This window comes from Hylobates moloch, unplaced genomic scaffold (assembly GCF_009828535.3).
Source record: "Hylobates moloch isolate HMO894 unplaced genomic scaffold, HMol_V3 SCAFFOLD_14, whole genome shotgun sequence".
Lineage (NCBI taxonomy): Eukaryota > Metazoa > Chordata > Mammalia > Primates > Hylobatidae > Hylobates > Hylobates moloch.
This window is the reverse complement of record NW_026652289.1, coordinates 17,302,458-17,374,546: the sequence shown is the minus strand read 5'-3', so window position 1 is coordinate 17,374,546 and position 72,089 is coordinate 17,302,458.

The following is a 72,089-nucleotide window of genomic DNA, read 5'->3' as shown; positions in this document are numbered from 1 at the left end:
AACAACTTCAAATGCTAACCTACATGCAAACTGTGTTTACCAACTGGAATTATTGTTGACCAATGGTATTTGAAAGTCACTAACAAAAATGATGTGACAACTGTCAAATGAGCAGAAAGTACAGCAACCATGAAGAAGAAGATCTGATAAAACTCTGAGAAAACTTGTGGATTTGAGTCATAGAACATTGCACTGGTCTCATTGTCTTCTTGAAGGCCAATCAGAACAGGTTTGTACAATGAAAGAGCATTTAGTAAGTTATGGATCGTGGGCCATATCCTTATAGGCCACTAATTTGTTAATTTCAAAAACAGCACAGTGTTTTGTGCAACTAAGTATACTGCCTGTCTGCACAGAGTCTAAAAAATACTGAAGTCTACTAATAGCTTTCACGGTTATCTCCAGCATTTTCTTTCTTTCTCTGCTTAGTTACTCACTTTGGAAGGGAAGGAGACTGAAGGATAACCTCTGACAGGTAGTATCTTTTTTTTGGTGGTACAAAGGCACAAAAGTTAGAGATCCATAAAGCTATTTTTTCACCATCACCCCAAGTCAAGGAAAGCATAGGAATTGTTTCTGAGCAGATGTTCTCTCCCATGGAACTTGCCAGGATGGGGTTTCTACTGTTTCAAAAAAAAATAAAACACACATTTTAATGTATTTCTCTTAACGTCTCATTTTCAGTGCTGTCCAAACAAAAACCTGGCTACAGGTTCAGACTTACTGAAACAAGTCAATGAAATCTGCTTGGAATTCATAGTTTTAGCATAAAGCGCCCAGTTTTAGAAAAGTGGTTCTGCACATTAGGTTAATACATTAAGTTAGCTGTTTTCTGCAATAGGGTTATTGTAGATACCTAAAAACAGAAGTTTGGCATTCTAGAATTCCTTACGCCAATGATACAAAATGCTGGATATAAAATCCAATTTCCATCTGCTTACTTGAATATCTATTTTGACCAGGTATGTAAAAGACATGTACTTGGTGAAAATGTTGTCTTTATGCTCACCACTCACTTCATGCTGCTTAAATATCCATCTTTAATGAACTCACCTGGAAACTAATTCACTTTGAAAGCAAATATTTACTAAAAAAATTTGAGGCCAATAGATGGGTATTATAGAAAAAATTAAATGTGTTCTCAGAGCACATTTTGAGCCTAATATATCTTTAAAATACCTCTCTTTTTCTATTAAAATATTATGACAAAATGTTCTACTGCTGGAAAATACCCAAGTCCCCTCCTCTATTTGTCTATTCTATTTTTCACTAATTTCAATGAATACAATAAGTTTTTTATTTTGAATTTGTTTTGAACAAACTAGTATATGGCACAAAATGAACAAATGAAAACTATGTGGTTAGCTGCCTGAGGTAATTGCTTGTAAATGTGATAGTGTCTAACTGCATAAAAATTTGCTATAAATAAGAAAAAAATTAATCTGACTCTAAGTAGCTTTAAAAATCCATTTGAATTCATCAAGGAGAATAGGAAATATATTTTATTTTCCAAATCCATCTCAATTGAATTAAAAACTCTTTGAGGGCAGGAAGCAGCTCAGACTGGTGGGTAGAACCTTGGAAATTTGAAATAAGACAACTCAGGATAGTAGCCCAGGTATTTAAACCACTGTGTGACCTCGGCCAGGTTTCTTATTCTCTCTAGGCCTGAATTTCCCAACTGTAAGATAAGGATAATATCTACTTCATAGGATTGTGGTGTGAATTAAAGATCTGAGCATCTGACTCATGGCATGCTCCAAGTCAGTACTAGCTGTCTGATATTTCCCAAAACACCCAGCTCAGGTATTTACATACTGGATACTCATTGACTGTTTCCTGAATGAAATAAAATTAAACGCTATTGCCACTCTATAAAATATCTGCATTTATATAAGAAATAATTACAATTAATAGGACTTTTGCCAACTTTTGATTCTTCTAAACTTGAGATTGCTTCTACTTTCTCATTTGTACATATCCTATCTTACTCCTCACCCCAAACCAAAACGTAAAATTTGTGCATGATTAGAATCTATTTAAATGTACAAAAAGTCATACTTAAAATATCGAACTGAGTTTTGTCAGGAACATAAAGTCAAAATCAACATTGTGAGAAAAATGAATTAAATATACAAATTCAGGCTACACAAATAGAGGATGCAGCAATGAAGGTTTAGAAGATGATGGCTGAGGTATCTCTTAACTGGGGGGGAAAGCCATTTATCTCTGGAAAGTTCAAGAAACTGACACAACTCAAGAAGTGGACCTTGTGGAAAATTCTAGAAACCACATCCTTTGCCACAACCCATAGAAAACACGGTCTGGGGAAGTCCAAGAAAGTACCAGAACCACTAACAGCTTGTGGAGAGGTCTGAAAACCAGCTGCACCTAACAATCAGGACAGTCCCAGGATAACAGCTTCCACTTCATTTGCACCTTCCAAATCCCACTCAAATCCCTCTTGTGGGTGAATTCTAACCCAGCACCACTCAGGAATAAGAACATAGGGAAATACAGGGCTCTTGGTGGTGGTGCCACATTGAAAACAACCAACCTAGCACAGTCCATGCAATACCCTTGTTAACTCATTGACTCAGCATCCATCCTACTACTAAAACCATCTTTAATTTCCAAATAAAGACAATGACAACATCAGGCCTCCACCTAAACTAATGCAACCTATCATTTACACAACCAAAGACATACTAATCATCTGCCTCAAAAAGGAGGCAAAGAGTCCACATGCCACTGTTAATTCTTTCTAAATACAAAGCAAGATAAGCCCGTCAACCAAAGGCAATACAGTACAAGGACTTAAGTGTCAGAAAGACCAAGGGTCAAATCTTAGCTCTTTTACTTGACCACTGTGTAACTTTGATAAATTACATAACTCTCTGATCCTTCATTTCTTTAAGAGAAAAATGAAAAACACCTACCTTCTAAGACTACTGTAAACATTTACAATAATATTTGTGACAATTCTGTTTCACAGTAAGTGCTCAACAAGTAATTAGCCTTTATCAATATCTATTTTAAGTGGCATGGATAGAGTAACATTTCTTGCTGATCATTTTTTGTCATGCAGTATATTACATTCATGTTTTCTCAACATTATATTAAACTGTTTTCATACACAACTATGTATGTTTTTCTATTGCATAAACTTCCTAAAACAAACATCAGCTGAAATTTCCTAATTTAAATGACCAATTTCTTGATCCTGCTTAGGTTAAACAGATCTGTATAAAGATACAGAAGAGTGATTAAACAGTCAAGAGTTAGCAGCAAACCCTAAGAAAAAGAAAGGTCAAAGAACTGAATTATATACAAGTTACCTGATCAGCTCCTAAATAATAGAAAATTTACTGTTTATCCAAAAGGACAGCAGTCCTATTTACCTAAATTATGCCAAGAGTGACTTCAGAGAGGAATTAGCTTTCACTTCTACAAAGATCTAACCCATGAGTTTGTAACTTTATTATTCTGACTTCATGTCAAAGGAGAAAAATCTCAACTCAATTATCCTACCAGAAAACACAAATTGGTTGACATTGGCAGGCTACAACAACACCATGAAAATTGTAACTGCAGAGAAAAGACAAAACAAAAAAACCTCTGGAAGTCAGAATACTTGAGATGCATCTCTTCATAACTTGGAAGGTTATTCTTTTGTTTGGACAAAGAATACTGGAGTTTTTTTAAATGTTTGTACTTCAACTCATCCATACTTATGATATAATCCCCAAAAAGCAGCCATCAACCCAAACCTTTAAGGCTGCCAACCAGGAAAAATAACTTAGCACAACAATGATCTTTTTTAACCATAAATAATGGTATCTTGGGCCAAGCTTCCTAGATAGACTTGGATTGAAACAGCTCTTTACCCTAGGGCTATTAACTGTATAACATGGATATTGAGAGGAAAAAGGCAAAAAGAAAAAAATGCAGAGGAATAAAATTAATTCTTAAAATATCTCAAATTTTGAATAAATGGGGACATGGACTTTTTGAATGGTAGTTCTGTGAATTAAGACAAGCCATTTCTTGCTATGTGTGCAAAAATCCTGAAAGTTGTGGGATGCTTAAAATTATGTTTATGACTCCAAAACTCAAGTGTGCATGTCAAATATAGGTTGTAGGGACAGATCTAAACTAATCTCTGTATGGTATTTGGCTCTAACACCAAAATAATAGGACCTAAAAGAAAAACAATATTAAAGGCCTACTATCCAAAACTCAAACAACTTTGTAACTAGGGTACTAATAAAAGAATAACTGGAGCCTCTAGAGTTCCAGTAGCTCAGTTTGGTCAGAGGCTACTTCAAAGGATATTAAAAATGCCTGAAACCAATAGAGTGGGAAAGTTGGCTTGAGGGCCCTTAGGAAATGCATAGAATAGAGTTCTGATTCAGTGGGGCTCCTAATGAGGTAGCAGAGGAATAAATACAACCCACTTCAAGTTAAGATGAAGCCTAGGTGCCCATTTTAAATTGCCCTAAAATAGAGCTGAAAGGTCTTCTGCCTGTGCAACTGCCATGTTGAAGACCTTTGTTCTGCCTGCAGGAGGTTGTAATCTGGTCCTGCTATTCTGACTCCTTTTGACTAAAAACAAATGACATGTAAACCAATACAGCTTCCATGTTATACTGGCATGATTTTAATCTCATATTTACTAATCTCATATGAGCTATTTGCCTAAGATTCAATTAGACTTTAAGAAATCATATTATATCGTTGACGTGTCCCAAGCTAGCTCATGACTGACAAAAACCTCTTGTCCTTTTCATGTAAATTAATGTTAAGGCACATCTTGTCTGCTGCATATTTGTGCAATTGATCTTTAGATTCATTGTAGCACTTTACGTTAATTGCTGTTACATTTCATCTTGTTAAACCTGGTCACTTATTTTACCTGTGTCTGATCGCGATTCTGCCCTCTAATATATTAGCTAAAGTTCCAAAGTCCATGTTAACTATTTGTTTCCTAAGCCCACCAACAGTGTTGAGTAGATATAATCTCAAACATTTGCTGCATGTAACCAGCTACTTCCTGACTGTCAAAAATATTGATTGCTTTTCTTAGATACAAACTATCATTCAAAACTTTACAAATTCTCCTAAATATATTATCATCCTGACATTTTTCTTTTTGTCCACAAAGATATTCTCTCTATAGCATAACATAGCAGACTAATGTATCTGTCTGATAAACTAGTTTCTGATATACGTTTTCCTAATCAATCAGCCTAGAAGCTTTATTCGATAAAGAAATTTGGAAAATTTGAAAAGCCTTGTCTTACATGATTTGATAATAACCCACTGCAAGGGCTTCAGGTTTCTCAAAGAGTTCAAAAGATACCTTTTAGTTAATCTGTTAGAGCATTTTGTTCCAAATGGACCATCAAGTTCCTCAATCTGTATCAAAATATTTTTATCAATTCAGAATTTTGATAACTATTTTAGCAGCATTTGCCCATTTCTCATTTTTCAGCACCTTTATCTTCATCCCAGGCATTTTTAAAGTGCCAAAAAAAAGTGAAGAAGCTCATTGCCACGTTTTCTGTTCAAGAGGAAAGGTAGAAACCAAAGAGAACTATTTGAGTATGAAATTCCCTTCCATATTCATGTACCCTGGAATCAACATTGCAATATAATGAAAAATTAAAATGGGTTGGACTTGAAGATTTGGGCTATATTTCTAACAAAAGAGAAATAAGTAATGAGACATCTCATGCTTAGCACAAAGGATAATATTATTTTCCACAATCCACTAACCAAGTATTTCCGTATCAGATAAGGTAAGTCCTCTCACCTAGTTATTCATCTTCAGTATTGCCTGGGCTATCTTTGGTCTCTTGCCTTTCACACAAAGTTTAGAATTATCCTAACAATATAGTTACACACACATATGTGCAAGCACATAAAAAAGTGCTAGAATTTTTATTGGGATGGCACTGAACCTAAATCAATTTGGGGAGAATTGAAATATTGAAGAGAATATAGCTTTCTATTTATTAGATCCTTTTAAATTTTTCTCAATAATGTGTTGTAGTTTTCTGTATGGAGGTTTTGCACAACTTTTAATAGACTTATTCCTGGTATTCAACATTTTATATTATTGTTCATAGTATTATTTTTAACTTTTAATCTTTCATTTGTTTTTTTCTAGAGTGTAAAATAAAACTGATCAGGCTGAAATACAATGACTTTGCTAAACTCACAAATCAATTCTCATAATTTATCATTTCATTTTTGGATTTTTCTACCTAAAATTTAATATCATCTGTGAATAATTATAATTTTGTTAATCTTTATAGCTTGTACTTCTTTTTATTGCCTTCTGGAAATGATAAAAAACTTCCACTAACATGTTGAACAGTAAATTGGGCAAGCTTTACTTGTTCCTAATCTCAAAGGCAAAGTTTTTACTATTTTACTTTTACATAAAATGTTAGCTGGAGGATTTGGGGTAACTCTTCTTTATCAGATTGTGAATTTTTTCTATATAAACTTCTATCTATGCTAAGAATTTTTAATCATAAATTTTCTCAAATTATTTTATATATTTATAATATTTTTGTCTTTTGTTTTTTAATGTGATGGACTACATTGGTTTATGATCAAGTTTTAAACTAATCTCGCATTCCTAGAACATAAAAACTTAATCGTGGTGTAATATATTGTTAGATTTGGTTAGTGATTATTTTGTTGAGGAGTTTTGGACCACTGTTAATATGTGAGATTGTCCTGTAATTTTTCTTCCTTTGTCTGGTTTTAAAATCAAGGTTTGGAGAACATCATAAAATGAGATGGCCGATTGTTCCCCTATTACTATTTTTTGGAAGAGTTTGTAAATGATTGCCATTAAGTCTTTTTTAAAAATGGGACAGAACTCAATAGTGAAGCTATGTAAGCCTGAAGTTATCTTTGAACAAAGTATTTAAATATGAACCAATTGTTTAATACTTAAAGAACCACTTATATACTCTACTTTTTTAAGGCCAGTTTGGTAAATTTTTTTCTAGAAATAGGTCCATTTCTTCTAAATTTCCAAGTTTATTGGACTTGGGTTGTTAAAAATATCTTTCTCATCTCTATCGGTTCTATGGTTATTTACTGACATTATTTGTGCCTTCTCTATTTTTTCCTCATCATTCTTCCCAGGAGCTCACCAACTTTATTAATCCTTCAAAATAACTAATTACTGGCTTTGTATTTTCTTCTATCTTTGATGTCTAATTAATTTATGGTATCTTTCTGATTTCTTAAGTTTCTACCATCTTTGTATTTCACTTTCTGTTCTTTTTCTGACTTCTTGAGATGGACACATAAATTTCTAATCGCACCTTCATCTTTTCTGAAATATTTATTTAAGGCTCTAAATGTTCCTCTAAGGACTACTTTATTTATAACTACTTTATTTATGCAATATTTCACTATAATTTTATCATATCATTAATTTTTAAATATATGGGATTTTAACAGCACTGTGATCAGAGAAACTATATTTTTCAATTTTGTGATTATGCTAATGACTAAAAGTGCTAGGTTTTGCTCTCTGTCTTAACATCAACAATGACAATAACACATACATATGTATGCAAATATATATATATATATTCTCTTTTCTTGAGGAAGCTCATCCTGAGTCTCTTCTATTTCATTTCCTGGTTCCAATGAAGTTCTTTTACTCATATCTCCCCTCCACCTTAAGAACTCCTCATTCCTCTAGCCCAGCACTGTCTGATGGAACTTTATGTGATGACAGAAATGTTCTGTATCTCCACTGTCCAATACAGTAGCCAGTAGCCACGTGTGGCTATTGAGTGCTTGAAATATGACTAGTGTAACTGAGAAACAGTTTTTATATTTTATTTATGTTTAATTAACTAAATTCACGTCTAAGTAACCAAAGTGAGTAGAAGCTACCACATTGAACAGCACAAGTGGAATCATCCCATTCTCTCTCTGTTAGTTAAGATGTAGTCAGGAAGAAGCTATGTGAACAGAGAGAAAGTACCATAAATAATTGTTAACTAAGTATACATTTTTTTAACTAGAGAAAAAGAGAGACTCTAAGGCATCACAGAAGTGGCAATTGGGGGAAGCAACTGTCATCTCTAGAGCTGAGGGAAGAAAATAAAGAATCTGAAATATTAAACTTAGAAGCTTGGGGAAGAGGCCCATGAAGCAGGAGCAGATCTCTCAAAGGGAAATGAGGCTGGGTGGGAGAGGGTCACGCTGATACATGTAAACTGTACACTACAAGCTATATTCAGCTTGTCACATCCTGAAAGAATTGCTGCTGCCAAGCTGAAGGAATGTTGCTGATGCCCCACTGATAAACTTTTGCTCTCACAGGAACCAACTGGAAGGAGGAGGTTTGTCATCTGCCTCCAGCCATGCAGCCTCCCTCTTTCCCCCTCCGCTGGCTGAGTCTAACAGGAAGCATTTCACAAAGCAAAAAGGTGGCTTTCAGAGTCCAGGTCCAGGTACCATGAAGCCAATCACAGAAGGGTATGTTCAAAGTTAAGAACCCAAAACCAACTAATATGGTTTGGCTGTGTCCCCACCCAAATCTCATCTTGAATTTTAGTTCCTATAATTCCCGTGTGTCATGGGAGGGACGCAGTGGGAGGTAATTGGATCGTGGAGATGGTTACTCCTATGCTGCTGTTCTCGTAATAGTGAGTGACTTCTCACGAGATCTGATGATTTTATAAGGTGCTTCTCCCTCTTTTTCTCAGCACTTCTCCTTCTTGCCATCATGTGAAGAAGGACGTGCTTGCTATCCTTCCACCATGACTGTAAGTTTCCTGAGGCCTCCCCAGCCTTGCAGAACTGTGAGTCAATTAAACTTCTTTCCTTTATGAATTACCCAGTCTCAGGTATGTCTTTATTAGCAGCATGAGAACAGACTGATACACCGACATACTCTCTTATCTGTTTCTCCATTCTCCCCTCCTCTTGCTTTCCCCAAGCCCAATCTTAACTGCTCCCTAAGAGAAAAAGCATACCTCTGAGAACCTTCCAGCACCTCCAGCACTGATCCACAGTTTCTTAGATCTTTGTTTCAACTTCAGTGGGAGAGAAATAATCTATCAATGGATGAGTGAAAAAATGAGAAGAGAATACACAAAGAATAATCTGATGTAAAAATATAACTCTACCGTGCTGTTTTCATATTTCGATAAAGACACTGGCATAAAGACATAATTTCCTACTAAAAGAGAAATGAGCAATTGCAATGATAAGTGTAGTGAAGTTGCAGAAACAAGTAGGGACTGTGGAGGACACATGCCTGTCTAAAGAGGGCAGCAACCATCCAGCCAGCCTGGGACTGCAGTGCGGTAATGTGAGTCCAGTGTTCCCAGATCTCCTAATTTTTTGAGAGATGCCAGAAATCTGGATTTTTATGTGAAAGCATCCAATTCCAAAATGTTGGCTTAGGAAAGTTTTAAACATTGTACCAGCCAAATGAAACACTGCGACGGGCCAAATCCAGCCTGTGGGCTATGGTTTGGGACTTCTCCAGTGCAGCACGTGGACAAAAGGGGCTCTGCGGCAATGATATATGGACCTCAACTATCCCATCACATGGCCCATCAGCAAGAACAGACTAGTTCAACATTAGGTGACAATCTTAATTTTAATGCAACGTTGGTTACTTGGGATGGGTTTCTTTTTCTTGCTGTTTCTGTTGTTTCTCTCTGTCTTTTTTGTTACTGTCATTGATGACATTAGGACAAAGTCCGTCTACCATAGCACTGTCAGCCACTACCACGATTACTCACTTCAATGTGGAGTTAATTTAAAATGAACACTTTGGAGGAAATAAACTGTATAAATGAAACATATAATCATTATTCTGAGGGTCTGGCATTTACTTCAAGAGAGCAGGCATCTCTTTAGTTTGTAAGAGCAAGAGTCCATCAGTGGGACATGTAGTTGAATATCTAAACTGAAGGCAAATTGAAATAGACTAACACCAATATATATACATATATATGCATTGTACATATAGTACACTCATATATGAAGCTTCATTGTCTTTGGCAAAAACTTTTGTACAGCTCTATTACAAAACAATAAAGTATATTGCAAAATAAAATGTGTAGACATTAAAACTGGAATTAGAAATTTTATGATATGTGTTTATATTTCTCAAATCTTTTAGTAAGTTCTTTGATTGACTATCAGAAAATATTTTTCCCATATGGAAGCTTTACACATATTCCTAAGCCACATGGAATAGACATTTTGACTTGTATGCAAAAGATTTGTGGTCTTTGCAAAGCCATTATAATTTCTCTTTTGGTGCAATTGAAACCATAAATAAATAGATGTACATGCATTGTATAAATTGTGTCATCTGTTTCTGGGTATCTTACTCGCTCTTATTCAAGAAAAATAAATCACTACATAGGCCCACACTTTGAAGGAGCAGTGGATTTTATCAAATACAATATTTCTCTTTCTTCTTTCTCTACCTTCCCCCAACTCAAATTAGCACTTTACTTACACTACCATCAACCACCTGTACTACAGTTTATTCTTATAAAATAGGGATAGTGCAGAGTATTGAAAGCATTATTTTTTCCTCCTAAAACTTTGCCTTTTAAAACATATATATATATTGTAAGCTAAAGAGAAAAGATAATCACTCTACTAGAATTCTAGCAGATTCTACCTTCAGGTCCTTCACTATGTGCACTACATTTGAAATAATTCCTGCATGCTTCAGTCTCTAATAATAATTATTTCACAGGTTGAAATGCTCAGAAAGGAAAATAAAGTAGACCTTTAGATTACAATAGCATTACTATATGATTAATAAATGCTAGTTTTTGATACTCAAGAGGGGTAGATTTTGTTGAGAAGATTACTTTGGTTTTAAAAATTAATATATAAGTTAAAAGTTTGTAAGACTAATTCATTCTTAAGCTTTTCAATTCAACATACAAATCTTACTCCATTTATAGCTCCAGTTACTTTTAAAGAGGCTTATAGGCCAGGCACAGTGGCTCACGCCTATAATCCCAACACTTTGGGAGGCCAAGGCGGGTAGATCGCTTGAGCCTAGGAGTTCAGCACCAGCTTGGGCAACATGGTGAGTCCTCATTTCTAGTAAACATAAAAAAAAAAAAAATTAGCCAGGAGTGGTGACATGCACCTATGGGTCTCAGCTACTCAGGATCTCTTGAGTCTGGGAGGTTGAGGCTGTGGTGAGACATCGTGATCTCATCACTGCACTCCAGCCTGGGTGACAGAGAGAGACCCTATTCCAAAAGTAAATACATTTTAAAAAGATTAATTTATAAACACATTTGAAAACTTATTTATATTTCTTTAAATATTTTAAGTTGCATTTATACATTTGGGTACTTCATTGTCCATTTTTTAAAAAAAATAACCTTGCCAACTGCTTATGTAATTCTTCTCTATAAAACTTACAAATCTGAGGGACATCAATTTCTCTTACATTTTCTAATATTATTGATAAACTTCTGTCTTGACCTTAAAATCACAATTCTAAATTGATTATGCATGATGCATATTTTAAATTAGAATCTATTTCTAACATTGCAAATGGTCCTCAACTTAGGATCTACATTGTTCCCTCATGTCCCTGGACTTTTGAGTTTGTTCCCATTTGTCTCAGCTTTGAAAGGAAGCAGATTGGAAGTTACATTTCTTCTTACTCTGTCTTCCATTTATCTTTTTTTCAGTATTTAGGAAAATGTGTGACTTTGGTGAGAAATTTACAGAATTTACTTTCTCATTTAATTATTAGATTCCCATTGCAGTATACATTTAAGATTGTTTAAAGTAGTTGTCTGTTCAATTTTTACTGTACACCTGATACTAGAAAAGGAGTTTAGGTTGCTAATACGTGACTTTGGAGAATCCAACTTGCAAACAAGAAAAAATACACTTCTGGCGATGTGGTCTTCTTCAATTTGGCAGATAAATAGACTTAGGCACTTTTAGAATATAAAACTAGTTTCACACCATGTTGAAGAGAGACATGAATGATTAGATGATTAGATCTACTACTGGAAACATTAAGAATCTGTCCTCCACTTAATCATTAGTAACAGAGGAGGGCAGGTTTTCCTATAGATTTGTAATATATTTGCCTAGATTGGAGCAAAAGGTAGAAGGGTAATAAATAGCTTAGCAGCTTTTTCAGAATTAGATATCTCTTGATATATATAAATCCTGTTTAACCACTCATCTAACCATAATGTGTTCTGAAGAGAGACTAGAAAATATAGTCGTTAGTTCTTATCTGGTCACTTGGACTTACTATGCAAAAGACAGAGAAATTCATTTCAGAGATTTCTATATTATGGGAATAAACAGAAAAAAACTAGTTGTTATGCAATAATCTGAAAGTATTTTTTCTTCAAAGAACAGAAGTCATGAGGTATGGAGCCCAGGACAACAGAATTTGGAATCATAAAACCATGGCTCAAATGTTGGCTCTATCACCTAGCTATGCAACTTTGTAAAGACCTAATCATCTTGTTCATAAAGGAATATAATTATTTTCCTGTAGACTTGTTATTAGAAATAAAGATAATACATATAAAATGCCTCAGAGTAGGTCCTGATGAAATATATGCTCTTATTTTACAAAATTTTTAAATTGCTATTTCTCCCTGTGTGAGCTGTATCTCATTGCCATGAACTCATGGAATATATAAACATGTGTTGTTTTGACAGATTTGTATTCTAATGATGTGCTTTGCTAAAAAATATATAATCCACCATCAGGTTTCTGGGTTAAAGTGAAATGAGAAGCCATAATTTGTGTTTCTTTGATGAAAGAACTAGAATACGGAAAAAAAAGTATTCTAAACCAAAACTATGAGAATAGGGGGAAAGAGAGAATAAAGAAGCAAATATTGCAGCAGATTGTCATTCACTCTCAAGAATGTGTCGAATACACATTTTGTTTCTGAAATCTGGAATCTTTCTGTTCTAGGTGGAAATCAGACTGCTTTTCTAGGAGTATTTATGTTGTTTCATGATATGATTATTTCACTTTGCATGCCTCTATCAAAACATCTCATGTAACTCATAAAATATACACCTACTATGCACCTACAAAAGTTAAAAATAAAAAGTTACAAAAGTAAAAAAGGGTGAAATTCATTTAAAAACACTATTCTAGAGGCAACAACAGAGGGGTCAAGGAAACAAGTTCTGAAATCCATCTTCCCATTGGTATGGCCTCCTAGCTGTGGGATCTGAGTTACGAATGTGTGATCCTTTGTGATTTTTCAAGTAAGGTTAATAATAATCACTACCTCATAGAGTTGTTGGGAGTATTAAATGAATTAATACATGGAAAGTGTTCAGGATGGCACCTGGCATATACTAATATTTATTAAGTATTCATTGTTATTACTGCTAATCAACCGAACAGCAAACAAGAAAAAAACTCGTACTCTGTCTGGGAAACACAGAAGTCCTTTGGGGGAAAATTTAGAATCAAGAACAATCCTGAGAGTGTTCTAGGTCCTGGTCAATCTCGTTATAAGCCAATTTTCCCCTTCTTTTCAGCATTTTCAAGCAGGTTAAGTCAAATTAGAACAAACACTAAAGATAACCTCAAATAAGGCACTAAAGGCATCTTGAAATCTAAGAGAAATGTGGAAAAAGGAATTTAGAGTACCATATTTTATCGCAGTTTTGCTGTGTTGTTATTGGATGTGTTTTTCAGCTTTTGCTGCAATAATGCTGTATAAGAAGCAACACCAAAATCTCATTGACTTATAACAAATGAAATTTGTTTGTCACACGTGATCTGTGAGGTAGCCATGGTGACTATGCTCCAGGCTATATATCTGGTTCCTGTTCCTCAGTCTAAGACTTATAACATCGCTCACAGGCTGATGCAGCTGTAGCCACCTAAAGAAGTTTTTATCATGGCAGAGGGAAGGAACTTAAGAGAAAAAAACCAATGACATAAACAAATTGAAAACCTTATTTGAACAGGAAGTAGGTCACTTCTGCTCACATTTCATTGACCAAAATAAATCACATGACCAGGTCCAATAGCTATGTAACAAGGAAGTACATGCCTCCTTTGCTATACACGGGCAGTATTTGCTGAACAATAATACAATCGATCACACTTGCCAAACTACCAGGGTTCCATCAAATTCAAGACATATACTGACCACTTCAATTAACCTTATATTAGTGATCTCAAATGTTGAAGAGCATCAAAATCACCTGGGGAAATTGTTAAAAATATAAATGACCTGGCCTTCCCACAGTGATTCTAATGTAATGCATTTAAGGATGGGACCTAGGATCTGTATTGTTACCAATCTCATCAGTAATCCCATCATACACCAAAGTTTGAGAATCACTGGTTTGCAGAAAGCTATGCCTAGAGATTAGGACAAGTCAGTATTCAGAGCAGGTGCCTACTTTTTGACTTGCTGTCCCAGGGAAGAAGGGAAGATGACACAACAACATTCCCACTTGTAGAAAGAAGAGAATAAACTGGGCTGGGTGCAGGGGCTCATGCCTGTAATCCAGCACTTTGGGAGGCCAAGGTCGGCCAATCACTTGAGGTGAGGAGTTCGAGACCATCCTGGTCAACATGGTGAAACCCTGTCTTTACCAAAAATACAAAAATTAGCCAGATATGGTGGTACACACATGTAATCCCAGCAACTCGGGATCTGAAGCAGGAGAATCTCTTGAACCCAAGAGGCGGGGGCTGCAGTGAGCCGAGATCACACCACTGCACTCCAGCCTGGGTGACAGAGTGAGATGCAAAAAAAGAAGAGAATAAACTGAAGTTTCTGATGGATTGGATGTTGGCTCCCAATTATTTCCCCTCTGTGTTTTCATACCTTTGCCATTTGACTTTGTAGTTCCTCCCACTGTTTCCCTACCTTGTGGTTAGACTTAGCCATGTGACTCACTTGGCCAATGAGATGTGGGTGAAGTAACAGAGTGCCAGTTCCAAGCTTAAACCATGTTCCTGCTCACCCTCTTGATCTGTACCTTGAGAATAGCTTTTCCTGCTAGCTGCTGCCAGTCCAGACAGGACCCCAGAGTTACACATTGACCAGCCTAAGCCCAAGCAAGAAGCCAAGCCCAGCTGGACCCAACTTGAATCAGAGCTGCTTAGCCAAGAGCAGTTAGATCAATCCATCTCCATATGAAATCCATACACATGAAAGAAAAACTGATTGGAATTTTGAGTCAATGGATTTTGGGGTGACTTGTCACTCAGCAAAAGCTAACTCATACCTTCTCCCCAGTTTTAGCATTATTTGGGTAGCAGGAGTGGGAACTCATGCTCCCTACATTGAAAAGAGGCTCAGACTTTAAGCAAAATAATTTTCCTAATTTTATGAAACATTAAGGATATATACTACTAGGAAGTATTCTCATCTGAATTCATAGTGTGTCATTTATCTGAATATACCTGAAGAACGAAGCATATGAATGTGGAAGAGTGAAATAAGAGAAAATAGGAATATTTAGGTCATATAACAGCATCATTTTTTTTTTCAAAATAGAAACAGATTGTTGTACAGAATCCAGCAATCCTGGTGGAAATACTCTGCAATGGAAGCATGTTTTCTATTAACTTAAATACTGTGTTAACCTCAATCAAAAATACACTTTCTTAAACTGAATACAGAATTTATAGTTTTGAGAAACAGAGCCTACAGTCTAAATGGGCAAAGGAACTGATGCAAATGACTCTGTCCCACATGATTAAAAATATTCTTAGTTTTATTTTGTAAAAATGAAATTAAAACCTAAAATAGAATTTATTCTGTCACTCAACCAAACTTTTAGCCATGTGTGATATCTTTTACATCTCCGGAGTCCATTTTCTTTTCTCATTGCTGTGTACTGTCTTGAGGCCATAAGGACACGGTTTCTCTCTATTCAATAAAACTACTCAAGAAAAACTTCTCACACACAGACAGCCTCTATCATCTCAAGACTCTTGGAGGCTGACATTGCGAGGCAGATCTTTCTACTAAGCTAGTGAATCTGAGAAGTATTGTCAGAGCTCTGTCCTGTTAGAAAGTGTATTAGTCCGTTTTCACACTGCTACAAAGAACTTCCCTGAGACTGGGTAATTTACAAAGCAAAGAGGTTTTAATCAACTCACAGTTCCACATGGCCGGGGAGGCCTCAGGAAACTTACAGTTGTGGCAGAAGGCTAAGGAGGCACGTCTTACATGGCGGTAAGCAAGAGAGAGCATGTGAAAAATGAACTGTCGAATGCTTATAAAACTGTCAGATCTCGGTGTGAACTCCCTCACTATCACAAGATAGCATGGGAAAAACCACCCTCATGATCCAATCACCTCACACCAAGTCCTTCCTTCGACACATGGGGATTATGGGAATTACAATTTGAGATGAGATTTGGTTGGGGATACAGAGCCAAACCACATCAAAGAAAGTGATTCAACAGGTAATATATTGTATATCTGAGTTGCACTCTGGGGTTTTGGGCTTAGTGGGAGTGTCTTGCTATGAAGAAGAAAGATGTATGGAACAAGGAGGGGCAAGAGCCTTCATGGAAGGGCTCAGGCCTCAGAGACTGCAGCCAGCTTTGGATATTGCCTGTGATCCATATATTTCTTCTGTACTTCACCTTTGCCTTTTGAGGGACCAAACAGATGTGGAAACTGTTAATCACATCTTCGGAAGAAAGTGAGAACAGGCAGTGGCGGGAGAGAAGCGGTGCACTGGAGGAAGAAAGAGTAAAGGTCCAAATAAATCCTGTCTGAAAACCCAAGGTAATAAAGTGGGCCCTAATCATGAGAGGAAGATTTCAGGTTAACGCTACCATGCATCCTCCCTTTGCAGGCAACCTCTTCCTCTGGCTGCTAGAAACGGAAGAATCCTCTTCATATATCCAGCCTTAGAGGTGAGCAAAGACCAACTCTGTATTCATTCGACATGAAACCAAACATTTCTGGGACTAGAAGAAGTGATTTCCCAGCCCAGAAGACTATGATGATAAATACAACCTGGATTACTGCAGTGTGGTAGGAGTGGGGTGGGCAAATAACCTGGTGTTTATAATGTGTTTAGAAGACTCAAGAGTGCTTGATGCTATTTCCCAAAAGGCTGAGTTTAGTACAGCAATGCCAGGGATATCATCATTCCATAAATCTCGTTTACACCCTTAGTCACTAGGAAGCTTGGCTTTTTTATTACATCTGACGGTTGCCTCCACAATCTTAAACATGATCCTCTGAATCATTTCCACTATTTGAAAATGTTAGTTTTAATGTCACATGTAAATTCTGCCATAGCACTAATATTCACAATTTAATTTGCAAAACCTTTAAGCCAATATATGGTCTCCCCTATCATTTCACTGGCAAACAGAAAATTGCGAAATTCTGTGACTTATTCATTCTACAGTGGAGCAGAACAACTCAAGAACCATCAATCACATGACCAGTCATAGTCATTTTTAAAGTATACATTGTTTTTCAATCACGAGAGCACATTAGATAGTAGGCCCTTTTGCAAAGCAAACTCCCAAAAAAAGAAACATAAGCTTAAATAGTTATCATTCTCATCAAACATTTGTCTAGTTCTCTCTTCACTTGAAACAAATGTTAAATCATTTGGAATTTCCCTTTGCTGAGTCCTGTCCTCCACAGAGGCTTTTTCTCTGTCTCTTTCTCACCCTCTGTCTTCCTCAGGTTAACAACTGCCCCAAGTACCAATCTATAATGGATACTGCCTATCACTGGGTGTTAAATTTCCACTGGAAATTTAAGATGGAGAAAATGGTATTGACCAGAATATTTTCCAAGGAGAGGATTGCATATGGTTACAAAGAGAGCTTTAAGTCATTTGTAGCCAAAAAGACTCTTGAGGTGAATCCTAGAATTGCAAATAAATGTTTCCTCCTCTGCCCTGTCAGAAATGTGCCAGGCTCCTGTTTGGTAGAAAAGAACCTGCAAGTTTTGGGGCCTGAGCTGAATTTCTCTATTAATAGAGAAGAGAGCGGGCTCTCCAGGAGGTGGTCTTTCTCCTCTTGTTCCCCAACCAGTGTACACCCCTCCTTTAAATTAAATGTAGACAGAATATTTAAAGACAATGGTTTAAGGTGGTGCTGTATTAGTAGGCTATCCAAGACACTTGTATGACTCAAAGCAACCAAATGCCCTGCTCTTTTTCTCTTCTTGACGCTGCTCTCTCTTTCCATTTTTCTTGACTTGTTTTAATTTAAAAATTAAAAATGTAATTCTTCCCTCACAGATGTGAGCTAAGTCTCAGCTCTTCCTTTTATCTCCCAATTCCTGATTCAACTAAGCAAATAAAAACTACCTTCCTTTTCTATTCTTCCTTCTACATGATAAATGCAAAAAGAAGGAAGGGAGAGAGAGAGAAAAAGAAAGAAAATAAAAAAAGAGAGAGAAAGAACAAGAAAGAGAAAGAGAGAAAGAAAGAGAAAGAAAGAAAGAAAGAGAGTGAGAGAGAGAGAAAGAAAGAAAGAGAAAGAAAGAAAGAAAGAAAGAAAGAAAGAAAGAGAAAGAGAGAAAGGAAGGAGGGAGGGAGGAAGGAAGGAAAGAAAGAAAAGAGGAGAGAAAGAGAAGGAGGAAGGAAGAAAGAAAGGAAGGAAGGAGGGAAGGAAAGAAAAAGGAAGGAAGGAAGGAAGAAAGGAAGGAAGGAAGGGAGGGAGGGAGGGCAAGGGAGAGAAAGAAAAACAGAGAGAAGAAAGGATGAAAGGGGGGAAAAAAAAGATTGTCTAGAAAAATGCATGACAGTGTTTTAGCAATCATTTAAATGAATCATTCATAACTGTTTTCTCCAATCAGAAATTTGTCTCATTCAGAAAATTTAGAAGTATTTAAAGAAATTTGTCTGACACTATTTCTCTTTACATTGCTGAAAATGGATTTAAATCTACTTTCTCACTCCAAAAATAAACTTCAGATAAATTTATATTCTCAGCAACATTCCAAACTCAAACACTTAGCTCACATATAACCCATATATATGGTCATATGACTATATGACTTGAAAAAGCTACATAAGTGAAAAATGCGTAAAATGAATAGTTTCTCTTGCATTATAATCGACGATGTCCTTCAAGGTTTGAAGACAAAACATTCGTTAAAATTAACTCAGATAACTCAGATGGTAGTGTCAGAGGCATTTGAACCAGAGCAACTCCATCTTAAATAGAAGCTGGGTAAAATGAGGCTGAAACCTACTGGGCTGCATTCCCAGAGGGTTAAGGCATTCTAAGTCACGGGATGAGATACGAAGTCAGCAAAAGATACAGGTCACAAAGACCTTGCTGATAAAACACACTGCAGTAAAGAAGCCGGCCAAAACCCACCAAAAGCAAGATGGCGACAAGAGTAACCTCTGGTCATCCTCACTGCTACACTCCCATTAGCGCCATGACAGTTTACAGATGCCATGGCAACGTCAGGAAGTTACCCCATATGGTCTAAAAAGGGGAGGCATGAATAATCCACCCCTTGTTTAGCATATCATCAAGAAATAACCATACAAAATTGGCAACCAGCAGCCCTCAGGACTGCTCTGTCTATGGAGTAGCCATTCTTTTATACCTTTACTTTCCTAATAAACTTGCTTTCACTTTACTCTATACACTTGTCCTGAATTCTTTCTTGCTCAAGATCCAAGAACCCTCTCATGGAGTCTGGATCTGGACCCCTTTCTGGTAACAGTAGCCCTGGTCAAAGACTCTCAGAAGCATAACTCATTCAGAGGTAGGCAGACAGAATGAGTCCCCCAGGAAGCTTGTCCTGCTTCTCTGGAGTTAAATGGAAGGCTCACTTCATGATCTCCTTGATTGCCCAACTGCATTAATTTTTTCTGGTTTTAGTTCTTTTTGTCTCCAGATCTGAGCACTCACCTTGAGAACTCTTTGCTAGACCCAGTATATTAGTTCATTCCTGCTGCTATCACAAAATATCTTAGACTGGGTAAATAATAAACAACAGAAATTTATTTCTCACAGTTCTGGAAACTGGGAAGGCCCAGGTCAAGGTGCTGGCAAGTTCAGTATCTAGTGAAGGCCTGTTTCTCACAGATGGTGCTTTCTCTGTGTCCTCACATGGCCAAAAGGCAAGGCAGCTCGCTTCAACCTCTTTTATAAGAGCATTAATCCCGCCCATTAAAGTGGAGTCCTCATGACTTAATCACTTCCCAAAAGGCCCCACCCTTTAATACTATTGAATTGGGAGTTAGGTTTCAACACATGAATTTTGGGGGCACATCAACATCTAGATCATAGCACCCAGTAACTGAATGATTCATTAGTTACCTAAGGACCTAGGAGCTAAAACACATTGGTAAATTATAGTAAACTTATACTTAGTGTGTGATTTTGGCATATTTACCAAGTGCTTCCAAACAACTGGCTTATTTGTCCATGTCTTCCTCATATAAGACAGAACAAGTAAATTTATTCCTCTTTTATGTACAATGATTACGGAAGTGAAATAGCAACTTTTGCTGCTTTAAACAATACATTTATTCAAACAGGATAATAAAAATGAAAAATGGATCAATCCTAAAAGATAATAAATGAATACATCTCAAGTTGGCAATTCACAAATTATGTAAGGCAGAGCACAGCCTGACTCATTACCCCCTCCCAGTGTCCCTATTTTGAAAAACTTGTGATCTAACTGTTATTAAGTGTTTTAAATATCTAAAGTGACTGCCAACAAGATTTTCAGCAGTAGGGCAGGATATCCACCATTGGCAACAAAAAGAGGGCAAGTTGAACACAAATATTACAAGACAGAGACAGAACAAGGAACATTTTAACCTTGCTCAGGGCATGCCTTTAGAAACTATAAGGATTGATGATGCATCAAGATTAATTTGATGACTTGCATTTCAACCAATAGGGCAGATTTTCAGGAATACATATTCTGACTTGGAGCTGGGAAAGGCACAAACCCTGGGCCCAGTCCATCTTTGGGGATTGAGAACAGAGAGTTGAGAACTCATCTTACTAATAATTCCTGCAATACTGGAGTGTGTGTTTTTAACTTGGAGTCAGACAGAGTTTTCCTCACCTGCAGAGAGGACAGTAAAAGTAATCCAGAATGTTGCATCTCTGTTAGCTCTTCTTAGAAGGGCCTGGAGCTGCTACAGGAAGTTTCTCATTTGGAATTATGAAGTTCTTTCTTTTCTCGGGCCACTTTCTCTTGCAAGTCCAGCTGGGCACTACGCTGCCCCCTGGAATTTACTCCAACACAGAATCCTTCATGCTTAACCCCAATTCCAGTGTCTGGGCCTTTGGAGTCAGAGCCAAAGCTCAGCAGCAGATAAAGTACAAAAGCCAGTAAGGTAGAATTTGAAGCAAACTGCCCTGGTTTATGTTTTTTAGGGCTGCCACAACAAAGTACCACAGACTGGGGGGCTTCAACTACAGAAATTTATGGTTTCACAATTCTGGAGGCTGAAATCCTGATATCAAGGTGTCAACAAGGTTGATTTCTCCTGAGGCCTCTGTCTTCAGCCGGTAGATTCCTGTGTCTACACATGGTAGTCCCTCTGCGTGTGTCTACGTTATAATCTCCTCGTTTTGTGAAGACACCAGTCAGCTTGGATTAGGGCCCACAATAGGACCTCATTTTAATTTAATTACCTCTTCAAAGACCCTATTTCCAAATACAGTCACTTTCTGAGGTACTAGGGGTTAGGACTTCAATGGGAGCTGATCATAATTGCAAAAGACACAATCCCAAATGTCATCATCTTGAAATCCTGAAAGATCAAAATCCTGAAAATATTGAGACAGCCAGGTGGGAGGGGGTCCCCAGAGAAACTCCAACTGGCTTGCACACTGGGAGGAGCATGCACTGGGGTGTAGCCACAGAAGTTTGCGCCTTTGCAGCAGCGAGGAGCCTGGCCCCTCCTCTTCCTGGGTGGTACCCGAGATTCAATCTGTGAGGCAGAAGCGCACTAGCAGGACCCTGGCTTTGCGAAGGGTCCCTGTTTCCCCTTTTTCCCCCTTTATCCCAATACATTCCATTATTCTCACCCTTCAAATTGTTTGTGAGACTAACTTTTTGTGGCCATGTGGCGAGGACCCCCATCTTTAGTGGAACTAAGGAGAGCATCCTACAACAATATAATTCTGGAAAAAATGACTTTTAAAATTCTTTAAGGTGGAGCCAAGATGGCCAAATAGGAACAGCTCCAGTCTACAGCTCCCAGCGTGAGCGACGCAGAAGACAGGTGATTTCTGCATTTCCAACTGAGGTACCGGGTTCATCTCACTGGGGAGTGTCGGAAAGTGGGTGCAGGACAGTGGGTGCAGCGCACCAAGCATGAGCCAAAGCAGGGCACAAGGGGTCAGGGAATTTCCTTTCCTAGTCAAAGAAAGGGGTGACAGATGGCACCTGGAAAATCAGGTCACTCCCACCCTAATACTGTGCTTTTCCAACGGTCTTAGCAAATGGCACACCAGGAGATTATACCCCGCGACTGGCTTGGAGGGTCCTGTGCCCGCGGAGCCTCACTCACTGCTAGCACAGCAGTATGAGATCAAACTGCAAGGCCGCAGCGAGGCTGGGGGAGGGGCGCCCACCATTGCCCAGGCTTGAGTGGGTAAACAAAGCGGCTGGGAAGCTCAATCTGGGTGGAGCCCACCGCAGCTCAAAGAGGCCTGCCTGCCTCTGTAGACTCCACCTTTGGGGGTAGGGCATAGCCAAACAAAAGGCAGCAGAATCCTCTGCAGACTTAAATGTCCCCATCTGACAGCTTTGAAGAGAGTAGTGGTTCTCCCAGCGTGCAGCTGGAGATCTGAGAATGGACAGACTGCCTCCTCAAGTGGGTCCCTGACTCCCAAATAGCCTAACTGGGAGGCACCCCCCAGAAGGGGCGGACTGACACCTCACACAGCCGGGTACTTCTCTGAGACAAAACTTCCAGAGGAACGATCAGGCAGCAACATTTGCTGTTCACCATTATCCACTGTTCTGCAGCCTCCGCTGCTGATACCCAGGCAAACAGAGTCTGGAGTGGACCTCCAGCAAACTCCAACAGACCTGCAGCTGAGGGTCCTGACTGTTAGAAGGAAAACTAAAACAGAAAGGACATACACACCAAAACCCCATCTGTATGTCACCATCATCAAAGACCAAAGGTAGATAAAACCACAAAGATAGGGAAAAAACAGAGCAGAAAAACTGGAAACTCTAAAAATCAGAGCACCTCTCCTCCTCCAAAGGAATGCAGCTCCTCACCAGCAACAGAACAAAGCTGGATGGAGAATGACTTTGACGAGTTGAGAGAAGAAGGCTTCAGACGATCAAACTACTCCGAGCTAAAGGAGGAAGTTTGAACCCACGGCAAAGAAGTTAAAAACCTTGAAAAAAAATTAGACGAATGGCTAACTACAATAACCAATGCAAAGAAGTCCTTAAAGGACCTGATGGAGCTGAAAACCACAGCACGAGAACGAGGTGATGAATGCACAAGCCAAACAGTAGCCGATTCGATCAACTGGAAGAAAGGGTATCAGTGATTGAAGATCAAATGAATGAAACGAAGCGAGAAGAGAAGTTTAGAGAAAAAAGAAATGAACAAAGCCTCCAAGAAATATGGGACTATGTGAAAAGACCAAATCTATGTCTGATTGGTGTACCTGAAAGTGACGGTGAGAATGGAACAAAGCAGGAAAAAACTCTGCAGGATTTTATCCAGGAGAACTTCCCAAATCTAGCAAGGCAGGCCAACATTCACATTCAAGAAATACAGAGAACGCCACAAAGATACTTCTCGAGAAGAGCAACTCCAGGACACATAATTGTCAGATTCACCAAAGTTGAAATGAAGGAAAAAATGTTAAGGGCAGCCAGAGAGAAAGGTCGGGTTACCCACAAAGGGAAGCCCATCAGACTAACAGCTGATCTCTCATCAGAAACTCCACAAGCCAGAAGAGAGTGGGGGCCGATATTCAACATTCTTAAAGAAAAGAATTTTCAACCCAGAATTTCATATCTAGCCAAACTAAGCCTCATAAGTGAAGGAGAAATAAAATATTTTACAGACAAGCAAATGCTGAGAGATTTTGTCACCACCAGGCCTGCCCTAAAAGAGCTCCTGAAGGAAGCACTAAACATGGAAAGAAACAACCGGTACCAGCCACTGCAAAAACATGCCAAATTGTAAAGACCATCGAGGCTAGGAAGAAACTGCAGCAACTAATGAGCAAAATAACCAGCTAAGATCATAATGGCAGGATCAAATTCACACATAACAATATTAACCTTAAATGTAAATGGGCTAAATGCTCCAATTAAAAGACACAGATTTGCACATTGGATAGAGTCAAGATCCATCAGTGTGCTGTATTCAGGAAACCCATCTCACATGCAGAGACACACATAGGCTCAAAATAAAGGGATGGAGGAAGATCTACCAAGCAAATGGAAAACAAAAAAAGGCAGAGGTTGCAATCCTAGTCTCTGATAAAACAGACTTTAAACCAACAAAGATCAAAAGAGACAAAGAAGGCCATTACATAATGGTAAAGGGATCAATTCAACAAGAAGAGCTAACTACTCTAAATATATATGCACCCAATACAGGAGCACCCAGATTCATAAAGCAAGTCCTTAGAGACCTACAAAGAGACAAGAAACTTAGACTCCCACACAATAATAATGGGAGACTTAAACAACCCACTGTCAACATTAGACAGATCAACGAGACAGAAAGTTAACAAGGAAATCCAGGAATTGAACTCAGCTCTGCACCAAGAAGACCTAATAGACATCTACAGAACTCTCCACCCCAAATCAACAGAATATACATTCTTCTCAGCACCACACCATACTTATTCCAAAATTGACCACGTGGTTGGAAGTAAGGCACTCCTCAGCAAATGTAAAAGAACAGAAATTATAACAAACTGTCTCTCAGACCACAGTGCAATCAAACTAGAACTCAGGATTAAGAAACTCACTCAAAACCTCTCAACTACATGGAAACTGAACAACCTGCACCTGAGTGACTACTGGGTACATAATGAAACCAATGAGAACAAAGACACAATATACCAGAATCTCTGGGACACATTTAAAACAGTGTGTAGAGGGAAATTTATAGCACTAAATGCCCACAAGAGAAAGCAGGAAAGATCTAAAATTGACACCCTATCACAATTAAAAGAACTTGAGAAGCAAGAGCAAACATAATCAAAAGCTAGCAGAAGGCAAGAAATAACTACAATCAGAGCAGAACTGAAGGACATAGAGACACAAAAAACCCTTCAAAAAATCAATGAATCCAGGAGCTAGTTTTTTTAAAAGATCAACAAAATTGATAGACCACTAGCAAGACTAATAAAGAAGAGAGAAGAATCAAATAGACGCAATAAAAAATGATAAAGGGGATATCACCACCGATCCCGTAGAATACAAACTACCATCAGAGAACACTAGAAACACCTCTATGCAAATAAACTAGAAAATCTAGAAGAAATGGATAAATTCCTGGACACATACACCCTCCCAAGACTAAACCAAGAAGAAGTTGAATCTCTGAATAGACCAATAACAGGCTCTGAAATTGAGGCAATAATTAATAGCTTACCAACCAAAAAAAGTCCAGGACCTGATGGATTCACAGCTGAATTCTACCAGAGGTACAAGGAGGAGCTGGTACCATTCTTTCCAAAACTATTCCAATCAATAGAAAAAGTGGGAATCCTCCCTAACTCATTTTATGAGGCCAGCATCATCCTGATACCAAAGCCTGGCAGAGACACAACCAAAAAAGAGAATTTTAGACCAATATCCCTGATGACCATCGATGCAAAAATCCTCAATAAAATACCGGCAAACCGAATCCAGCAGCACATCAAAAAGCTTATACACCATGATCAAGTGGACTTCATCCCTGGGATGCAAGGCTGGTTCAACATATGCAAATTAATAAACATAATCCAGCATATAAATAGAACCAATGACAAAAACCACATGATTATCTCAATAGATGCAGAAAAGGCCTTTGACAAAATTCAACAATGCTTCATGCTAAAAACTCTCAATAAATTAGGTATTGATGGGACGTATCTCAAAATAATAAGAGCTATCTATGACAAACCCACAGCCAATATCACACTGAATGGGCAAAAACTGGAAGCATTCCCTTTGAAAACTGGCACAAGACAGGGATACCCTCTCTCACCACTCCTATTCAACATAGTGTTGGAAGTTCTGACCAGGGCAATCAGGCAGGAGAAGGAAATAAAGGGTATTCAATTAGGAAAAGAAGAAGTCAAATTGTCCCCGTTTGCAGATGACATGATTGTATATCTAGAAAACCCCATTGTCTCAGCCCAAAATTTCCTTAAGCCAATAGGCAACTTCAGCAAAGTCTCAGGATACAAAATCAATGTACAAAAATCACAAGCATTCTTATACACCAATAACAGACAAACAGAGAGCCAAATCATGAGTGAACTCCCATTCACAATTGCTTCAAAGAGAATAAAATACCTAGGAATCCAACTTACAAGGGATGTGAAGGACCTCTTCAAGGAGAACTACAAACCACTGCTCAATGAAATAAAAGAGGATACAAACAAATGGAAGAACATTCCATGCTCATGGGTAGGAAGAATCAATATCGTGAAAATGGCCATACTGCCCAAGGTAATTTATAGATTCAATGCCATCCCCATCAAGCTACCAATGACTTTCTTCACAGAATTGGAAAAAACTACTTTAAAGTTCATATGGAACCAAAAGAGAGCCCGCATCGCCAAGTCAATCCTAAGCCAAAAGAACAAAGCTGGAGGCATCACGCTACCTGACTTGAAACTATACTACAAGGCTACAGTAACCAAAACAGCATGGTACTGGTACCAAAACAGAGATATAGACCAATGGAACAGAACAGAGCCCTCAAAAATAATGCCGCATATCTACAACCATCTGATCTTTAACAAACCTGACAAAAACAAGAAATGGGGAAATGATTCCCTATTTAATAAATGGTGCTGGGAAAACTGGCTAGCCACATGTAGAAAGCTGAAACTGGATCCCTTCCTTACATCTTATACAAAAATTAATTCAAGATGGATTAGAGACTTAAATGTTAGACCTAAAACCATAAAAACCCTAGAAGAAAACCTAGGCAATACCATTCAGGACATAGGTATGGGCAAGGACTTCATGTCTAAAACACCAAAAGCAATGGCAACAAAAGCCAAAATTGACATATGGGATCTAATTAAACTAAAGAGCTTCTGCACAGCAAAAGAAACTACCATCAGAGTGAACAGGCAACCTACAGAATGGGAGAAAATTTTTGCAACCTACTCATCTGACGAAGGGCTAATATCCAGAATCTACAATGAACTCAAACAAATTTACAAGAAAAAAACAACCCCATCAAAAAGTGGGCGAAGGATATGAACAGGCACTTCTCAAAAGAAGACATTTATGCAACCAAAAGACACATGAAAAAATGCTCACCATCACTGGCCATCAGAGAAATGCAAATCAAAACCACAATGAGATACCATCTGACATCAGTTAGAATGGCCATCATTAAAAAGTCAGGAAACAACAGGTGCTGGAGAGGATGTGGAGAACTGTTACACTGTTGGTGGGACTGTAAACTAGTTCAACCATTGTGGAAATCAGTGTGGCAATTCCTCAGGGATCTAGAACTAGAAATGCCATTTGATCCAGCAATCCCATTACTGAGTACATACCAAAAGGATTATAAATCATGCTGCTATAAAGACACATGCACATGTTTATTGCAGCACTATTCACAATAGCAAAGACTTAGAACCAACCCAAATGTCCAACAATGATAGACTGGATTAAGAAAATGTGGCACATACACACCATGGAATACTATGCAGCCATAAAAAATGATGAGTTCATGTCCTTTGTAGGGACATGGATGAAGCTGGAAACCATCATTCTCAGCAAACTATCGCAAAGACAAAAAACCAAACACCGCATGTTCTCATTCATAGGTGGGAATTGAACAATAAGAACACATGGATATAGGAAGGGGAACATCACACACCGGGGCCTGTTGTGGGGTGGGGACAGGGGGGAGGGATAGCATTAGGAGATAAACCTAATGTTAAATGACGAGTTAATGGGTGCAGCACACCAACATGGCACATGTATACATATGTAACTAACCTGCGCGTTGTGCACATGTAGCCTAAAACTTAAAGTATAATAAAAATTAATAAATAAATAAAATTATTTAAAATAGTTCTATATTTATATTTATGATTATATTTATATTATATTTTAAAGGGGATTATTTCAGAAACACACAAACACAAGAGAACACTTCATAAGCCACTTTACCCAATAAAATAGGTAATAATAACATACACATTTTGGCAAGCATAAACACTCAGGTATACTAACAACAGTCACACAGGTATAACAATTATGAGCAGATAAACAATATTCATAAAGAAATAGGTCAAAAACGAAAATGTATGAACACTTATCATTAAGGCTGGTAACTGTGTGCACCCAGCTTTATAACTGCAGTCATCTGAAACACTGTGATGAACAACCCAAGTCTTTTGATAAGATTAATCCAAAACCATGATGGGTCACTGCTGCATCATCACCGCATGTAGCCCAAAGAGCCAGTATCTCAAGAAATCTTATCTTTCACAAATGCAAATGTACGAAAAGGATTTCTCTTATATGACATTTTTACATACACGCACAATGTTTACACACCTAGTCAACATTGTGATGATGCACGTTCATGGAGTCACATTTGCAAAAAATTACATAAAACAAATTAGAATTCTCTGAAAGTCTTTATACAATTTACATCTCCAGTGTTAGCAATTATGAAAAGGTGAAATATATATTATAGCATATTGTAAAAAATAATGCCAACAATTTAAAATAGTGAAAAACACTAAAAATAAAAGAAAATTTAACATATGAAAAAACATATTGCAAAGAAAGATTGTGGGCAATTGCACATAGACAGCCCCTAAAAGCTAACTTTCATAATCACTAACTATATTCTGAAGTCTTGCATCATGAGAAGCTTCTTTTTATCTTTTGGGATATGTATCTCCTTGGAGAATATGTTGACATTTATTTTCTATGTGGCACTGCTCTTTTTAAAATTACTCTATAATTCAATAAACACCAACATGAGCATTCCCATCTTAAACTATTAAACTCTCCCATCTTCTGTGCTATGCTTATAAGTGGTTTTGGATACTCAGAAATCCATTCCACACGCACCTATATGCAGCCCACAAATTTGGCAGAAACAGTACTGATGATTCAACAGCAACACCATTGTGTGTCTTCTCATCCTACCGTGCACATAATTATTCTCAAACAATAAGTAACTTCTCTGGCTTCTTCAGCCAAATGAAGCTTTAATTCATTAAAATCTGGAACGTTGTCAGCTAGGAAGGAATGTCAATGCAGGTAAATGACACATTTTTTAAACTGAAGTTTTCACTGGACCAATTCATCCATCTGGATTTCCCTCCAAATGCATTAGGCTGAACGGAAAAACAAACTTCATTAGTAATATCTTGAAATTCACTTCTATAATCCTTTATGACACCTAATTTCGAGTCTGTCATTACAGTTTGGGAATTCAATTGAAATCCATTTTCTTCTGCATAAAGACTACAAGGTAATAGTTCAACCTGACATGATGCAACCATCCTGTAACTGTGACTTTCATCATTTTAGACAAAAGGGATAATATACTGTAGGGATTTTCATCATTTAGGATTTCATCATTTGAGATTATGGCATTCAGGATTGTGTCTTTCAGGATTATGATCCAAACCGGACATCAACACATGAATGGGGGATGCCCAATCCCGCCCATAGTACTTGGGAACTCCAGTGGAGCATGGGCTCACTTGAGCTCCAAGCTCCTGGGTCGAACATCCAACTGTCCTTCCTCACCTTGATGACCAAGTACCTGTGAGATCAGCTCTATTCTACAGGAATAGTTATGCACACTTAGATTTCTAGTGGCCACCAAAAAGATTTAAATGGTGTAAAAAGTAAACAAAGCCAGACACTAGTTAAAGAGGTAAGGACAGATTTTCATCAGTAATGTACTATTGCAATAGGGAAATGAATTCTGCATGAACTGAAGTCAACTTCAATTTGTGGAGAGGTGACTGGTGTTTTAAAGGGAGAATGAGAGAGTTGAGAGGGGGCAGGTATTAGAGTCAGGGAAGTAAAAAAAAAAAACTGCAAAAACACAGAAACAGGTAATTGGTTCATGTGAAGCATCTCAGGATGCAAGACTTCAGAATATAGTTAGTGATCATAAAAGTTAGCTCTTAGGGGCTATCTCTATGCAATTGCCCACAATCTTTCCTTGCAATGTTTTTCATATGTTAGATTTTCCTTTTTTAAGTCTTTTTCACTATTTTAAATTGTTGGCATTATTTTTTACAATATGCTATGATATGTATTTCATCTTTTCAACTGATCATGAGACTTTAATGTCCCAAAAGCCAGTATACCAGAAAGGACAGGAAGTTGAAGAACAGCAAGACTGAACACTCATCAGAAAGTCACAAAGAGCCACAGTGATGACTCCCTCTTTTTTTAAGTTTAGCAAAAGGCTGTGGTAAAGTGGAAAATAAAAAATATATTAAGAAAGCAGAAGATTTAAGACCCCACTGACTCTCAAACCAAAACAAAGCCCATCGTTGCAAACTTACATAAGCCAGTTTGGTTATGCACCCTTAGATTTCTAGTGGTCACCAAAAAGGTTGAAATGGTGTCAAGAATAAACAAAGCCAGATGCTAAAGAGGTAAGAACAGATTTTCATCAGTAATGTACTATTGCAATAGGGAAACACGTTCTGTATAAACTGAACTCAGCTTCAATTTGGAGGGAGGTGACTGTTGTTTTAAAGGGAGAATGAATGAGACAGTAGAGAGAGGGCAAGTATTAGAGTCAGGGAAGTAAAAAATTACGAAAAATACAGAAACAGGGAATTGGTTCATGTAAAATCTACATGAGTTTGCTAACTGGAGCTTATCAGAGTTAGGCTCCTTCCCTCCCACAGTGGCCGGGTGACAGGGTCCCTGTATTCAGGTGTTGGCTGAAACAAATAGTACATCCTTGTGACAGTCTTGAGTGTTCTCAGGCAAGCATTTTATACATCGGTCCAGGGTCATTCTTAGGAATACTACTTTGGGCTATTAGAAACTATATTAGTGAGTGTTCAAGTCTCTATATGACAGGCTGAGACCTAGTCAAGAAGAGGGCTCCAAGGAGCCTGGCTAGAGTTCGGTGAAGGAGGGAATCTGTTATAGTGAAAATTTACTACTATCCCACACCTCACCATTAGGCTTTTTGTTTTTTGTCTTTTTGTTTTTGTTGTTGTTGCTGTTGTTTGTTTTTTGAGACGGAGTTTTGCTCTTGTTGCCCAGGCTGGAGTACAATGGCGCAATCTCAGCTCACCGCAACCTCTGCCTCCCAGGTTCAAGCCATTCTCCTGCCTCAGCCTCCCGAGTAGCTGGGATTACTGGCGCCCACCACTATGCCCGGCTAATTTTTGTATTTTTAGTAGACATGGGGTTTCACCGTGTTGGCCAGGCTGGTCTCGAAATTCTGACCTCGTGATCCTCCCGCCTCAGCCTCCCAAAGTGCTGCGATTACAGGAGTGAGCCACCATGCCTGGCCACCATTAGGTTTTAACATAAACAAATCTCAGCATAAATTTCTTTATATAAACAGACATGTAGTAGCAACTATTCATTAGCAAGAAAGCATAAAAGAGTTTATACTATTTGTTCTGTGTGCTGGATGAATGCTTTTCAGGTGGCCCAGGGATGAAACATTCAGTTGAAATAGACACTGTGAGATTTCCAAGGCAGGATTCTGTGCTTACACAGCACCATGCAGTCAGAAATTCTCCTAAGTCAACATCTGGATTGAAGGGAATCAAACCATGACTGTCATCCTTAAAAATATTGGGACAGGCCTTCGTGCATTTTTATACTCTTTTTAAAAAGGATGGAGAGACTCTGAACTATTTTAGCCAATCCATATGTTCAAAATATGTTTAATTTCATCAGTGAGAGCCAAAGCCTATTTCTAACATCCATCAGGCTAATCAACAAACACAAATTCAGCAATGGAAACCCAAATTTGGAATTGATATGCTAGTTCATAGAGTATCAGAGGTTGAACAAAAGGATATACAATAAAGGGCATGTAGCAGCTGTTTCCACAGTGGGCCCCTCTCACATTATACCCCCTGCCACACGTCTGAACTGTGCTGCCCTCTTAGCATTCTATCTGACCACATATAAAGTTAAAGCCTTAACTAAAGTTTGCTCATGCTATATGTACTTTAACGTAAATTACAGAGATTGTAATACCTGTCTTATACAAAGCTGAACCATGGCAATGGCAAAAACACTGCACCTGGGGCTAGGACCCCTGGGTTCTGATTTTAGGGCACCCACCTTGGACATACCTTCTCTTTGGACCTCATTTTCCTCATCTAGAAAATAAATGGATTGACTTAGGTCACATTTCCCAGATTTGTCCTACAGAAACTTAGGGTTTTGTGGAGGAGCTTCAGGAATCCTACAAACTTGTGATATACATTTTTATATCATTTATTTGCAATGTATTTTTAAAGAAAAAAAGAGAAAATACGATGTACATGCCAGCATAGCATGCACACACCCAGCGAAATTCAACAGAGTAGACTTAGTGCTACCAGACCAACTTGTTTTCTTCAATCTTACAATAAAGTTTCTCTAACCATATCTGTAAATGATATGTAAAGATACTATAAACATGTGATTGAGAAGGTAGATTGTAACTCAGTCTTTTTTGTTGTTAAATTTAGGCCCATGCATGTCAACTCATGTAAAAGTACGTGACGAGGGACATGACTAGGATACAGGTAATGTACTCGGCTTAATGCCAGGAAAAGCTTAAGAATGGATGCCCTCATCACAGCATAGTTGGCAGTTATGCAATAGAAAGGAAAGGCCCAACATTTTGTGTATTTATTGTAAGTTCTTGTTAAAATTTGACTTTTTTAATTTTAAGGCTAGATGCATTGTAAGTCTTGGGGCCTTTTATCTAACTGTTTCTTTTTCCCAGGTAAGAAAAATAAATCCTTCTAAAGCTGAAAATTGATATGAATCACTGGTTAAAAATAAAGCTTCCAAGAAGATTTGTTGATGGATATGGTGAATGGATGTGGCTCAAGTTAAACTGTCAAAATGCCTGATGATCACCAGCTGATTTTTCAACCAGGATTCCATTCACAACTGCACATGAAATGAAAGCAACGTCTCTCAAACTACATAATACAACTTGAAGACAATAAAGAATGAGAGTACATTGCCCAGGTCTTCAATGGGTTTGAGTGAAATTCTTCAAAATAATTTTGATTTCAAATATACTCCAATGTAAATCTGAAACAAAACATAGTGAACATACAACATAAACTCAGATTTTTCAACAGTAATTGAACAATTTATAGGAAACATATGCAAACAATACTTACATCTAACAACAAAAAGGCATTAACTTTTATCTTGAGATGCTGCTCTATGGCAGGTCTGGGAGAAGTTGTTAGAAAAAGTTTATTATATCCTGGACTCTTGATATCAGCACGTCAACTAGAGTGCGTGCATGATGAAGCAGGGACTTCGCTTGGTTAACTGCTTATCTCCAGGATCTAGGATGGCACATACTAGGTGCTCAATAAATGTTGTTGAATGAATAAATGTATGAGTAAGTTGATATAAAAATATACTTAGCATTATTATCAGGGCTCAGACAAGAATCCACATATGTACACTACAGATGCCTAAAAATTGATTCTGAGAAATGTTTATGCAATGACTAAAGGAGCAGTAGATTTTCAAGGCTGTCTCCATTTTGTTTACTTTTATATAATATGCCCATATAAACAAATACAATGAAAATATATCCCTAGCAAAATACAGAACACACACACAATAGGAGAAGGAATCTTTAAATGCATAGACAGGAGATCTACAAGTGGTGATATCTGGGCCAAATCCAGCCATGCCCATTAATTGACGTATTGTTCATATGCTGTCAGACTACAATGGCAGAGTTAAATATCTGCAACAGAGACAATATGGCACACAAAGCTGAAAATATTTACTGTCTGGTCTTGTACAGAGAGAGTCTGCCCACCCCAGTGTAGATAAAGTATAACGTACCGTCAATTAAGAAAAAATGTAATGACAATTATACCAAAAAGTAGTTATAAAATGGCAGAAAAAATCAAAGGGTATCTTCTAAAAGCTATTGCCAAAATGGATTGAGGCATTCCTTGTACATTATGAACCTGAGCATCCACTATAAAGAATATCCCGTTAAAAGTCATGCATAATAATTCCATGCAAATTGTAGATGTTAAGGCATAATCATTTAATCACAAATGTCTTAGGGTTACAGTAACAAAAGCAGCCAGTTCAAGAATTTACTTTTTTATACCTATATTTTCACTATCCTTACAAAATTATTTCAGCTAAGAAAAAAATAATTTTCTTTTTTGTCTTTTTTTTTCTTAAAAAGAAGGTTAAGTACCTTTGGTAAGTATCTTTCAAATATCACAAGAAGGCACCAGTTTGTATATCTCAGTAATTTTTTAGCCTTCATACATTATTTGTGAAATAAAATACAAACACAGAAAACAACACAAAATAATGTATAAGGTGATCACACCTTTGGCAGGCAGAATTCTAAAGACATCCTCCCAGGATTCTAGTCCCCTGGTTATTCAATCAAACACTCACCTAAGCACTGCTGTGAAGAGACATTGAAGATGGAACTAAGGATACTTATTAACTGACCTTAAAATAGGGAGCTTATCCTGTATTCTCATATGGGACCAATGTGATCACATGAGCCCTTCAAAGCAGCAGAGGAAAGCAGAAAAGTTGCAACAGAAGGAGAAATCTGAGAGATTCAAAACATAAAAGGGACTCCACTTACTGCTGCTGTTTGAAGATGAAGGGGGCAATGTAGGGGTGGCCTTAAGAAGCTGAGTATATTAGTTCATTTACACACAGCTAATAAGACATACCCAAGACTGGGTAATTTATAAAGGAAAGAGGTTTAGTGGATTCACAGTTCCTCATGGCTGGGGAGGACTGACAATCATGGCAGAAGGCAAAGGAGAAGCAAAGGCACGTCTTATACAGCAGCAGGCAAGAGAGTTTGTGTAGGGGAACTCCCATTTATAAAACCATCAGATCTAGAAAGACTTATTCACTACCATGAGAACAGTATGAGGGAAACCACCCCCATGATTCAATTATCTCCACCTGGCCCTGCTCTTGACACATGGGGATTACTATAATTCAAGGTGAGATTCGGGTAGGGGCACAGCCAAACCATATCACTGAGGGAGCTCCTAGATGATAGCCATCAATAAAACAGAATCCTCAGCCTTGCAGCCCCAAGAAACTGAATTGTGGCAATCATCTGAATGAACTTGGAAGTGAGCTCTTGCTCAGAGCCCCCAGACAAGAGCCCAGCTGACCAGCAACGTGATTCTAGCCTTGTGAGACTCATAGCAGAGAAGCAAGTCAAGCTCACCCGGACTTCTGACCTACAGAACCATGAGAAAATAAATTGTGTTTTTTTAAGCCTCTAAGTTTACAGCAATTTGTTACAGCAATAATAGAGAACTAATACAATGCCCTTGACATCCTCACCTGAGCCAAGAAGTAGAGCTTTGCCAGCCACCTAGAAGCCCCCTCTATGTGCCCCATCTCAAATGCAGCCACCTCGTTCTCCACAAAAAAACCACTCTCTTGCCTTTACAGTATCTTCACAGTAATTTCTTTCTTGCATTGTATAGTCTTATCATCAAAATGATAAGCCCCAGATATTACCTATAATCTACCTCAATTTTTTAGAAGTCAACACGTCTGTTACTTCCAATATACAGCATCTCCCTCCATCTCCTTCTTTTCCTTACAGTCCATCTGTGTAAAAACACAGCCATTTTAACCTGCAGAGCTTCTCTCGGTCAAGATTTTGCTGATTGATATTCATGGTGCAATTCAGCAAGCTTCTCTGCCCTCTCTATTTTCTGCAAATTGGCAGCTAGATACAGAGTCTTGATCAATCTCAGATTGCATCTCTTTGTCAAGGTTATAGGTGTTGCTGTACTTCTCTCCCTTTAGGAGGCAGAGAAGGTCTGATTTTTCACTCTGGTCATGACATTAGCAGCTCAGTACCTAGATCGTATTTCATGTGTGTTGCAAAATGGTGATAATTCTATCATTTCTTTCTCATTTATTCATTGGAATACTCTTGTTAAAGAGATGCTTCCCCTCATCTACTATTGATTACCCAGTGAGACAGTTCATATGACAGAACTGAACACTTGGGTTTTTCTCTTTCCTTTTAACCAGTTTTTGAAACAATGAATTGATTCAGCATCTTCCAAAGATAATCAATTAATTTTTAAATATCTTTATGAATTTAAGGATTTAAATATCTCTGATGGGGTTCACTTCACGTCAGTTAAAATCCTTATTAAAGCCCGGATTGTTCCATTTTTGGCCAGTAAGTTGGCCTCTTCAAGTTGGTTTCTGAAGCCTTTTCTCATGACCCTGATGGTCTCTGGTGGGTTCCTTGAAATCTGGCATGACAAGGTGTTACAGGTTCATCTTATACATATTCTGCCCCTGAGCCTGGAATCAGCCATTTCTCTAAAAAGTTCTGGTTGCCTCAGTGGGAAATAGTATTTCAATGCCACAATCTAGGAGCTAGGATTAACGATATTTTAAAAATTGGAACAAACTCAAGTTGGCAATAGATAGTGATGTTACTATGATTCAACAGCAGATAAAGTGTCAACAAAGATGTCAGAACATAAAGCTTGGACCCAACATAGAATCAAATATGTTTTACTCTTTTGAAACAACCTGTGAATATCTAACAAGACAACACTGGAGATAGCTCAACTTTCTTTAAATGACTTTGTTAAACATTTCATTATTTCAGAAAATAATATGCATTTTCACCAATACAAACTAGCCAAAAAACTGTTTATTGGCTCTCTCCAAATTTCAAAGTTTATCATACAGAAATGCAGGAAGCTACTAAATCTTACTCACTATTTGACTGGAACAAATGTTCTACTCTTCTTTCAATCTTCCCAAGTGGTTTAATTAAAGAATACACCAGAATGGTAAAGTGCAAGTTTAAAGGCCAAAATTATAGTCATTAATTAAAACCCACTTTATCTAAAAGATTGTATCACCCATGTTATTCACAGTACTGTTGACCCATGAGATTCCTTGCAACCCTGGACATTCTATGATTCCATATGTCTTATAAATTTATTTCAGCAAGAGACTATTACTCTAGGTATCCATGAGCTACTAGTGGAGGCAAAAGAAAGAGATACAATTAGGGACAAAAAAAGCAACTGCCCTCAAGAAATGCAATTAATAATGTACAGAAATGCAATCTAAAAATTAAAATAAAATATGAAGCTATATGCAATGATTAAAAATTCTATCCTAGGAATATATATACTGTACATACTTTACAATAAGGAAAGTAAAGTAAAAATAGAATATAGAACAATATTCGTATTTTGATACCACTTTCTCTTTTAAATAAAAACACTATAAAACTAACCAAAGAATCTGAAAGGAAATAAACCAAAATGATTAATAGTATATTTTATTTATTTTCAATATTTTTATGTTGCAGTGATTGAATAAAGTTTTTAAATGTTAGTATTTTAATTTCAATAAAATACATTTAAATGTAAAACATGATCTACGCAAAAACTTGTATATGAATGCTTCTAGCAGCATTATTCATGATAACTGAAAAGTTCAAATCACCTTTCATCAGCTGATGAAAGGATGAACAAAGTGTGGTATATTCAAACAAGAGGATATTATTCTACAATAAAATGGGAAAAAAGTATACACTACAACATGATGAACTTTGAAAACATTATACTAAGTCAAAGAAGCCAGTCACAAAAGGCCACATTTTGTATGCTTCTATCTGCATGAAATGTTCAAAATAGGCAAATCCAAAGTGGCAGAAAATAGATTAGTGTTTTGCCAGCAGCTGGAGGAGGGGGAGGAATGGGGAGTGACTGCTAATTAGTACTGGGTTTCTTTGTGGGGTGATGAAAATATTCTGGAATTAGATAGTGGTGATGATTGCATAACTTCATGAAAATGCTAAAAACCATTGAAATGTACACTTTAAAAGGGGGGGTTTTGTGGTAATGAATTATGTCTCCAGTAAAAACTTTTAAAATACATGTATAATGTAGATGGTAAAATAATTCATTCAAAAAATATTTACTTTTTATAAAGATCTATACAGATGAGAACAGGAGAGGAACTAGAAATTTTTACAAAGAAGGTGGCATTTGTGAGGGGTTTTAGGCATAGAAGCGTGCACCATTTGTCCAAGTTTTAGCAAGCATAACAAATTATTAAAGCTAATGTCATCATAGTAATAAGGACTTGGGTACTATGACTTATATAACATTTTCAACCTAACAAGGATTCACTTTTAAGCCCGATCAACTGGAGATGAAAGTTTTCTGCCAAGCCCCCAAAAGAATGAGGAATTTTTCAGGTTGTACGTGTATTTCTTAACCAAAATCTCTGATTCTGCTTCGACATTTTGATTGCTGCAGCAATAATGTTAAAATGACACCCATTAAGCATGCCGCAGCCTGCCAAAATGAAGTACATTTTTATCTTTTGGGAATCACATCATTTTGTATTCATAGAACGTGCAGGAAAACATGCTTTCTTCTTTATCATATTAAAGACAGTGAGCCCTCATCATTTCAGCTGGTTTACCTAACTTGCCTTGAGGATAACAGTGACACATTGGCAATCTCATCTAGCTATCTAAGATGCACGTATATCACCTTTTATACACTGTCAGAAAGAAGGGAGACTCTAATTTTGTCTTTCTTAATCAGTGTTTAGCTGAATTAAAATTCAACATGGATTTTTCACTTCTTTATCCATACAATCAAGAGAGAATTTTTTTTTCAAAATATTTCCAGGAAAATGTACCCATTTAAAAATTTATTTACAAATGTATGAGTAGTAGTGTAAACAAAGCATTAAATGATTACCAAATATATCTGCTTAACCATTACGATGTAATTACAGATGCAGTTTCAAAAGTAGATTGTCAAAGGAAGGGTACCTGTTTGTAATTATTGGCCTGGCCTACAGTTTCTTGGACAATTCCATTCCTCAAGCACACTGGGCATTCATATCAAGTACACTCTGAGGCTTACTTTCTGTTTTCTCTTCTTTCTTTTAATGGTTAAGGTACATACTTGCCCTAAATAGTAGACTACCCAACATGTAGAATTTGCTTTGACCTAATTTGCAGGAATGTCTTATAAGTCTGTGTGCAATATCTATATAACTAACATACACATCATCTTTGAATGCTCTAAGTACTATGAGAAAAACAACAAAAGGAAGGTACAGAAAATCCTAGTATAGCACTAAGACGTCATCAACATTACAAGCTCTTAAAATTCCTTAAAGCCTCCCTCCATCATTTATGGTTGAAGTTCTAAGCCCTTAATGTAGTTCACAAAACCAGCTATAATCTGGTCCCTGCCTCACTACGCTATCCTCTTTCTTCAACTGTGCTTGACACACTCTACAATGTGGTTATACTTGCATTTCCCAAATGTTCAATTTCTCTCCTCTATTTTTTTTCGTATTTTCTTCTCTCTGCCTGGAACATTTATCTCTTCCTGGTTCTTGCAGTAATAACTTTTACAAGATTCGGGGCCGGGCGCAGTGGCTCACGCCTATAATCCCAGCACTTTGGGAGGCCCAGGCAGGCGGATCACGAGGTCAGGAGATTGGAGATCAAGACCATCCTAGCTAACATGGTGAAACCCTGTATCTACTAAAAATACAAAAAATTAGCCGGGCGTGGTGGCGGGCGCCTGTAGTCACGGCTACTCAGGAGGCTGAGGCAGGAGAATGGCGTGAACTCAGGAGGCAGAGTTGCAGTGAGCCAAGATGGTGCCACTGCACTCCAGCCTGGGTAACAGAGCGAGACTCTGTCTCAAAAAAAAAAAAAAAAAGATTCAACATTGTAAAACCTTGCTGAACTTTCTCCTCCTAGCTAGGCTGAGTCAGGTATGAAGGCCAATATGTGATCTTTTATCTTGACTTTCTTATGCCCAAAATACTGCCTGATGCAGTTAGTGCTTAATATTTTTTTCTAAGTGAACAAATAATGAACTAGTGAAAAAATATATATAGCAGCTTGTCTTAGTTCATTCAGACTGCTACAACAAAATACTATTGCTATAGCTTGTTTTGTTTAACCCCTCCAAATCTCATGTTGAAATCTGATCCCTATGTTGAAGATGGGGCCTAATGACAGGTATTTGGGCTGTGGGGGCAGATCTCTCATAAATGACTTGGTGTGTGTATTAGTCTGTTCTCACACTGCTAATAAAGACATACCCAAGACTCAGTAATTTATAAAGAGAAAAGGTTTAATTGACTCAGTTCAGCATAGCTAGGGAGGCCTCACAATCATGGTGGAAGGTGAATGCAGAACAAAGTCATGTCTTACATGGAAGCAGGCAAGAGAGCTTGTGCACGGGAACTCCCATTTATAAAACCATCATATCTCATGAGACTTATTCACTGCCATGAGAACCGCCCCCATGATTCAATTATCTCCACCTGGCCCCACCCTTAACACGTGGGGATTTTTACAATTCAAGGTGAGATTTGGGTAGGGACACAGCCAAACCATATCATTCTGCCCCTGCCCCCTCCCAAATCTCACGTCCACACATTTCAGAACCAATCATGCCTTCCCAATGGTCCCCCAAAGAAAGTCTTAACTCATTTCAGCATTAACTTGAAAGTCCACAGTCCAAAGTCTCATCTAAGACAAGGCAAGTCTCTTCCACCTATGAGCCTGTAAAATCAAAAGCAAGTTAATTACTTCCCAGATACAATGGAGGTTGTATCAGTCCAATTTCACACTGCTGATAAAGACATACCCGAGACTGGGTAATTTTTATATATATATATATATAAAGGTTGAATGAACTCACAGTTCTACATGGCTGAGGAGGCCCCACAATCATAGCAAAAGGCAAAAGGCACATCTTACCATGGCAGCAAACAAGACAGAATGAGAGCCAAGTGAAAGGGGTTTCCCCTTATAAAACCATCAGATCTTCTGAGACTTATTCACTACCACAAGAACAGTTTTGTGGGAAACTGCCCCCATGATTCAATTATCTCCCATCAGGTCCCTCCCACAACACATGGGAATTATGGGAGCTACAATTCAAGATGAGATTTGGGCAGGGACACAGTCAAACCACATCAGGGGTACAGGCATTGGGTAAATATACCCATTCCAAATGAAAGAAGTTGGCCAAAACAAAGGGCTACAGGCCCCACGTCAGTCTGAAATTCAATAGGGCAGTCTTTAAACCTTAAAGTTCCAAAATAATCTCCTTTGACTCCATGTCTCACATCCAGGTTGCACTAATTCAAGAAGTGGATTCCCATGGTCTCAGGTAGCTCTGCCTCTGTGGCTTTGCAGGGTATAGCCCCTCTCCTGGCTACTTTCATGGGTTGTCATTGAGTTTCTGTAGCTTTTCCAGGCACATGGTGCAAGCAGTCTGTGGATCTACCAGTCTAGTGGATGGTGGCCTTCTTCTCACAGCTCCACTAAGCAGTGTCCCAGTAAGAACTCTGTTTGAGGGCTCCCATCCCACATTTCCCTTTGGCATTGCCCTAGCAGAGGTTCTCCATGAGGGCTCTGCCCTTGCAGCACACCTGTACCTAGACATCCAGGCATTTCCATACATCCTCTGAAATCTAGGCAGAGGTTCCCAAACTACAGTTCTTGACCTCTGTACACCTGCAGGCCCAACATCATGTGTAAGCCACCAAGGCTTGGGGCTTGCACCCTCTGAAGCCACAGCCTGAGCTGTACCTTGGCCTCTTCTAATCATGGCTGGAACTGAAGCAGCTGGGAAACGGGGCACCATGTCCCAAGGCTGCACACAGCAGGGGAGCCCTGGATCTGGCCAAGGAAAACATTTTTTTTTCTCCTAGGCCTTCAGGCCTGTAAGGTGAAGAGCTGCTGTGAAAGTCTCTGACACGCCCTGGAGACATTTTCCCTATGGTCTTGGTTATTAACATTTGGTTCCTCATTACCTACGCAATTTTCTGCAGCAGGCTTGAATTTCTCCCCCAGAAAATGAGTTTTTCTTTTCTACTGCACTTTAAGGCTGCAAATTTTTCAAACTTTTATGATCTGCTTCCTGTTGAATGCTTTGCTGCTTAGAAATTTCTTCCCGCAGATACCCTAAATCCTCTCTCTCAAGTTTAAAATTCTGCAGATCTCTAGGGCAAGGGCAAAATGCTGCCAGTCTCTTTGCATAGCAAGAAGGACCTTTACTCCAGTTCCCAACAGGTTCCTCATCTCCATCTGAGATCCTCCCAGCCTGGACCTTATTGTCCAGATCACTACCAGCACTTTGGTCAAAACCATTCAACAAGTCTCTACAAAGTTCCAAACTGTCCCACATCTGCCTGTCTTCTTCTGAGCCCTCCAAACTGTCCCAACCTCTGTCTGTTACCCAGTTCCAGTGTGTCTTCAGAGTAATCAGTGAGTTCTCACTCTATGAGTTTCCACAAGAGCTAGTTGTTCAAATAAACCTAAAGTGTAATAATAAAAAAAAAAAGTACAAATATATTGGGACTAATGCAAAAAAATGTATAAGTGAAAATATTTAGATGTTCAGAAAACTAGGAAATTATTTCTAAATAAAATAATGAAGAAAAAGTTTGTAACAAATAAAATTTTACCTTGTTCTTGAAAAAAAAAAAAAAGAAGCTGCCACCTTCTTTCTCTCTTGCCAGGTAATCTTTGCACACATTAGCTCCCCTTCACTTTCACCATGACTGGAAGCTCCCTGAAGCCCTCATCAGAAACAGATGCTGTCACCAGGCTTCTTGTACAGCCTGCAGAATCATGAGCCAAAAAAAAAAAAAAAAAATTCTTTTCTTTATGAATTACCCAGTCTCAGGTATTCCTTTAGCTTACAGTAACACAAACAGACAGACAACCCATAGACTGAGTGACTTGTAAACAATGGGAATTTATTTCTCACAGTTCTGGAGCCTGGAAGTCCAAGATCAGGACAGATGCAGTGTCTTGTAAGGGCCTGATTCTCTAGCTCATAAACAGTGTCTTTTTACTGTTCTCCCATGGAAGAGGTGAACAAGCTCCTGTGGGCCTCTTCTATAAGGAGATGGATCTCACTCATGAAGGTTCAATCCTCCTGATTTAACCACCTCACAAAGGACCCACTTCTTAATACTATTGCATTGCAGTTTAAGTATCAATATATGAATTTGGGAAACACACAAAGATTCAGACCATAGCACAGCATACAACTTTTAGCTGGAGCATGAGCTCTGGAGCCAACTGTGTTTGAATCACTATGCAACTACTTACTAGCTGTGTGCTGTTAGAATGGGCTTTTTAACCTCTCTTTAACTCAATTTTCTCATAAACTGGAGATATATATATATATATATATATATATATATGGCCTGCTTCATGACTTTAAATCAGTTAAAATGAAAAATTGTTTAAAATAATGTTGAGCACATTACAAATAACATGTTAGTGCTTACTGATATTATAATTGTAATTACTTGTATTACAGCATACATGCCAGGAATATAAAGACTTCGTCCCATCCCCCCTCAAAGGGAGAGATTCTTTTTTAAAGAATTATTTAATTTAAAAAAAGAAAGAAAAGAAATGAGGAATGACTATGAAAATGTGTAACTAACACAGTAAAACCACCAAAAGCTGTAAATAAGATCCAAAAACTGCAATTTTATGAAAGATTGAAGTATTACAAGGCTAATAAAAACTAATTTTTTTCTGCTCCATCTCCTATGAACTGTTTGAGAAAAGATATTTTCACTGATTAGATGTTTTCACTGATTAGATATTTTCATGAATATATTTTCTATGAACTGTTTGAACAAAGATATTTTCACTGATTAGATATTTTCCCTGATTAGATAGATCAATTATATTTTTAAAAAGACACACTATATCTTACATACCTACCCCAACCAAACCCCACATGGGTGGTGAATGAAATCCATCACCAAAACTTATCAGAATTCACATTATCCCATGGTTTTGCATATTCTTTATAAGATCAACCAAAATGTAAGCATTTGTGTGTTTTTTTAATCTCTGAAATGTTCACCTCCTAATATTATTTCATATTTTAATTCATGCAACCATTGCTCAAATTATTGTTGGAAGTCATCTTTCTGAATGGCCTCTAGTAGTAATTCATGAACCACCAGAGAAAATCTAAACTATGCTTTTTAGTTAAAATCACACTTTTAATAAAATGCTACATGACTGTCTTAGTCTGTTTGTGTTACTATTGCAAAGTATCTTAGTCTGAATAATTTATAAACAACAGAACTTATTTCTTACAGTTCTGGATACTGAGAATTCCAAGACCAAAGCACAAACAGTTTTGGTTTGTGGTGAGGGCCTGCTTCCTGGTTCACAGGTTGTGCCTTGTAGCTATGTCCACATTTAGGAAAAATGAATACATTGAAATTGTCCAAAGATTTTGAAGATAGTAAGTTGGGTCAAAATTTACAGGTAAGTTTATCAGTCAGCTGAGTTTGAATTATTTTAGGAGAAAGATTAATGTGGGATCAAACAAAAATTTAACAAGAAGAATACATGATTTTTTAAAGTATCATTGGCATTTTAGGGTTTGATAAAGGTAAAAATAAAATTGCATTCACTGAACTTTAGTTCAATTTAAGATTTTATCAAATTTAAGAGAAATTTGTTTACCAAGAAGATATAATCAATAAAAGGGTAGAGTGCCAAGGGCAGGCATAAAAGTTTTTCATTAAATATATTTAAGGAAAAAGTTTGCAGGCACAAACATGTCTGTCCTCTTTTCAACTTTGAGTTTGTTAACACTGTGCAAGAACAGATGGTTCAGATAGGGTTTCGTCATGCCCCATGAAATGGGAACTGCAAACGCTTGATTTATGTGACAAGAATCCTCACTCAGATTAATTTCATTGAATTTTACAATTCAATCACTAAAATGTTAACCATGTTTTCCATATCACTTAGATTTCTTCAATACAGTTTAATAAATTTATACCAATTTTCTTTCCCCCAAAACTAAATGCTAAATAAAGCAGCAACTGATCCTTAAGGTGAGAAACAGACCAACAGTCCCTGGCCAACACAGTGTTCAAGACTTAACAAAACATCCAGGAGGAGAAATGCATCCCCAGGGTGTCCCCATCTCTTTTTCTCTTCCCAAGTAGTGACCTCCTTCCCCTCTCCTCCCACCAGGGAATTGGTGTCACCCGCACTATGTAGCTTTTCCTATTCTGCTTTGCCTCTTTGTTCTCTCAATAATACGTCTATTATGACAACTGTCCTCATCACAATCAATGGTATCTGAAGTATTGTTGACCTCAGAAGAACACACTTCCATTTTTAAACAGTCACCAAAATATTTTGCTTTCTCAAAAAACAAGGGGAATTATTAAGATGGATAGACTACTAGCTAAACCAATAAAGAAAAAAAGAGAGAATATCCAAATAAACACAATCAGAAATAACCATGGGGACATTACCACCAACCCCACAGAAATAATATTTTAAAAAGCCTTCAGAGACTACTATGAACACTGCTATGCACACAAGCTAGAAAACCTAGAAGAAATGGATAAATTCCTGGAAACGCAACCTTCCAAGATTAAACCAGGAATAAACTGAATCCCTGAACACACCAATGATGAGTTCAGAAATTGAATCCGTAATAAAAAGCCTACCAACCAGAAAAAGTCCAGGACCAGACAGATTCACAGCCAAATTCTACCAGATGCATAAAAAGCTGGTACCATTCCTACTGAAGCTATTTCAGAAAATTGAGGAGGAGGGGCTCTTCCCTAACTCATTGTATGAGGCCAGTATCATCCTGATATCAAAAGCTTGCAGAAACACACACACACACAAAGAACACTTTAGGACAATATCCTTGATGAACATAGATGCACAAATCCTCAACAAAATATTAGCAAACTGAATCTAGCAGCACATCAGAAAGCTAACCTACCAGGATCAAGGAGGCTTTATCCCTGGGATGCAAGGTTGGTTCAACATATGCAAACCAATAACTGTAATTAATCACATAAACAGAACTAGAAACAAAAACCATATGGTTATCTCAATAGCTGCAGAAAAAGCTTTTGATAAACTCCCACATGGCTTCATGATGAAAGCCCTCAACTAGGCATCGAAGGAACATACTTCAAAATAGTAAGAGCCATCTATGACAAAGCCACAGCTAACATCATACAGAATGGCCAAAAGCTGGAAGCATTCCCCTTGGAAACCAGAACAAGACAAGAATGCCCTCTCTCTCCACTCCTATTCAACATAATACTAGAAGTCCTTGCCAGAGCATTCAGGCAAGAGAAAGATATAAAAGGCATCCAAATAGGAGGAGAAGAAGTCAAACTATCCCTCTCTGCAGATACGATTCTATATACCTAGAAAACTCCATAGCCTCTGACCAAAACCCCTTGATCTGATAAACAACTTTGGCAAAGTTTCAGGATACAAAATTAATGTACAAAAATCAGTAGCATTCCTATACACCAACAACATATAAGCTGAGATTCAAATCAAGAATACAATCCCATTCACAATAGCCACACACACACACACAGAGACAAAACCTAGAAATATAGCTAACCAGGATGGTGAAAGATTTCTACAATGAGAATTATAAAACACTGTTCAAAGAAATCAGAGGTGACATAAACAAATGGAAAAACATTCCATGTTCATGGATAGGAAGAATCAATATCATTAAAATGGCCATATTGCCCAAAGCAATTTACAGATTCAATGATATTCCTATCGAACTACCAATGACATTCTTCATATAATTAGAAAAAACTATTTTGAAATTCATATGGAACCAAAAAAGAGCTCAAATAGCCAAGGCAAACCTAAGCAAAAAGAGTAAAGCTAGAGGCATCACATTTCTCAATTCCAAACTGTACTATAAGTCTACACTAACCAAAACAGCATGATACCACTACAAAAACATATACACAGACCAATAAAAGAGAATTGATTGAGAGCTGAGAAATAATGCAGCACACCTACAAGCATCTGATCTTTGACAAAGTCACAAAAACAAGCAACAAAGAAAGGATTCCCTATTTAATAAATGGTTCTGGGATAACTAGCTAGCCATATGCAGAAGACTGAAACTGGACCCCTGCCTATTACCATATACAAAAACCAACTCAAGATGGAATAAAGACTTAAATGTAAAACCTAAAACTATAAAAACCCAGATAGTAACCTAGGAAGTACCATTCTGGAAATAGGACCTGGCAAAGATCTTATGACAAAGATGCCAAAAGCTATTGCAACAAAAAAAAAAATTGACAAATGTGACCTAATTAAATTTAAGAGCTTTTTCACAACAAAAGAAACTATCAACAGACTAAACAGACAACCTATGGAATGGGAGAAAATATTTGCAAACTATGCATCAGAATCTATAAGGAGCTTAAATCAATAAGCATAAAACATACAACCCTATTAAAATGTGGGCAAAGAACATGAACAGGCACTTTTCAAATGAAGACACACACGCAGCCAACAAGCATATGAAAAAATGTTCAGTGTCACTAATCATTAGAGAAATGCAAATCAAAACCACAATGAGATACCATCTCACACCAGTCAGAATGACTATTATCAAAAAGTCAAGAAATAACAGATTCTAGTGAGGGTGCAAGGAAATGGAAACACTTATACACTACTGGTGGGAATGTAAATTATTTCACGCATTATGGAAAGCAGTTTGGTGATTTCTCAAAGATCTCAAAGCAGAATTACCATTCAACCCAGCAATCTCATTACAGGGTATATACCCAAAGGAATATAAATCATCCTACCATAAAGATACATGCACTTGTATGTTCATTGCAGCACTATTCCCAATACCAAAGATGTGGAATCAACCTAAATGCCCATCAATGGTAGACTGGGTAAACAAAATGTGTTACATATACACAATGGAATACTACACAGCCATAAAAAAGAACGAGATCATGTCCTTTGCAGCAACATGGATGGAGCTGGAGATCATTACCCTAAGTGAACTAGCACAGGTACAAAAAAACCAAATACCATGTTCTCACTTATAAGTGGAAGCTAAACATTGTGTACACATTGACACAAAGAAGTGAACAACAGACACTGGGGCCTACCTGAGGGCAAGAGACTAGGAGGAGGGTGAGAATCAAAAACACTACCTATCAGGTACTGTGCTTATTACCTGGCTGGTGAAATAATCTTTACACCAAACCCTGGCAACACACAATTTACTTATATAACAAACCTGCACATGTACCCCTGAAACTAAAATAAAAGTTAAAAAAAAAAAGGTGGGGGAAGGATGATTCCCTGTAGGATCGCTGGCTGGACAGATGGGGAGGGAATGCAATAAGCATTATTATCCTGGTTTTGCAGGTTAAGGCCAGGGAGAGAATAAAGCCACCTCATTAAGCACCAGATGTCAGGCATCACATTGGAAGTCTTGCTTCCTTTTTCTAACATAGTCTTTACAATAATGCTCCATGTTACTGACATTGTATTATGAAATAAGAAGCTCATGAGAGGAACTAAGCATCTTTTATCTGCTCATCCTTTATCTACGGATAAAGACAGGCTGAAACCCCAGACTTCTGTTCCAGTGCTGTATCCATGGGTCCAAGCCAAAGGCAGCACTTCCCTGTGGCAGCTGTTACTGTATTTCATTTCTTACGTTCCACATCCCTTACATTTTATCAGCATCCTCTGGAACAGGAAAGAACATTGTTTTTATAGAAGTACATTCGTCCTGTGTAAAATTTATTGGATGCCCTGATTCAGAGTTACAGAAAAAAAATTACAGTGTAATAACACTATATTTAATGAGGTGTTACATATTTTCCATCCTTCTCTTGGCAATTTAGACATTATTCTCTTAGGTCAGAACACCAACATTTCATGCTGTTTTTGTGGACTTGAAGCTTACTTGACTATGGTTAATGCTAATTAACATTGTGAACCCATACAACATGTCTGCTCATGTCACATTACTTGAAACACTATCCAAACTATTGTTTTGGAAGTTAAGATACCGAAGAAATAAACCCCTTGATATACAAACACTAGCTGGGAGGTCATGTTTCTAGCGCCTTCTCGTGCCTTGAAAATTAGCTAAGTTAGCTGCATCTTCCTAGATCTGTAGAGGGAAGCCAGAGGTAGTTCAAAATGCTGACTTTCTATAAACTAAGCCCAGTTGGGGAATATAATTCAGACCACACAGAAAACACTTTTTCCCCATTTTTATCCCTTCTCAGACCTCCTAATGCACTGCTCTAGTAATTAAAACTCCTTATACTCATGAGGCATTTCCTAAGTGCTCTGAGACTTCAAACAAAATGCATGGCTGGTTAAAGGTTTGCTTTTTTTACGTCCTGGTAGAAAATTTATATTGGATCTGGGACACCATCTGGGTGAGACACAAGTGATTAGGGTGTTAGCTCTAAACCCCTTGCTTAGCAATTTTACTAAATATTTTCTTCATACCATGATATTCAGCATGTTCCAGAAGGTTTTGGCAAAAAAAAAAAACAAAACAAAACTTATTCCCATTATACTAGGGTTATGAAATGCCAGTAGGTTTTGAATGGATACAGAAGGGAACAAGCGTTTAAAAAAAAAAAAAAGTCATGATTTGGCTCTCTGTTTGTCTGTGATTTGTGTACAAGAATGCTTGTGATTTTTGTACATTGATTTTGTATCCTGATACCATTTGACCCAGCCATCCCATTACTGGGTATATACCCACAGGAGTATAAATCATGCTGCTATAAAGACACATGCACACGTATGTTTATTGCGGCACTATTCACAATAGCAAAGACTTGGAACCAACCCAAATGTCCAACAACAATAGACTGGATTAAGAAAATGTGGCACATATACACCATGGAATACTATGCAGCCATAAAAAATGATGAGTTCGTGTCCTTTGTAGGGACATGGATGAAACTGGAAAACATCATTCTCAGTAAACTATCGCAAGGACAAAAAACCAAACACCGCATGTTCTCACTCATAGGTGGGAATTGAACAATGAGAACTCATGGACACAGGAAGGCGAACATCACATTCCGGGTACTGTTGTGGGGTGGGGGGTGGTGGGGGCGGGGACAGCATTAGGAGATATACCTAATGCTAAATGACGAGCTAATGGGTGCAGGAAATCAACATGGCACATGGATACATATGTAACAAACCTGCACATTGTGCACATGTACCCTAAAACCTAAAGTATAATAAAAAAATAAATAAATAAAATAAAAAAATAAAAGAACCTTTAAAAAAAAAAAAAAGTCAAATTGTTTCAGGTAAGCCTAATTTACCTCTGACTTTCAGCTGTCATTCATAAGAAAACCATCACCCCTAAGACGTACTAAAATTACTCTGAAGTAATTTAAAGCCAATTTAAAGCCAATCATTTAAAATAAATGTTGATGACAAAGCATACAAAGTTTCAAAATAAAAATGCTGAATGTAAACACGACTTAATTTGTCCTGGTCCCTGTACCAGGTGGAGCATGTAAAGGCAGCAAGCATTGATGTTTTCCTGGCTTGGCAAACTGCCTCACTGGCTTTAAACTGCTTTGGCACTTCTAATTTTACATTCGGAGTAACGGCCTCCTTCCCTCTTCACTGCTGCTATCATTCGTACTTGCTGGTCTCCCTCTAGGCATCTTTGGCTTGGAGTCAACAAAATTACGTGAGGGTGAAAGAAATAGAAACTGCAGTTTTCTCTCCAAGCAGCTTGGTAAATTTTCACTTCTTTTCTTTTTTCTTGTCCTACCTTGACTTATTCCTACCACTATCACACTGCTAGATCAAGGCTCAAAATATTAACAAATATTTTTTAACATTTTACTGAGCCCATTCTCTCCTATAAATTGAAATCGATATGTCTATGGACTTTAAATAACTACAATAAAGTATTTCATTGATTTGAATAATTTTAAGACTCTTTTTTACTACTTTTCTTCTCTTTATCTACCCAAAGAAAACGCAAGATTTTTAAATAATTTCTTCAGGAGGCTGCCTTCCTAACTCATTCATTGATAGAATCAAAGACTTCGAAATAGGTTCCCATGTGTTCCTCATGAAAGAAATAGAAAACCAACATGTATCTCTTGGCTTCTTCTCTTATTACTTGGTTAATATGTTAGCTGCATAGTACAGCCTACACAATACTGTACTTGAGAGTGAAGAGCTGGGAGTCAGAAAAATGTCCAACTTCAAAGACTCTGCTGTATTCATTTCCCACCATAATGAATTACCATAAACTTAGAGGTTTAAAGCAACCCAAATGTATTATCTGACAGTTCTGTAGGCTAGAAGTCCAACAAGGCTCTCACTGGGCCAAAATCAAGGTGTCTGCAGGACTGTGTTCCTTTCTGGAGACTCTAAGGGTAAATCAACGTTCTCACCTTTTCCAGCTTCTAGAGGCTTTCCACATTCCATGACTCATGACTCCCTCCCCCATCTTCAAAGCCAAATGCAACAAAAACGCAGAGAAATGCAATTCTCTGACCATTCTGTAATTCCATCTTCCTTTCTCTGATCACAGTGGGAAAGGTTGTCTGCTTTTAAGATTAGCTTCAGCCCACTTGGATAATCCAAGATAATTTCTGCATCTTAAAGTCTTTAATATCACATCTTCAAAGTCATTTTTGCCTTGTAAGGCAACATATTCACACATTCCAAGAATTAGGATGTAGACATCTTTGAAGTGGTCATTATTCTACCAACCACACCACCTATCAGTGCCTCATTCCACATGGACAAAGTCATAGGTTAATTGTTCTATATTTGACGTAACTCTAAGTTCTTGTAAGAAATCTCAAACCTGTCTCTAAATCTCCTCGGTTTTCATCTAAAGATTTCGTTAGTGTATATATTTGAACATTCAGAAGTAGATAGTTGCAACTACAAATTCATTTCATCTGTTCCACAATGGTTTGGTTACATTGAAGGATTATCTAACGACTCTATATCATCCTAGTTATATTTTCTGAGAAATTTATGGTCCTTAATGGGCCTCAATCAAATGTCATTCATGTCTTATTTCACATGTAGTTAGAAGGGGAGTGTGTGTAAAGTATGGCCGTGAAGTGACTCTTACAGTATCTTTACTCATCTTGGAAACAGAAAAAACTAGCTAGTTTCATAAACTTAATTTCTTTACCTCTTCAGTTTTCTCTATCTGAAATATTGAGGCTTCTCTTTAATCCATCTTTTAAAGCACAGAATTTCCTAAATTTTTTAAGAATTAAATGACTTTTCCTGATTTTGCAATTTTCTTTTCCTTCATGAATGTTATCACTGCAGAAAAAGCAAGCCTTGTACTTTCAAGACTATAAAATAAGCCCAGTTTATAAAATTATTATTTGGAGGCTAAATACGGAATTTCAGATACTCACTCTGAACCACAAAAAACTGAAATTAGCATTATTCTTGGTAGCTGTATTCTCTGCTACTGTATTTCCTTATTGTTCTATGTACTGTGCTCTACTTTTGAAACTCCCAGTCAGTAGGAAACTGCTCTATGCTCTCAGATAAATATAAATACTCTGGTGAGTGAATGAAATGTAATGGACCCTTTGAAAAAGTAAATACTTAATGTACACAAAGAAGGTGGAAATGACATTTGGATTCTCTAAAGTCTAGCAGTTCTCAAACTTTCTGGCCTCAATATCCCTTTACACTCTCAAAAGTGAAGGGGCTCAAAGTTCATGTGGATTGTGTGTATTGATATTTCTAATGCTAAAAATTACATTGAGAATTTTTAAATATTAGTTTTAAAATGACAATAAACACATTAAAGGTTAACACAAATAACATCTTAATGAAAATTTACTATATTTTCCAAATCACAAAACTTAGAAGAGTTGTACAATTTTAATTTTTTTTTTTCTTTTTGAGATGAAATCTCACTCTGTCACCCAGTCTGGAGTGCGGTGGCATGATCTCAGCTCACTGCAACCTCTGCTTCCCCCATTCAAGTGATCCTCCCACCTCAACCTCCCAAGTAGCTGGAATTACAAGCATGTGCCACCACACTGGGCTAATTTTTGTATTTTTTGTATAGACGGGATTTTACCATGTTGGCCAGGCTGGTCTCGAACTCCTTGCCTCAAGTAATCCACCTGCCTCGGCCTCCCAAAGTCCTGGTATTACAGGCATGAGCCACCACACTCGATGTAAATATTTTTATGTCTCTTTAACGTACACCCTAGTAGAAGGCAGCTAGACTCACCAGAGAATTACCCACTTGTAAACAGTTTTTTTACTACATTTAGTTAGAACGCTCTTCTCAATAAACTATTCTACCATATGAAACTTACATGCGGAAACTTAAAGATCTTTTGAAAATCAGGTTTTATTTTTACTGGTTTCTCCTACTATTAATCTTTTTTTCCCTCCTGCCAAAGAGTATTCTTTGTCTTCTTCCACTCATTATGTTATTCATGCTTATGTAGTAAATGATTATAATTTATCTTACAATTTCCATTAAGTTGTTCTTGGATCATAATCCCCAGGGTATGGTTATAATCCCAGGGATGAAAGGAAATGGCAAATAAGATTTCATGTGGGCATAGGTTAGACAGGTGCAACAATTCATTCCAAGCATATGTACAGAAGGATAGCTATGACAGTTGTCAACAATGGTTATGACCAAGGAAAAATAGAAAGTATTATGGTGTGGTTTGAAAGATATTTGTCCTTAGGAAAGCTATTAACCACAAAAATAATGCCAGGTAATAGCAAAAAAGGGTGTTAAAAGTAAATCATACAAGTCTGTCATTCTTTATTCAAAACGGATCCATACCATACCTAGAACACTGTGAGCAATTGTGACCTCTATAAAGGCATAGCCAAACTGGATAAAATCCAAGACGATTAACTAAAATGCTTAAAAGAATGGAGCGGTTTCTCAAAAATGAGAGATTAAAAAAAGGAAAGGTTCTATGTGTAAATGAAGACTGTCTTAGTTCAGGTAGCTATAACAAAATACCAAAAACAGAGTGGCTTATAAACAACTTAGTTCTCAGCATCCCAAATGCTGGAAGTCAAGATGACAGTATGGTCTGGTCCTGGTGACGGCCTTCTTCCAGGTTGCAGACTGTCATCAATTTGTTCTATCTTCACATGGTGAAAAGAGCTGGGGAGTTCTTTGGGGTCCCTTCCGTAAGGGCACTAATCCCACTTATGAAGGCTCCACCCTAGTGACCTAATTGCCACCCAAAGGCCTTCATTCTCCTAATACCATCACACTGGGGATTAGGATTTCAACTCATGAATTTTGAAGGCACACAAACATTCTGTCCATTGCAAAGTCTTTGAAATCACAAAAGGTATATGTAGAATACAGAGTTAATATGGAGGCAAATTTAGAGTTGTTTATCAAATCTGAGAATTCTCAAATTACCTTCCATTGTGGAACCCAGGAGTGGCACAAATTTAAAATATAAGTAGGTTCAGGAAGGGCTTAGGGTAAAGTCATGAATGAGGGTCATAATATAGGATGGAACGTCGGAATGCACTCCTCTAGTATTTCCAACCGGCTGTTATAAAGGACAACCAAGTCTACTGTTAAGAAAATGTCCCTTGGTGCTGTCAGATAGAAAAATGTCTTATATCCTTATTTATATAATTTAAATACAAAGATTATTTTATGAGGGTCCCTTGCCTTTCCCATCCTTCTGCCCTATAAAAAAGATTCTAGCTTTTCCTTGTCTGTCTTCCTTTTTTCCACCCTCCAAGGAGCTCCCACCTTTGCCAGACTGACCCTGTAAGGCTTTGTAAGGCAAAATCAGACAGAGGGCAGGGGAGAAAACCACAGGAAACTAGAGGGCTGGGGCTACAGGAAGAGATTTTCCCAGGTGAAGGACATTTGAAAATAAAAGTCCGGGTATAACTACAGAGAATACGCACGGAGAATGGGAGAGGAGTAAAAAAGAGGATATTAGAAAGCATTGCTTTTGAAAGATGTAAAGGATTTAGGTTACTCTGAAGCTAATTTTGGTTTCAGTGCTGTGTTCTTTTGACCATGATACTGCCCCAGATCTAACCACACCAGTCAAGAGTTTACAAACATTCCCATGTGGGCTCATCCAATAATACTCTTTGGGATTCCCTATTAAAACACCTAGAATTCCTACTTATGATTTCTGTTTTACCACATGACACTTTTCAGAAGAAAGTGGTTAAATAAGCTTCTTGGATAACCTCCTAAGTTAGGTAATTGGAGCACAGGGAAGAATCTGTCATCAGATGCCTTTCACTAAGTTAATTACAGATAAAACCAACACGAAGTGGTTAGAAGCAAAGGTTAAAATTTCACTCCCTTGGACTCTATATAATAATGAATTAAACTGCTGGACTGCATTGGCATCCTGTTGGGAATATGATTTGGAAATAGAAAAACAAGCCAATGGTGGTCTAATTTTGTTCTTGAAAGTAATTTAAAGTAACGCAAACCCACCAAGACTTTACCTCTTTTTTACTTTAAAATGCTATTCGTGATTTTTAAAAATGGTGCAGATGTACAAAAGAATCTATATGCTTTTCCTCAAGTAAAGATACATTCTCCATATGTGTGTGGACCACAAATCACCTAAATACTTTATAACTCAGGCACCATGACAGCATTTTAGTGCCGTTTCATTTCTCAAAACATTAAATCCTCCACAAATCCAGAAATCACATCCCCTTAAAAAGCAGCCAGTGCTGGGGAGTGAGGAAGAAGGAGTAGGAGTGAAGAGAGGATGCAATGGAGAATGGAATGAAATATATGGAGGATGGAAAGAAAAGGATCAGTTATTTTCTTTTCTTCAATAGGAAAGAATCAAATGATCCTGTCTCAATGAATATGCTTCATGTATAGTATTTTTGCTATTTTTTAAAACTTCAGAAAACACATTCCTAAATGAAGATCCCACCCAAATTCCAAGTTCTTCATTAATCAGGCTTTCCACTACATTGTTCATGAGAAAATTCTCCTTTTTTAAACTATGTGGTTTAATGCCGCCCATATTCCGTAAGATTTTATAACCCGCCTTTTCTGCTGGTGGCACCTATATGCTAAAAGTTGTCAAGCTCCAGAGCCTTGTTATTTTTTACTTTACTTCTTCTACATCCACTATAAATACTAGATCCTGATTTTTAGTATGTTCAACTATTACAATATATTAGCTAGAAACTCTAGGTACTTTTAATTAAAAAATAAAAAATCCAAGTCCCTACTTCCTACACTCCCTTCTGATAATATCCCATTTTCCTTTCCAAATACTATGTCCTCTTAATTGTTTTGGAGGAGGAATGAGAAGCTTTCATTATTGTATATGAGCAATAAATAAGAAAATATTCTATGTATATGAGCGCTGGGGGGCATTGCAGACACCATTAGTGCCTTTTCAACATCAAATATCTGCATATCTCTGCTTGAGGGGGCCCTGTGGCTGCTGAAGTGAATTTGGTCCAGGCCAAACCAGGCAAGAAGTGCTGGGGAGTCATGGTTCCTCAGAGCAGCCCTCAACCACTGCCTGATGTGAGAGGATGTCTTTTTCAGTTTGGGCTGCTAGAACAGTTGGGGAGCCCAGCTTCAATTAGAGGGTGTGCTCACAATGTTTAGTGACAGAGAAGAGGCAAAAAATGTTTTAGAACCTGTTGATCTAGAGGAAGGGGCTGATAGGAACAATTTAACTTTAATTCAAGTCTGTCTGTGATATAAACTCACATAAGAGCAAAGCAGCTTGGAAACAATTTGACAGGGATCCAGAAAAGCTTCAGAGGCAGTAACGTTTCAAGGAGGCTTTGAAGAATTAATAGGATTCATCTCAGCAGAAGTGTTTAGAGGATATCCCAGCCGGGGTAGCTTAAACAACAAACATTTATTTCTCACACTTCTGGAGGCTGAAAGTACAAGATCAGGGTGCTCACATGGTCAAGCTCTGGTGAGAGCCCTCTTCCGTCTTGCAGACTTCCATCTTTTCACTTGTCCTTACATGGCAGAAAAGAGGGTGAGACAACTCTCTGAGGTCCCTGTTATAAGGATACTAACCCCATTCCTGAGGGCTCCACTCTCATGACCTAATAACCTCCCCCAAGGCAACACATCATAATACCATCAGCTCGGGGATTACATTTCAACACAGGAATATTGGAAGGATCCAAACTTTGAGTCCATAACAGAGGACAATTTCCCCAGCATGTTTGCCTTCAGTTGCAACAACTATAAGGTATTTTCTACACAGCCTCTGAGAGGTCCCAGCAGAAAGGATCCCTGGTTGCCCACCACCATGATCTGCTTGATAATTCCCTACTCCCTCAAAAGCACTTCCTGGGATCACCTCCCAAAACAGATTACTTACACTCAAATCCATATCTCAGGATCTGCTTCTGGGGGAAGCCCAACTTCAATCAGAGGGTATGTTCACAATGTTTAGTAATAGAGAAGAAGAGGCAAAATAAGTTGGAGAACTTGATCTAGAGGAAGGGGCTGATGTGAACAATTTAACTTTAATTCAAGTCTGCCTGTGATATAAATTCACATAAGAATAAGAAAGCTCAGAAGATCCAGAAAAGCTCCAGAGGCAATAATGTTTCAAGGAGGCTTTGAAGAATTAGTAGGATTCAGCTGGGCAGAAGTGTTTAGAGGACATCCCAGGCAGAGGAACCAACAATCAAAGCCAAGAACATCCTTGGGGGCAATAAAGAAGCCATGAAGATGAGGCAGGAAAGTGACTGAAGACCTTGGATATGATGTTAATTGCAAAGAGCATACATTTCATTCCATAGACTTTGGGGAAGAGAATAAATGTTTGATCAGGGAATTGATACATTACAATTGTTTAGAAACCTAACTATGAAGAAAGAATATGAAATTGGTTTTTTAAAATAATAAGAGCATAAAATGTTCAAATTACTTACATTTATAATAAAGCTAAATAAATATTTTGACTAATTTACACCAATCATGGCAAACCTACTATTTTTGTGTATATTTGTTTCCATAGATACATACATATGAATATGATGCTCTTTCATGAATGAAAATAAGATTTTAGACAAAAGGTACACTATGGTTTCAGATTTGTGAAATATGTCTGCAAGTAAATAAGGACAAAGGTACTCTGCAAAGTCAGTACTTTTCTGGTATTGCCTTTTGCAATGAATGGCATCACCACAGGCTGAGTTTCCAATCTGGGAGACCAGGTTTCATGCTTAACACCTCCCCCTTCTTCCACTGCCATATCCAGCCCACCACAAAGTCCCAACCATTTTACCTCCTAAATATCTCCCAGATTCCTCCACTTTTCTCCATTGCTCATGCCATCACCCAGTCGCAGCCACTATCATCTCTCACTGGGAGGACAGCGAGAGCAAACATTCACCCTTACTCTGCCATTCTATTAACAGCACAGAAGCTCATGTCTCTCCCCAGCTTAAAGCCCTGCATTGGCTCCCAATGCACTTAGGATAAAGTGAAGCGGCCTTTGCCCACCTATTCCGCCTTGACTCTCAGGACTCCCTCGCTCATTCTCGATGCTCCAGCCACAATGGCCAACCTTTAGTTCCCCAGGAAAACCTGTGATCCCCAGCTGGGGGCTTTGCATGTACAGTTCCTCTTGCTAGGATGCTCTTTCCCCAGGCCCCTCCTTCTTTACTCATTTAACTCCCATTCCTCCTTTGCATCCTAGCCTAGTATCACTTTCTCAGGGAAACTTCCCTGTCCCTGGGGACCAAGCCAGGTCTCCCTGTTGGAAGCTTGTAACCTTCTGCGCTGTTCCTTCTCTGTTATTATCTACCTATAGGCCCATGTGACTGTCTACCTCCTTCTTTAGACCATAAACACTATGAAGATGGCACATAGCAGGGGCTTAAGAAATAAGTGTGTGAAGAAATTATTTCAGTTATATGTTACCTTGCCTCAGGTATATGGTTCATCATTTTATATGCACAACATGTACATATGCATTATATGTACATTATACACCCACATATAGCTAAGAAAACTCCAGCTGAGAGACTTTTAAGTTACTTGTTCATCAGGAATAATGGACCTGGAGTTTGTCCATGAGTCTGGCTCGAGCAAACACTCCTGACCAATACCTTGTACTGTACTGCAGAATAATAGGTAACAGTTATAGAGTTGTCTTCATGTTAAGAGTTACGGGGCCATTTTTCTATTTCTCAACATTTTATTGTATGTCATTGCCTTGATGCCTCTTCCATAAAAATAGCCTTCTAAATGATGGATAAATTTTTCTAAGCTTTGTCTTACCCAGATTCTAATGTATTGTTTGTGTTCTTAGAACTTTTTTCCAGGTTTATTATTTGGCTTCCCACTGTATCATATTATGTCATTCTAGATATATTATTTCTACTCTTTGCCTCTGTTCTCCTTAATTTTTGCAAAGATGCAATAAATTGAGAAAATATGCCCATTGAGGCCTATTAGTTTTGCTCAAAATATCACTCGCTTCCTATATAGTTAGGGTGTGGAGAGTGTTTTGAAATATGGTAGGTACAGACAATGAGATGAAGCTGAATTATACATAGAGTAAAGAGTAGGAAAAATCAGCTCCAGGTTGGAAACAATGAAACCAGGTAACACTTCAGATTAAAGAAACAAACATGGTTAATGAGCGTCTACTGTGACAAAGAGTTGACTAATACACAGAAGGCCAAACATAATGTTCATTTTTTTAAATTTAAACCTTTATTTTTGATTCTGGGTACACGTGCAGGTTTGTCACATGAGTATATTGCATGATGCTGAGGTTTGGGATACAAACGGTCTCGTCACCCAGGTAGTGGGCGTAGTACTCAACAGGTAGTTTCTAAACCCTTGCCCTCCTCTCCCCTCTAGTAGTCCACAGTGTCTATTGTTCTCACCTTTATATTCATGAGTAACCAGTGTTTAGCTCCCGCTTATAAGCAAGAACATGAGATATTTGGTTTTCTGTTCCTGTGTTAATTTGCTTAGGATAATGACCTCTAGCTCCATCCACGCTGCTACAATGGATGTGACTTCATTCTTTTTTATAGCTTTGTAACATTCCATGGTGTATATGTACCACATTTTCTTTATCCAGTCCACCACTGAAGGGCACCTAGGTTGAGTCAATGTCTTTACTCATATTAATAGTGCTGCGATAAATATATAAGTGCATGTGTTTTTGGTAGAATGATTTCTATTCCTTTGGGTATATATCCAGCAATTTGATTACTGGGTCAAATGATAATTCTATTTTTAGTTCTTTGAGACATTTCCAAACTACTTTCCACGGCAGCTGAACTAATTTACATTCCCACCAGCAGCGTGTAAGCGTTCTCTTGTCTCCACAGCCTTGCAAGCATCTGTTATTTTTTTTGACTTTTTATTAATAGCCAGTCTGACTGATATGAGATGGTATCTCACTGTGGTTTTGATCTACATTTCACTGTGATTAGTGATGTGGAGCATTGTTTCATATATTTGTTGGCCACTTGTATATCTTATTTTAAGAAGTGTCTGTTTATGTCCTTTGCCCACTTTTTAATAGGGTTATTTATTTTTTGTTTGTTGAATTAAATTCTTTACATATTCTGGATATTAGACCTTTGTAGGATGTGTTGTCTATGAATATTTTCTCCCATTCTGTAGGTTGTCTGTTTATTCTGTTGATACTTTATTTTGCTGTGCAGAAGCTCTTTAGTTTCATTATGTCTCACCTGTCAATTTTTGTTTTTATTGCAATTGCTTTTGAAAACTTAGTCATAAACTCTTTGCCAAGGCTTATGTTCACAAGAGTAGTTCCTTGATTTTCTTCTACCACTTTCATAGTTTTAGGTCTTACATCTAAGTCTTTCATCTATCTTAATTTTTGTATATGATGATAGGCAGTGGTCCAGTTTCATTCTTCTGCATATAGCTAGCTAGTTATCCCAGCACCATTGATTGAATAGACTGTCCTTTCCCTATTGCTTATTTTTGTTGGCTTTGCTGAAGATCAGATGATTGTAGGCAGGAGGCTTTATTTCCGGTTTCTCTATTCTGTTCTATTGGTCTATGTATCTGTTTTTGAAGTTGTACCATGCTGTTTTGGTTACCATAGCCTTACAGTTTAGTTTGAAATTGTGTATTGTGATGCCTCCAGCTTTACTCTTTTTGCTTAGAATTGCTTTGGCTATTTGGGCTCTTTTTTGGTTCCACATAAACTTTAGAGTACTTTTTCTAATTCTGTGAAAAATTATGTTGGTAGTTTGACAGGAATAGCACTGAATCTGTACATTACTTTGGCCACTATGGCTGTTTTAATAATAATCTTCTGATCCATGTGCCTAGAATGTTTTGTTACTTGTTTACGTTATCTATGATTTCTTTCAGCAGTGTTTTGTAATTCTCCTTGAAGAGATCTATCCCCTCCTTTACTAGATGTATTCCTAGGTATTTTATTTTTTTGTGGCTATTGTAAATGGAATTGTGTTCTTGATTTGGCTCTCGGCTTGAACATTATTGATGCATAGAAATGCTACTGATTTTTCTACTTTGATTTTGTATCCTGAAACATTAATGAAGTCATTTATTATTTCTAGATGCCTCTTGACAGAGTCTTTAGGGCTTTCTAGATATCAAATCATATCACGAGCAAACAATGATAAAAGCATCCTATTTGGATGCTTCTTATTTCTTTCTCTTGCCTGATTGCTCTGGCTAGGACTTCCAGTACTATGCAGCAAAACTAGACATCCTCATCTTGTTCCAGTTCTTAAGGGAAATGCTTCCAGCTTTCATCCATTCAGTATTGGCTGTGGGTTTGTCATAGACAACTCTTATTGTTTTGTGATATGTTCCTTCATGCCTAGTTCTTGAGGGTTTTTATTATGAAGGGATGCTGGATTTTATGAAAAGCTTTTCCGTGTCTATTGAAATAATCATATGGTTTTGTGTGCAGTTGTGTCTTTAGTTTTTAGTTGTGTGGTGAATCACATTTATTTATTTGTGTATGTTAAACCAACCTTGCATCCCAAGAAAGAAGCCTACTTGATCATTGTGAATTAACTTTTGGATATGCTTCAGGATTCAGTTTGCTAGTATTTTGTTGAGGATTTTTGCATCTGTGTACATCAGGAATATTGGCCTGTAGTTTTCTTTTTTCATTGTGTCTTTGCCAGATTCTGCTATCAGGATGATGCTGGGTTTGTAGAAAGAGGGAGGAGTCCCTCCTCCTTGATTTTTTGGAATAGTTTTAGTAGGATTGGGACCAGCTCTTCTTTGTATGTCTGGTAGAATTCAGATGTGAATCCATCAGGTCGAGGGCTTTTTAAAGTTGGGTGCTTTTTATTACTGATTCAATTTCAGAGCTCATTACTGGTATTACTGGTCCACTCAGGGTTTCAACTTCTTTTTGATTGAATCTAGGGTGGTTGTGTCTTTCCAGGAACTTACCCATTACCTCTAGATTTTCTAGATTTTCTAGTTTGTGCACCTAAAAGTGTTCATAATAGTCTCTGAGGATCTTTTGTATTTTTGTATTTCTATGGGATCAGTTGTAATGTCATTTTAGTCTTTTTTTTTTTTTTTTTGAGACGGAGTCTCACTCTGTCACCCAGGCTGGAGAGCAGCGGCATGATCTCGGCTCACGGCAACATCTGCCTCCTGGGTTCAAGCAATTCTTCTGCCTCAGCCTCCCAAGTAGCTTGGATTACAGGCATGTGCCACCACCCCCAGCTAATGTTTGTATTTTCAGTAGAGACAGCGTTTCACCGTGTTGGCCAGGCTGTTCTCCAACTCCTGACCTCAGGTGATCGGCCCATCTTGGCCTCCCAAAATGTGGGATTACAGGCGTGAGCCACTGTACTTGGCCAACTATTCATTTCTGATTGTGCTTATTTGGATCTTCTCTCTTTTTTCTTTGTTAATCTAGCTAGCCGTCTATTGATCTCATTTATCCCTTCAAAAAAGCATTTCGGTTTTCTTGATCCTTTGTATGGATTTTGGATCTCAATTTCATTCAGTTCTGCTCTGATTTTAGTCATTTCTTCTGTTCTGGTAGCTTGTTAGTTTCTTCTTGTGTTTCTAGTTCTTCTAGGTACAATGTGAAATTGTTAATTCGAGATCTTTCTAACTTCTTGATGCAGACATTTAGTACTATAAATTTTTCTCTTAACACTGCTTTTGCTGCATCCCAGAGATTTTGGTATGTTGTGTCTGTTTTCATTTATTTCAAAAATTGTTTTGATTTCTACCTTAAATTTTGTTGTTTACTCAAAAGTCATTCAGGAGTAAGTTGTTTAATTTCCATGTAATCGTCTAGTTTTGAGAGATCTTCTTGGCATTGATTTCTATTTTATTCCACTGTGATCTGAGAGTATGCTTAGTATGGTTTTTTTAATTATTATTTTACTGAGACTTGCTTTATGGCTGAAGATGTGCTTGATTTTACAGTATGTTCCATATGCAAATGAGAAGAATGTATATTCTGCGGCTATTGGCTGAAGTAGTCTGTAGAAGTCTATTAGGTCCAGTTGGCCAAGTGCTGAATTTAAGTCCAGAAATTCTTTGTTAGTTTTCTGACTCAAAGATGTGTCTAACACTATCAGTGGGATGTTGAAATCTCTAACAATTACTGTGTGGCTAAATCTTTTTTTAGGTCTAGAAGTACTTGTTTTATGAATCTCAGTGCTCCAACATCTCCATTTAAAAAAAAAATAAATTGCTTGAGATTTATCCAAAGGAGAGTTATGTGAAAACAGATAAACTTATATAATAGAATCACTATATATTTTAAATATGCTGCATTTTTTCTCAATAAAATCAGAATTACTTACAATACATACATATATTTTTCTTTGTTTCAAAGAAAGAAAATTGTTTAACAAAAGGGATAAAAGGTGAGGCCCTAATGAATTCAAAAAATCCGGTCAACTTGATTCATGATAAGACAAAAGAGTAGATGAAAATATCAAAAATTCTTGCAAAATCTGTCAATGATTGTGCACAGCAAGCTTAGGCATGAGTCAAGGTTAATGTCTTCACTCAAAATCTTATGCTTTTATCCCAGAAAAACCTACTCATGCCCCACAAAGCCAGTCCCCAAAAAAAGGCAACAATAGGCACTGCAGCCCATTCCCCCAAGAGTCCTGGCCTTTTCGATTTCTTCCTGGCTGATGTCTGGCTCTTAGTTCTATGCCTCCTTTTATGGGCTCTCATCTTTTGACTTCATCTCCAGCCCCTGTGGCAGCATTGCAATTGAGGATCATTATGCTTTGGGTTTATCTGCTTTTGCCTTTTGCCAAGTGGGGGCACTGCTCATTTTCTGGCTCTTTCTGTTTACAGTTGACTCTGCCCAACTGATATCTTTCAGCTGAGTCCCCACCCAAATCTCTCCTTGAATTGCAATAATCCCCATGTGTCAGTGGTGGGGTCAGGTGGAGATAACTGAATCATGGGGGTGGTTTCCCCCATACTGTTTTTGTAGTAGTGAATAAGTCTCACAAGATCTGATGATTTTATAAATGGGAGTTCCCCTGCACAAGCTCACTCTTGCCTGCCACCATATAAAACGTGCCTTTGCTTTTCCTTTGCCTTTGCCATGATTGTGAGGCCTCCCCAGCCATGCTGAAGAGTGAGTCCATTAAACCTCTTTCCTTTACAAATTACCCAGTCTCAGGTATATCTTTACTAGCAGTGTGAGAACAGAATAATACACCAACCAAGCTCCATGATACACTCACTTTGCTGTTCCACTCCCTGGGAGTATGAGTGGGCAGTTCACCATTATGAATATCCAAGTGACAGGGTTTGAAGGAACCCAGTAGCTTCTCAGCTGCCCACCCAAATACACCGAAAGCATCTCTTAACATGCAAGTGTTGATGAAAAGCAACCCAGCTTATTCTCATTATTCAGAGATTCACTTATTTGTAACTCCAAAATCAATTCTCTCAGTGCTTTCATGGCCATTCACGGATTTGCATAGAACAGGAAAAAAGTCTGAGTCACCTGACACATATATTCCCAGCTGAGGTGGAACAAGGCAACACGCTGCCTTCTTGTTTCAGTGGACACACTGTAAAACAAGTGTCCTTTTAACTGTCTATTTACTGCCCTGTTTTTCACATTTGTGTGCTTCAGTTTGGTGATTTCACTGCTTAAAAGTTCCCAAACACAGTGCTGAAGTGTTGTCTAGTATATGTGTTAGGCAAGCTTCATTCAAACCTGAGCTACAGTGTTGTTGGCCATGAGTTCAATACTAACAGTCCAACAATAGACAGTTAGTAAGGTGATTTTAAACAGAAACACACATAAGGTATGTGATGATGAGATGGTGAACATACTGTGACCAGAGGCTCCCGGGAGCATAACCCTGTATGTCCCCTAGGAGCAATAGTTCAGTATTTGCTAATTCAGTGTTTACAGTGACTTTATAGAAGACAATTACTATGAATAATGAGAATCAACTGAACTGCATCACATTACGGTCCTGGAGGAATAGGACCCAGAACAGACAGTAATGTTAAAACATAAGGGCCTGGGGCCAGGCGTGGTGGCTCATGCCTGTTATTTCAGCACTTTGGGAGGCCAAGACAGGCGGATCCCCCAAGGTCAGGAGTTTGAGACCAGCTTGGCCAACATAGCAAAACCCTGTCTCTAATAAAAATACAAAAATTAGCTGGGCATGGTGGCGGGCGCCTGTAATCCCAGCAACTCAGGAGGCTGAGGCAGGAGAACTGCTTGAACCTGGGAGGTGGATGTTGCAGTGAGCCGAGATCGTGCCACTGCACTCCAGCCTGGGCAACAAGAGCAAAACTCCATCTCAAAAATATATATATATAAGGGCCTGGATGGAGGTTCTGATGGGCTTCACCCTGAGAAACTAAGGAAGTGTCATGCAAAATAGGAGAGCACTGAACTGGAGCTGGAGAAACACCAGACAAACTTGTACCTCTTCTCCATACTTCTTGAGCCCAACCCTATTGTTATGTATATAGTATTAGTAAATAATCTGGTAATAATATCACATAAACTATCCATGGCAAAAGAGGTATTATCTCAGGATTTTACATTTAATGTTTGACAGTATGGATTGGTACTGCTCAGTATAGTAGCTACCAGCAAATGTAGTCACTGAGTACTTGAAGGTGGCTAGTCCAAATTGAGATGTCGATTTCAGACACAGTATGATAAAAATAATGTAAAACTGCTTGTGAATATTTTTTGAGACAGGATTTTGCTCTGTCTCTCAGGCTGGAGTGCAGTGGTGTAATCATAGTTCAATGAAGCCTCGACCTCCAGGGCTCAATCCATCCTCCCACCTCAGCCTCCCTGGTAGCTGGGACTACAGGCATGCACCACCATGCCCAGCTAATTTTTGTATTTTTTGTAGAGAGAGGTTTCACCATGTTGCCCAGGCTGGTCTCAAATTCCTGGGCTCAAGGTATCCTCCCACCTCAGCCTCCTAAAATGCTGGGATTACAGGAATGAGCCACCATGCCCCACATGAATAATTTTTATATTGATTACATATTGAAGTCTTTTTACATAATAGGCATTAAAAGTATTGAAATTAATTTGATCTTTTTTTAACCTTTTTAAAATGTGGCCACTAGAAAATGTTACATGGCTTATATGTACTGTATTGTGTTTGCATTAGACAGTGCTGATTTGGAATAAACAGCTGAATTGGGAGGATTTATAGTGAAAATTTGTAGTGAAAATAGTGAACTAGACCACCATATAACAGCTGTCACATCCTACTTACTCTGAGCCAGGCACTGTTCTAAGTACTTTACATATATTACTAATTACATATATTACTTTACATATATTAACTTGACTGATCCTCACTGGAATTCTCAGGGATAGATGCTATTCATTGCAAATGAAAAACTGAGGCAAAGAAAAGTGAAGTGATTTGCCCCAGGTCACACTAGATTTGAGCCAGATTTGACCTAAGTAATATAGCTCACATTCTTAACCATCACACACACACACACACACACACACACACACACACACATCTATTTGATGCAATCATCAAGCCCATGAAATAAAAATTACTTATCAGTAAATAGAAATCATAGCTTATGCCTCAGTTGCATTCTCTGAAGATATAAAAAGAAACAGACATTTTAATAAAGGAATGAACATTAACTTCCAAAAGTTTTGCAAAGTTTTGCAAAAATTGAGCCACCATGAATGTGAGGATATTGTGTTGTCTTCCATCTAGATCTAGTATAGAAACGCAGGTCAAAAGGTAGCAAGATAGAGCAAGAATATCCCGATTTTATTGGTTAAAAAAGAAACTAATAAAAGAGAATACAAAAAAAATTTAAAAGGGGATTTGGGGATAAATATTAGAAACAGAACTTTTCAAATGAGAAGAGATAGCATACAGTGAAGTTTGCAGATGAACTAAGGTTCTAGGTAAATGAAGAGCCAAGCCAGCAGGAACAGGAGTCCGATGGAAGAGGCAGAAATGTGCTAAATAAACAGACTTAGGATTTGTAAAACAAAACTGCTCAAGCTGCCCATATAAAGCTGCTTGTTTGTTGTTTCAAAAATCAATTGAAAATTATTTGAGAGAGTTGTTTCCATTTAAAAAATAATGATTATATTCACCTATCAGCAAAGGACAATGACCTGGCTCCTGTGCTGGTTATTCCTGGGAAGAAAGGCATCCAGAGGCCGGGCGTGTTGGCTCATGCCTGTAATCCCAGCACTTTGGGAAGCCGAGGCAGGCAGATCACCTGAGGTCAGGAGTTCAAGACCAGCCTGACCAACATGGAGAAACCCCGTCTCTACTAAAAATACAAAAAAATTAGCCGGGCATGGTGGCGCATGCCTGTAATCTCAGCTACTCGGGAGGCTGAGGCAGGAGAATCGCTTGAACCCGGGAGGCAGAGGTTGCAGTGAGCCAAGATCACGCTATTGCACTCCAGCCTGGGCAACAAGAGCAAAACTCAGTCTCAAACAAAAAAAAACAAACAAAAAAAAAGCATCCAGAAAGGCCATGAGAGGAGCCTGACTCTCTTTTATACCTGCAGGATCTGCAACTTCAGAACTCCATACAGGCCTTGTAGATTTCTTTTATTAAAAAAAAAAAAAATAGAGACAAGTATCTCTCTCTGTTACCCATGCTGGAGTGCAGTGGTGCAATCATAGCTCACTGCAGCCTCCAACTCCTGGGCAGAAGCGATCCCCTGCCTCAGCCTCTCAAGTAGCTGGCGCCTACAGTTGCACACTGCCATGACCAGCTAATTTTTTTTATTTTTATTTTGTAGAGACAGAGTCTTGTTATGTTGCCTGGGCTGGTCTCAAACTCGTGACTTCAAAAGATCTTTCCATCTCAGCCTCCTAAAGTTCTGGGATTACAGGCATAAGACACTGTGCCTGGCCTAGATTTCATTTTAAAATACTGAGAACAATTAGTCTACATGTTACTGCACACTTGCATGGAGACAACTCCTCTGCTATACAGGGAAGCCTGGACTAGTAGCAGGTGTTGCTGAACCACGTCACCGGCCTGGGACTCAGAAAACCTGCATTCAAAGTCTCTCTGTTACTTATTACCCTGGGGATCTTGGCATATCACAGAGTTTCCAAGGGCTTTATTTCTAAAGAGAAAAGATGGAACAAAAGGAAGAAGTTTACACAGAGATTAAAAACCTAACACAGGGCTCAGATTCTTGCTCTTCAACTTCAAGTTTAAGACGTTGGCCACATTACCTCTTGGAGCTTGTTTCTTCATCAATAAGATGTTGATAATCATGCCCGCCTCATGGGACTGATGAAATGAAGGAGTGAGATCATCTTTGTAAAGTGTTTAGCACAATGTTTAGCCTGGCACGTACTACGAACCCAAAAATGATTTTTTAAAATTAGATGATAATTCAGCTTCTTTCCAGCTCAGACATGCTATGAAGATACGCAGCCAGCACTGCTTTGCCATGGTGTGTCTTTTTTTTCTGACTCAAGCCTGTTCCTTATTAAAATGCTGCAACTTTGTGGTGAGAAAAGGAGTTAATCAGTAATTCTGACCATCAGAAAGTGAACCAACTGACACCAATGCCTCAGCAATGATTCTAAGTATTAAGAGTTGCTTTCATCTTCACAGATGGAAGAAGTGAGGACAATACTTGGTCAAGGTCACACATGTTGAGGAACCGCCCAAGAGAGATCAGAAACTCAATCCCTTCCTCAAGCCCTTGGGCTCTGTTTGCTAAGTACTTGTGAGAGTTATTAACATGCTTTTTATTTTTCTTTAATTTTGGTTTTCTTCATTTATGGCTATCAACATAATCCCTTGCTCAAAGCTCAAGGCTAAATACTAGGTAAGGCTCATATTCTCACTGGCAGAAACCTCTGTTTTAAACACTTCTCTAAAAAATAGAACCTTGTTTATAAGCTTTATACCATTGCTGCAAAATGTAATATGCAAATAAGGCATTTTATAACTTTAGAGTTAAATAATAAAGGCAGCACTTCAAACCTCAACTAGGTATTTACATAATTGCATTACTAGCATTTGCATGAGCCATAATGAAAGCTAAGGGGGAAAACCTGCTTATTTCCTATTAACTCCATAATAGAACATGATTTTCATTTGCTCTTACAAATAAAGCTTAACTGTTTGTTTGTTTGTTTTTTAACCAGATGCTACATTTGGGTTCCTTATAGTTCCTGATTGTAATAACAGAGCGCCAGCAAATTTCATAAGAAGAAAAAAACTGTTTGATGAAAAATTAGTTATTCCAAAAGAATTCCCCTAAATATTTGACTTTAGTATGCCTCTGCATTTGCTTTCTGGCTTTTGACAGATCAGCTTCTTCACTACATGTATCAGGTCTTTTTTTTTTTTTTTTTTTTTTTTTTTGAGACAGGGTCTCACTCTGTCACCCAGGCTGGAGTGCAGAGGCATGATCTCAGCCCACTGCAATCTCCACTTCCTGGGTTCAAGCGATTCCCCTGCCTAAGCCTCCTTAGTAGCTGGGACTACAAGTGCGCACCACCACACCCGGCTAATTTTTTGAATTTTTTTGGTAGAGGCGGGGTTTTGTCATGTTGGCCCGGCTGGTCTCAAACTCTTGGCCTCAAGCAATCTGCCCTCCTTGACCTCCCAAAGTGGTAACACGTCTTTTTAAGACTAATTTCTTCAAGGTCAATTTTCCCTAAATCTCTTTATGTACACTCAGTACAGAGGACCAGCTGATAGTCCTGCCTTCCATCCTGATTAATAAGTCAATCAATGTCGTTAGGTGTCCCTAGAGCCAACCCAGCATGCACCCAATAAATGCATGCTAAATTGGATTGAAATTAAATCTATTCTATGTAAGTAAGTGACTTATGGCACATCTCTTGGTTTTGATGTCCCCCAAATACAGATTCTGAGATAGAACCTGGGTGCAGGTAGTTTATTTGGGAGATAACCTCAGAAAGCACAGGTAGGGCAATGGAGAAAGTGAGACTAGGAAGGGAGGTGAAGTAAAAGGGATACATTCATGAGACAGGTAATCACTGCGGACAACTGAGCTGCAAACTCAGAGGGAACACTGGGAGGAAACACATGGAGGGAACTTGATGAAATCTCAGGCATTTCTCCCCCTTAGCCTTCTCCTAACCACACATCAACAGCTTCCCAGGGATACCAGACAAGAGTGAGGGCTTAGGTGCTGCCAACTCTCAGACTGAACTCTGCAAGTTCTATCATATCCTGACTCAGACCCCAGTTACTGTCAGAAGCAATGCTCTCTGCCATCCCCAGTCCAGATTCTCAATCTCATTTCAAGTCTTGCTTTTAAATAATTCTGGATGATTTTTATAACTTGGTCTTCAATTTGTCTATTTTTACTCATCTATTCCCCAAAACAATTTCAAAAGACATTGTACCCCCTAGCACATTATTAGGTTGACATCTATAGGCTATTCTGGTCATCAGTTTAAGTAGTTGCTAAAAGTGACTTCCAGTAAATTGTAAATATTGAAAGTCTAAAATAAAATTGTTACTCAGATCCTTTAAATGTTTCCAATGGAATTTAAATTCCAAAGAAATGTGATACTCATCACTGTTCACTTAAAGATATAAATGTACATGCTTATCTTGTTTTATAATGTTCCTTAAAGTCACATTTCTATTCCATTTTCCCCACAGAACTTTACGCTAATACAATAATATACTTGAAAGAATTTTAACTAAATAAATGTGTCATAATTCACCACAGAAAAGGGTACAAATTAACATTTTTTAAAAAAGGTCCTTTGACTATATAGGTTCAAATGTATTTTTTTAAGTTTTCTTTTAGGAATTACCATACTATGTTTTACTTAGTTCACAATTGATCAAAACAATACAAATACATTTTAAATAGTAATAAATAAACTTAAAAATTTCAATTTTAATGGAAAATCATCTCAATGAAAAGGGCGGGACTGGTCTGATTTTTAAAATTAGTTAATCTCTCCATGAATGAATAATATTTATCAACAGAATGAGACAGAGGTGAGCCTACATCTTTCTCCCGTGCTGGATGCTTCCTGCCCTCAAACATCGGACTCCAAGTTCTTCAATTTTGGGACTCAGAGTGGCTCTCCTTGCTCCTCAGCTTGCAGACAGCCTGTTGTGCGACCTTGTGATCATGGAGCTGTCCTTGGCCAAGAGGGATGCTCCTTGCCTGGAATGCTGCACTCTCACTACTTCCTGGGGGCAGACATAGCCAATGACTGAGGGACGGAAATGTACAAAGGCTAGTCCTGTGTGTGAAGTGCCTCTCTCAGAAGGAGCCTCTC